This window comes from Balaenoptera acutorostrata, chromosome 9, assembly GCF_949987535.1.
Source record: "Balaenoptera acutorostrata chromosome 9, mBalAcu1.1, whole genome shotgun sequence".
Classification (NCBI taxonomy): Eukaryota; Metazoa; Chordata; class Mammalia; order Artiodactyla; family Balaenopteridae; genus Balaenoptera; species Balaenoptera acutorostrata.
This window is the reverse complement of record NC_080072.1, coordinates 10,858,794-10,930,882: the sequence shown is the minus strand read 5'-3', so window position 1 is coordinate 10,930,882 and position 72,089 is coordinate 10,858,794. Positions and strand designations below refer to the sequence as shown.

At 44.9% G+C, this 72,089-nt stretch overlaps 2 protein-coding genes across 2 annotated transcripts in view; both read left to right on the top strand.

The window, feature by feature from the left end:
* The first annotated feature begins 40,939 nt into the window (after window positions 1-40,939).
* On the top strand, window positions 40,940-55,573 carry MS4A15 (membrane spanning 4-domains A15). Its single transcript, XM_057553774.1, has 7 exons — window positions 40,940-40,983; window positions 46,564-46,816; window positions 49,992-50,114; window positions 51,875-51,931; window positions 53,937-54,029; window positions 54,409-54,522; window positions 55,457-55,573. The coding sequence occupies exons 2-7, from the start codon at window positions 46,592-46,594 to the stop codon at window positions 55,571-55,573; spliced, it is 729 nt and encodes a 242-aa protein (XP_057409757.1). The 5' UTR covers window positions 40,940-40,983; window positions 46,564-46,591.
* A 12,680-nt stretch (window positions 55,574-68,253) lies between these two features.
* MS4A10 (membrane spanning 4-domains A10) overlaps window positions 68,254-72,089 on the top strand; it is an 8,444-nt gene continuing 4,608 nt past the window's right edge. The window contains exons 1-4 of the mRNA XM_057552491.1: window positions 68,254-68,307; window positions 68,791-68,910; window positions 70,027-70,083; window positions 71,568-71,693. Coding sequence (XP_057408474.1) covers window positions 68,254-68,307; window positions 68,791-68,910; window positions 70,027-70,083; window positions 71,568-71,693 — 357 coding nt within the window. The remainder of the gene's footprint in view (window positions 68,308-68,790; window positions 68,911-70,026; window positions 70,084-71,567; window positions 71,694-72,089) is intronic.

The following is a 72,089-nucleotide window of genomic DNA, read 5'->3' as shown; positions in this document are numbered from 1 at the left end:
TCCTTCAAAAATAAAGGAGAAATTACAGCAATACCAGACTTTTTTTTAACTTAGAGCATTTGTCTGTAGCATACCTCAGCCACTATATATATATATATATATATATATATATATATATATATATATATATAGGAGTCCTTCAGAGTGAAATTTAAAGACCCTAGGTAGTTCTTGAATTTACATGCAGAAAAAAAGGAGTTATGATAAAGGTAAATACATAAGTAAATATAAAAAACAGTATAAATGCTCAACTATACATCAATTTTAAAAAGACAGTATAAATGCATTTTTGTTTATAACTCTTTTCTTCTTTAATTGATTTAAAAAACAAATAAAGCAATAATTATAAGCTGCATTGATAGGCTTATACTGTATAAAGATATAATTTGTATAATAATAATGGTAGAAAATAAAGGGAGGAAGAGAAGTATATTGGAGCAAAGATTGATATACTATACAAATTAAGTTAGCACAAATCCAAAATATTATTTTAAATTAATATACTAATTGGAATTCCCAAGGATTTGTTACATTTTCCATGAAGTGGTACAATATTAATTCTGAGTAGAATGTGATAAATCAAGGATGCATATAGTAGACCCTAGATATACAATAATGCAAAATTAAGCATTTTAAAAGTTCACAGAGGAAATAAAAGTTTAAAAACTATTTTATTAACCCAGAAAAAAGCAGAGAAGAACAAAAGAATTTAAAAAATGGGACAACCCAAACATATGAATAATCATATCACATGTAAATAGACAAACACTCCAATTAAAAGTCCAGTATTCTCAGAATGGATAATAAAGTAATGCCCAACTATGAGCTATCGTTAAGAAGCTCAGTTTCAATGTAAAGGCAAATATAGATTGTAAATAATAGAATAGCAAAATATATACATGAAAAGGATGTATATGCATAAGCATAGGGAACTGGTGTGATTATATTCATATCAGAGCAACAAACTTCAAAATATGACATATTACTAGAAATAAAAAGATACATTTCAATGTAATAAAGTGTTAATTCATTAAGAATACATAAATGCCACAAACATTGTATCTAATATTAGAGCTTTAAGATAAATGAAGCAAAAACCAAAGAAATAAAAGGAGAAATAGAAAAATCCACAATCATAATAGATTTTGACATCTAAGTAACTGATAGAACAAGTGAACAAAAAGCAGGAGTAAAAAACTGAAACAACATTTGATCTAGTTGATCTTTATAGAATACTACACACAAAGACTACAGACTACTGCAGAATACATACTCTTTTTTTTTTTTTAATTGGGGTATAGTTGGTTTACAATGTTGTGTTAGTTTCTGCTGTACAGCAAAGTGAATCAGCTATATGTATACATATATCCCTTCTTTTTTGGATTTCCTTCCCATTTAGGTCACCACAGAGCATTAAGTAGAGTTCCCCATGCTATACAGCAGGTTCTCATTAGTTATCTATTTCATACATATTAGCATACTCTTTTAAAGTACACATAGAATATTCACCAAGATACAACATGTTGAACTAGAGAAAAAGTAACAGTAAATTTCATAAGATTGAAATATTACAGAATAGATTTACAAAAGGAAATAGAATTAAATTAAAAATCAATTATAATATGTCCAAGAAATTATCCAAATATTTGGAATTTACACAAGATTTTTAATAAATAACCAACCCCTGGATAAAAAGAAATCATGATAAATTAGAAAATATTTTGAAATGATTGATAACACTACAGATTAATACTTTTGAGACAAATAAAGCAATGCTTGAGGGAAATTTACAGCTTTAAACATATATATTAGAAAAGATGAATTAAAGTCCAGTTGTTTAAATTTCCAACTTATAAAGCTAAAAAAGAAAGAGCTAATTTAACACAAAGTAAATAGAAGGTAAGAAATAATAAAGGTAGGAGAAGATGTCAGTAAAATAGATAATAGGGAAAACTAGCAACGTTGAAAACTTGTTCTTTGAAAATATTAATAAAATTGATAAACCCCTGGTAAGACTGATCAAGAAAACAATAAGAGAAAACACAAACTAACCTATATCCGGAATGAAAGAAGAAATATCACTACAGATAGTAGAGAGAGTAAAGAAGTAACAAGGAAATGCTATGAACAAGAACAAAAAATCTTAAAATTTGTATGGAGACACAAAAGACCCCAAATAGCCAAAGCAATCTTGAGAAAGAAAAACGGAGCTGAAGGTATTATGTTCCCTGACTCCAGACTATACTGCAAAGCAATATTCATCAAAACAGTATGGTAGGGCTTCCCTGGTGGCACAGTGGTTAAGAATTCGCCTGCCAATGCAGGGGACATGGGTTCGAGCCCTGGTCTGGGAAGATCCCACATGCCACGTAGCAACTAAGCCCGTGCACCACAACTACTGAGCACGTGTGCCATACTACTGAAGCCCACATGTCTAGAGCCTGTGCTCCACAACAAGAGAGGCCACCGCAATGAGAAGCCTGTGCACCACAACGCAGTAGCGTTGTAGCCCCCGCTCGCTGCAACTAGAGAAAGCCCACGCGTAGCAACAAAGAGTAGCCCCTGCTCGCTGCAACTAGAGAAAGCCCATGCATAGCAACAAAGACCCAATGCAGCCAAAAATAAATAAATTTATAAATGACATTATGAAGAAAATTAAAAGACAAGCCACAGACTGGGAGAGAATATATGAAACTCATGTATCTAACAAAGGACTTGCACCCAAAATATATAAAAGAAATCCCTATAGTTCAGCATTAAGAGGACAAAAAACCCAATTAAAATGAGCAAAGGTTTGAGCAGATTCTTCACTAAATCTATGCATGATCAATAAACAAAAGAAAGGTTGCTCTACATCATTGGTAATAAAGGAAATACAAACTAAAGCTGCAGGAGATAACCCTTCACCCCCACTAGAGTGACAAAAATGAAAAAGCCCGTCCACACCAAAAGTTAACAAGTTTGTGGAGCAACTATGCCGTTTGTATCACGGTTGGAAGTATAATATTACACAGTCACCTTGTAAAAATATGCAGCCGTTCCTTGTAAATTTAAATATACACCCTACCATAAGAACCAATAATCCGTTCCTAGGTAATTGCTGCATAATGAAAACACGTCAAAAACAAAAAACAAAAACTTGCACACAAATGTTTATAGCAGTTTTATTCATAATAGCCAAAACCTGAAATTGGACTAGAGTTAGGAAAACCTTATCTGAAATGTTTTAGTCGTTTTAGAAAAAAGCCTAGAACTTTTTAATAAAGATTAATAGTTAATAATTTTTAGTAGTGTAATAAAATATAAAAATGTTTCTTAAATATTATTTATACATTCTGCATTTAAACATTACTAAAATGAAAAAACTTTGTAGTAGATGGCAGGGTCCCAAGGAGTAGCAGGTCCTGTGCCTCACACTTTTTTGTCACCATATTTTATCTGTCTTTCACACAGTGCCCCTTCAAGCTCTTCTTTTTTATTTCTTAACATGCTTATTGCAGTATAATTGATATACAATAAACTACACATATTTAAAGTATACAATTTGATAGATCATTAATACAATCAAGTGAGCATAGCCCTCACCCCCAAAAGTTTCCTTCTGTCCTTTGTAATCCCCCCTTCCAACCCCTCCCCACACTTCCCCACATTTCCTCCTCTCCAGGCAACCACTTACCTGTTTCTCGTCACTATAGATTAGTCTGCAGTTCCTAGAATTCTACATAAATGTAATCATACATTTTCAAGAGTTTTATATGAATGGAACCATACAGTATATACTTTCCTGTCTGGCTCCTTTTACTCTGCATGGTTATTTTGAAATTCATCCATGTATACCAATAATTAACTCCTGCTTATTTCTAAGTCATATTCCATTCTATGGGTATACCACAATTTGTTTATCCATTCACCTGTTGATGGAATTTGCACTATTTGCAGTTTTGAGCTTATACAAATAAAGCTACTATGAACATTCACATACAAGTCTTTGTATAGACATATGCTTTCACCTCTCTTGGGTAAACACCGGAATCATATGGTATATGTATATTTAACTTTTTAAGAAATTGCCAAACTGTTTTCCAAAGCAGTTATACCATATTACATTCCCACCCACAGGCTGTGAGTGTTCCAGTTTCTCCACACCTTTACTCTCTTCCTATAGTGCATTCCCAACACCACCCCAACCTAGACCAGGGACCAAAACAAGTGCTCTGCTTGTCTTATTCAGACAAGCCTTTGCCAGTGAAACCACATGCTGCACCAAAGACACCTGCTTCTAGTGGCCTAGATGCATTTCCTCAACAAAAATTTCTAAACAAAAACTTATTATTGTGGCATCATCATTTGTTCATATGATTGAAAATTCATCAATACATCATTCTAAAGATTGAATTATATTTATATGCTACAATTTACTAAACAATAATTTGGATGTTTAGGTTATAAAAATGAATTAATGAACATTTTATTTCGATGTGATTGTCTTTTTTTAAGGCAGATTTGTTCCAAAAGAATAAACTGAGATCACTGTATAACAATGAACAGCAATTTAGATAAACATATGCTCTATCTAGTGAAATAGGTTTCAGAATCCAGTAGTTTAAGTTATCATATTCATTATCTAATTCATGTGAGATAGAAATAATTCTGCTGGTGCAAATGAGAACAAGGAAATAAGGATAAGAGAAGGATGTCTCCAATAGAATATCATATGGCTTATTACCCCTCTGACCTCATATATGGACAAAGTGTAAATAAGCAGCAACATCTTACACAGGCATTGTCTGTAGTACATAGTCTGACAAGTGTGGCCTGAAAACAAAGTAGGCACATCTAGCAGTGTAATTCCCCACTATCTTTCAAGATAAAATCCTAAATCTCTATCTAGATAGCACCTGTCTCTCTAACAAAATTCTCTCAACTCCCCTTTCTGCTCTCTAAAATGAACCATAGCAAACTCTGGAATATTAATGCTCTGGAAATCTGACCCTGTGTGGCACTCTGGATTTGCCAATATATTTAACCTTATTTTTTTTATACATTCTATTCACATTTAACATATGCTTGTTTGTCTTCCTCATTAGTCTCAAAGCTCCTTGAGTACAGAGACCATATCTTTTCTACCTCTTTATCTACTCACGCAGAGAACAGTTTGCATACCACAGAACAGACATTCAATAGTCATTTGTCAGTGAAGGAATAAATACACAAATGCTACATCAAAAGTTCAGTCTTAATTGGCATTCTGAAAAATCTTTTAATGACCTTACCATTCTGGAAAGATCAGAATTTATATAAATCTACTTGAATAAACTTGCCAGTGATGCATATGGATAACTTCCAATGACCAGTTGATTCTTTTTATCTATTCCAGGTGACCTGTTCTATAGTATTGAACATCTTCAGTGTCTGCACTTCAGTGATTGGTCTGCTTCTAATATTACTTGAGTTTTTAGTATTTGGTTTAACTACAAAACCTATTTGGCCACAGGTAAGTACCAGGTTGCTATGAAAATTTCATCACAAATTTAGAATTACATTTTAAATCCTTTATCAAAGTAAGTATTATGCAAGATGTGGAGGTGACTTTCATCATTAGTTTACTCTTTGGCATACACACCTACTATATACACAGCTCAAACTACAGGCTGTATTCCTAAACCTACGATCACCCAAAACCTCAAGTAACCACATGTAATGTATTATAAACATTAATAGATATACTTTGAGTGACTTAGCATTATATTTAATTCCTGCCGCACCTTGTAACCAAGATATTCTTATGATAGGTAGCTTGGTTCTTCCCAGGTACCTGCATCTCTGAGGCCAGTTTTCCCAGGCCTTAGAAGATCAAGTTTATTATAGCAAGATTTGATCTTCAATGAAGGAAATAACACCCTATGTACTTATAATACCCAGGAATTTATGTTCAATATCAGGGCTATAGTCTACAGACAGAATAAAGCTGAACTCTGTACATGCAAGTAATGTGGAATGCAGGTGTACTCAGTTCTGTGTGCACATGACTATGTGGACATTTTTGCGTTGCCTGCTTTGTGTCTGTCAGTCTGTCTGTCAGCAGATCTGTGTGAGTCTAAGTCTGTCCGTGTCTGTGTTTCAGTATCTGTATATATCTAGGTTTCTATGCGTATGGGACTGTGAACATATGTGCACTTATCTATATAGGTTTGTTGGTGTGCAGAGGAGGAGGAGCTGGGAGGGCAAGAAGATGGGAGTCAATCCTAAGCAAGTTGTGTGGGAATTGAAACCCTAGGTTCCAGCCTTCTCTATAGATTCCTGTCCTTCTGCTGTATCCCATCAGCCCAGGGCTTGACAGAAGCCAGAATAGCTTGGCCTTTAACCAAGGCCTAGAAACCAACTTTTCTGAATTGAGCCCGTTGGATATTGCCTCTTTTTAAATTACTAGCCTAATTCAACAAGCTCTCCTTACTTCAACATCCCAAACTCTTGGTTAATTAGCTAGTTCCAAAGCACATGTTAGCTTGCATTTTTGCTGAATTTTTCTTATTTCTACATAGTGAAAGTGATTTTACAGTAATTGGGATTGCAAACTTCCTCAGGGAATGATTTATGTCTCTGATTCAGTTTAAGAAACAACCTTAGAAATGTGAAGCGACTTGCTCAGAGCCACAGGGCTAGTCACTAGCTGAACATTTTTTCTAATCAAGGACGGTCTAAACTCCAGATTACTTCACGGCATAAAATTGAGCCCTAACAGAAATCAATTAAATGGCACATAAAGAACTATCTTATTGCTGTATGGGAAGCTAATATTTTATAATACATACCCTGAAGGATACCTTAAAGTGAAATTTTAAATAAATATAAACCTCTAGATAGTGCATAAGATTATTTTTACATAACAGGAATGTCTCATTTTACTGGATTGGAGTACAATTATAATCTTAACTCTTTCATTTTACCAAGTCATCTCTTGAACCACCAATGTTCGTATTAGCAAGAAATCTAAGATCTTCCTGTTGAGGTCCTATCCCTGTTTACCCTCTCAAGTTATTCAAGAACATTGGGAGCCTAAAGTTCAATACTGACTCCAAACCTCTAGTTGACAGAATCCTGGAGCATCTCAGCAGTCCACCAGCATGCCTGTAATTTCCACTGCCATGGCTTCAATTACTATTAAATGGTGTCAGTATTGAAAACTGATCCCAATAGCCCAGGGTGGCCTTGTCACAAGGGTCCTTCAGGTTTGGGTTTTCAGAATTACAGATTCTATATTCTTGTTTCTAACCCACCTGTCCTGCAAGGATATTGGTCTATTGGGGCTTAGAGTCACAGGCACAATCCTAGGAGGAAACCACCTACCCCCATGACACATAAGCCCTTGTGTTGAGCCTAAGCCACAAGCCCAAACCTCCTCTTCTTTCACTGTGAATTCCTCCTTATGGCCCTTTTCTAACAGCAGTCCTAATTTTAAACATCTCTCCATTAAATAAGTTCTATAACACTGAACCTCAAGAGTGCCCCAATTCCATCTTCTTCAGAAGTTCATTAACCTCAGTGAAAATGTACTCATATTATCCACAATAACAAACAGGAAAACACAATGATTCTCATTATCCAGTTGGTGAAATTTATCAGTTTAAAATCATCCTCAATAATTATCAGTTATCATTAATATATAAATGTAACCATATATATGTAATTATATATAGAGAACCACACATATATATATATATAATATATATATATGACCATAGTTGTTGAGGGTGGGAGATATAATGAGTAGTTTTTCCCTTCTCTTTTTCATCTTCCTGCAATTGTATTATACTTTTATTATTTTTAAAGTATTAACATATAAGGATCTGTAAGGAATGTACATTTTCTTTTTGAAAACAGAGAGCCGGTAAAATCCTTTCAGACTATTTGTTCCTATTCACCCTCTTGGAGTTGTGTGTGACAAGTACAGTGGTCAGTTGGTCATACAAAGCAAAATATAGCAGATAATAAAGATGTGGTAAGTATCTCATTTCTCCCTTGGTGAATCAGAAGATATTGGCTTCTGTTATGAATCCTGTTTGAATAACTAAGGTTTTGATAAGAATTAAGTGTAAATGGTGTCATCTCTAAGCTGCAATTATAGGTAACTGAAAACACCCTGCCCTAACTGTTGTGTACTACATGGGTTACTATACAATTGAAGGTAAATAATTTTCCCTAACAAAGGTGTTTTATATTACAGGATATTTTTATATTCACATCTCATAAGAGAATAAGATAGAAGATATATGATTTTCTGGCTCAGGTCTGTTTAATTCAACATATATTCCCCTGGAAACAAAAACTTTGTAAAGATTGTTACCAGGCATAGGGATATGGAAATGCTGAAGTCTCGTAACTTTAATTCTCAAAATTTTAGAGAAGTTAAATATTAAATTTCAGGGCCTCTACTGTTTTCAGAAACCAAGATTTTGGAGTAATAACTGGGAAGTTGGAAAAGATAATAAAACTTTTCAATAAAGCTGTTTTCCTACTTCTTCCACACCTACTACTTCATATCTAAAGGCAAATTTATCTCCAATTGACCTCAACATCACAGAATCAGAGAACTTTGGTGAAAGATACATCTGCCCTTTCCTCCCCAGTACCCACACCACAGGCCCAGGCTTAAGGATCAATGGAATCATAAGAACAGCTCAGAAGGAGCACACAGTTAACATGAAGGAGAGACCTATTTGTCAATATATCATATAACAGGGAGATTTAGGAAATAATAAGAAAGAATGGGGCTTCCCTGGTGGCGCAGTGGTTGAGAATCTGCCTGCCAATGCAGGGGACACGGGATCGGGCCCTGGTCTGGGAAGATCCCACATGCCGCGGAGCAACTGGGCCCGTGAGCCACAACTACTGAGCCTGCGCATCTGGAGCCTGTTCTCCGCAACAAGAGAGGCCGCAACAGTGAGAGGCCCACGCACCGCGATGAAGAGTGGCCCCCGCTCACCACAACCAAAGAAAGCCCTCGCACAGAAACGAAGACCCACCACAGCCAAAAATAAATAAATAAATAAATAAATAAATAAATAAATAAATAAATTTAAGAACAGTTTTTAAAAAAAAAAGAAAAAGAAAGAAAGAATGGAGTGGCTAGGACCTGGGAGTCTTGGAGCAGAAGAAGGAAAAGGAGAATTGAGAGAAAAGAGGAAAGTAGATGCTGACAAATCCTGTTCTCAAGTATTTCTGGTTCTAGGACTTCATGTACACTTGGATGAAAACACTGATATCCAGTTAATATTTTCCTCCACTTCAAGCATCTGTTAGGAAATAGGCATTGCTAACTAAATACTGAAGCACAAATGACTGAGATCAAGTCAACCACTGTTCTGATAGGAGAATGGGAATGAGAGCAAAATGCCCAAATAATGTGAAGAAATGGAAGAAACCCAAGGAAACCTTAGGTCTAAGCTATGAAGTGGTAGGACTAATACAGGTAAATCTCCACATCTAAAAGCTATACCCAACACTACTGAATATTTTTTCCAAGCAAAAGTGTCACTGTATGAAATGTGTGATGATAGAAATTATAGAATACCAGAATATGGGAAAACTTCCTCAAATGACATCCTTGTTGGGATCTCAAAAACTAGCAATGGGAAGGAAAAATTTACAGAAAATTTACTGAAAGGCAATCGGTGATCCAGATATCAGACTTTCAGAAACCTAATTTCTCTGGAATGACACCTAACTCATAACTCCCTTGTGCTTAAAGGGAAATGCCTTTTGCAGTACAAATGGAGATGCAACCTTTGAGTTTCCAGAGAAAGTGGAAAATCCAAGGGAAAAAATTTTTCTGATAATTCCCTCTCTACATCTAATTAATTTTATCAGATTGATTCCACATAGAGATTATTTAAGCAAGGCAATCTGCAGATTAAGATGGTAAACTAAACAAAGCATATTTATGGAATGGTAATAAATTGATGAGCCTGGAGCACAGACTCTGTGGGGGTGATTGGTGGGAAATGGGAGTCAAGGAATTAGATTGCACTAAATTATTTCAGAAATAAATGTTGTGCTGTATGATCAGACTCTCATGCTGTGTTACCTGTCTAAACTTTAATTGTGGAAGATGGAGAAAAGGATAATAATAATAATAATTTAAGTATATTTAGATCATATCGAAAAGAGTGTCAGATGTTTTCCATTTGAGACTTCTTCTCAGCTCCCTGGCCAGGGCAGTTGGGTGATGGCAGTGCTCTTAAATGGAAAAGAAGCAAGGAAATGATTTTGTGGGTGAGACAATGAGTTCAGTTTTAAATGTATTTTATTTGAGGTGCTTTGTGATCATATGGGTCAAAACCTCTAGTAAGAAGTTGGAAATATGAGCCTAGTGCCGGAGAGATCTAGGATGAAGATACAGCACTAGGATGGTTGTAAATATATAGGTAGTTGACCAAGCTATAGATATAAAAGGTGTTGCCCATGGAGAAACTATAGAACTAGAGTTGGAAAAGTCAAGGCAGAAATAGCAGCCTGAGGAGATTGAGGCCCAGGTAAAAGGCCAGGTTAAAAGGTCCAGTGTGTGAGATTAGAAAGTAGTGGCCAAGTATTAAAATGGGGAGCCAAAGTTTCATCTTAAGATATTCAAACTCAGAATTTAAAAAAGAAATCATGGTTCTAGCCAAAAGGAGAGTAAACAAACAAAAACACACGCAAACACACACACACATCTAATTCTTAATTCTCCCCTGAATACAGTGAAAAGAAAAAAAACATGAAATGAACATATGGGAAGTACAGTTTTCTACTCAAATAGAATTTAAACTGATAGATACCCAACACTATACTAAATAATAATGCAATTTAGTTTGAGTAGAAAAATATATGTTCTTAATATTTCCAAATGATGCGCCCGACAAAGGATTAGTCTCCAAAATTCACTAGCAGCTCATGCGGCTCAATATCAAAAAAAAAAACACAACCCAATCAAACAATGGGCAGAAGACCTAAATAGACATTTCTCCAAAGAAGACCCCAATGGCCAAGAGGTACATAAAAAGATGTTCAAAATCACTGATTATTAGAGAAATGCAAATCAAAACAACAATGAGATATCACCTCACACCAGTCAGGATGGCCACCATCAAAAAATCTACAAATAATAAATACTGGAGAGGGTGTGGAGAGAAGGGAACCCACCTACACTGTTGGTGGGAATATAAACTGGTACAGCCACTATGGAGAACAGTACAGAGATTCCTTAGAAAACTAAAAATAGAGCTACCATATGACCCAGCAATCCCACTCCTGGGCATATATCTGCAGAAAAACATGGTTTGAAAGTATACATGCACCCCAATATTTATTGCAGCACTGTTTACAATAGCCAAGACATGGAAGCAACCTAAATGGCCATCAACAGAGGAATGGATAAAAAGATGTGGTACATATACACAATGGAATATTACTCAGCCATAAAAAAGAATGAAATATTGCCATTTGCAGCAACATGGATGGACCTGGAGATTATCATACTAAGTGAAGTAAGTCAGACAAAGACAAATATCATATGATATCACTTATATGCAGAATCTAAAAAAAAAAGTTATGCAAATGAACTTATCTACAAAACAGAAATGGACTCACAGACTTAGAGGATGAACTTATGGTTACCGGGGGGAAGTGTGGGGAGGGATAGACTGGGAGTTTGGGACTGACACTGCTATATTTAAAATAGATTACCAACAGGAACCTACTGTATAGCACAGGGAACTCTGCTCAATATTCTGTAATAACCTCAATGGGAAAAGAATTTGAAAAAGAATGGAAAAAAATTTTTAATTTAAATTTTAAAAATTTATAATAAAAAAAAAAAAATATATATATATATATATAATCAGTCTGTGTTTTGGAATCTATCTCTCCACATTGCATTGCTTTTGGCTTTCAACCTAAAGAAACAAAAAAGAAGGAAGGAAGAAAGGGAGGGAGGGAAGGAAGAAAGAAAGGGAGGGAGCTTCAAAGGGAAGGAAGAGAGGAAGGAAACTAAAAAACATATGGTATTCTTTTAAAATCTCAGTGTTGAGAATATTCCTATTAGCATTCTTTCCAAATTTCTACCCCATTTTCTGTAGTTCTTTATTTTAGAGTATATTATCAGTTTACTAACACCTAACTTACCTCAGGCACATGGCAGAAGGGGATCATTTACCTACACATTAAAGAACCATCATGACCTCAGTCAAGGAGGAAAGTTTAGTGGTGAATGAAGAACTTCATTTTGTTCAAGAGGCTTGTTGGAAAATAACATTTTAATTAAGTCCATCTCAGTATTTTCTTCCCCCCATTGATAAAAATTTAAATTGATAAATATGTTATTTTTTCTGTGTGGAGAGGTGAGCATAAATTTATCTCAGGTTAAACCTGGTCATCCTAAATTAAGGGATTCTTCCATACAGGAGAAGTTCTAAGAATGAGTACCTGTTTCTGGAGTGGGATTTAGATCTAATATTGACAGGGTGATATACTAACTGCTGACTCAAGGAGATCATTTCATTGTGAAAAGGAAAATTAGCACAAGTTATAAATAGTCCCATTGTCTGTGAAGCCCTCTCAGCAGATTAGCTCTAACTAAACACTATTTGCAGAGCTTGCCAGTAGTGGAGAAGGTATATTGTTAGGGAGATGTGAGGGAAGAACATGAGCGCCTTTGTTCTTCCTTTGAAATAAGTGGCTAGGCAGTTATCTAAGAGTGAGGGGTGGTAATTAGTAAAGTAGTTGTTTGGATTAAGAGTTATAGAAATCAGAGACAGAAATGACCAAATTATAGTCAAAAAATTGAAGAGAAGCCAATGAGATGAAGCCAGTGAGATTTGAGAACCTATATTTGTTGTGCTGCCTATCCATGTGATTGTGAGGGTTTCCCTACAACATCCCACGTAAAGAGAGTAGAATTACAATGTGGGAAATTTGCATTTGTGGGTTCTAATACGAAGGTAATGAGTTGGATCTCTGGGATCCAGGCTGAATGAGGAAGGATACGATGCCAGGAAAGGGCCAGTAATTTTGAAAGAAAGGTAGGGTTCAGGGAGCCAATAATCTGAAACACGGCTACCAACACATAAGACACCTTTGTGGGAATTAGAAAAAAGCACCCCTTCTGAGAGACAGATTGTTCAATGGCAACCCCTCTAGGCTGAAATAGAAGATGGGTCCCCCTCTGAACAGTAAAATTAGAGGCCTCTTTCTCTAGCTGATCAAGTCAGCACCAGGGGAGTCAGGTCTTCAAGTGGAGCCCATACAGGATTTCAGCCCCGATTTTTGCCTTCATTGACATGCACCCTTGCACAAGGCCCCAGCTGCACATCCTGGTCTAGTTTAACACAGAGTAGCTCTACACAGACAGAGTCGTAATATATGGCAACTGGAGAATGGTTGTTTGTGATCACAGAGCAGGATATTAGAATTCAGATACCTGAGAGAATTAGCTCCATGTAATCAGAAACTATAGGGTGGCTTTTTCATTCATTCATTCATTCATTTACCAAAAACTATTTATTGACTACCGACTATGCACCAGGCATAACTCTTGCTTCTGAGAAAACAGATATAAACAAGAGACAAGACCCTGCCCTCATGGCGCTTATATTCTAAGGAAAGGAAGACAGCAGCATGTATAGATCACACTCTGGTCAGCAAATCAAACACATAAAAATTTTAAAGGCCACTCCTTCCCCACCCCCTCCACCCACTCTGGAGGGTGCTCATTTTTCCAAAACTTCATAACTAAAGAGATGAAATCAAACATGCAGTCTGCTTTTTAAGAAAGGTTTCACTGAGATCCAATTCACATATTGTAGAGTATACAGTTCAGTGGGCTTTTAGTATATTCACAGAGTTGTGTAAACACGACCACCTCATAATTTTGTACCATTTTTATCATTAGCCCCCAAACCTATTACAGTCATTCTAATTCCTGACCCAGTCACCTCAGCCCCAGGGTAATACTAATCTACTTTCTGTCTCTACGGATTTGCCTGTTTGGGCTATTTCTTATGAATGTCTTTTGTGACTGGCAAAGTTTGGTATAATGTTTTCAAGACTTGTCCATGTTGTAGCATAAATCAGGAATTTGTTCTGGAAAATAATAATCCATTTTATGGATATACAGGCATACCTCAGAGATATTGCAGTTTTGGTTCCAGACCAACACAATAAAGCAAATATCACAATAAAGCAAGTCACACAAGTTTTTTTTTGTTTCCCAGTGCATATAAAAATTATGTTTACACTATACTGTAATCTATTGTGTTCAATAGCATTATGTCTAAAAAATGTACATACCTTAATTTATTATGCTAACCATCATCTGACAACACAGGGTTGCCACAAACCTTCAATTTGTAAAAAATTCAGTATCTGTGAAGTGCAATAAAGCAAAGTGCAATCAAACAAGGTATCCCTGTACCGCATGTTGTTTATTCACTCATCAGCTAGTGGACATTTGGGTTGTTTCCTTTTTTTTTTTTTTTTCACTATTATGTATAACGTTGCTATGAACATTTGTGTACAATTTTTGTGTGTAGATTTATGTTTTTGATTCTTGGGTATACATCTAGGAGTGGAATTTCTGGGTCATGTGGGAACTCTATGTTTTACAATTTAAAGAATCATCTAACTGTTTTCCAAAGGAGCCGCACAGTTGTACATTTCTACCAGCAAAGTTTATAGGCTCTAATTTCTCCACATCCTCACAAACACTTGCTATTATCTGGATTTTTAATTGACCCCATCCTAGTGGGTGTGAAGTAGTATCTCGATGTCATTTTGATTTGCATTTACCTAATGACTAATGAAATTGAGCATCTTTTTATGTGCTTATTGGCCATTTGTATATCTTCTTTAAAGAAGTGTCGATTCAAATCCTTTGCCAATGTTTTTTAATTGAGATATAATCGAAATATAACATTGTATTAGTTTTAGGCATACAACATAATAATTTGATATATGTATATATTGTGAAATGATTACCACAATAAGTTTAATTAACATTCATCACCACACACACAATTACAAATTTTTCCCTTGTGATGAGAACTTTTAACGTGTACTCTTTTAGAAACTTTCAAATATACAATACAGTATTGTTAACTATAGTTACCATGCTGTACATTACATCCCCAGGACTTATTTGTTTTATAATTAGAAGTTTGTACCTTTTGACCACCTTCACACATTTCACCCAACCCCCAACGCCCCACCTCTGGCAACCACCAGTCCATTCTGTGTTTCTATAAGGTTTTTTGGGTTTTTTAGATTCCACGTGTAACTGATATCATACAGTATTTGTCTTTCTCTGTCTGACTTATTTCACTTAGCATAATGCCCTCAAGGTCCATCCATGTTGTTGCAAATGGCAGGATTTCCTTCTTTTTATGGCTGAATAATATTCCATTGTGTGTGTGTGTATGTATGTGTGTATATATATATATATATCTCACATTTTTTTATCCATTCATCTGTCAGTGGACATTTAGGTTGTTTCCATGTCTTGGCTATATTGTAAATAGTGCTGCAGTGAACATGGGGGTTCACATATCTTTTCAAGATAATTATTTTATATTCTTTGGATATATAGTGGAATTGCTGGATCATATGGTAACTCTATTTTTAGTTTTTTAAGAACCCTCCATACTGTTTTTCATAGTGGCTGCACCAACTTAACATTCCTACCAACAGTGCACAAGTGTTCTCTTTTCTCCACATCCTCACCAACAGTTGTTATTTCTTGTCTTTTTGATAACAGCCATTTTAACAGGTGCGAGATGATATCTCATTATGGTTTTGATAGGAATTTCCCTGATGATTAGTGATGTTGAGCACCTTTTAATGTACCTTTGCCAAGTTTTTAGTTAGATTTTTTTGTTGTTGTTGTTGTTCAATTTAAGAATTCTTTACATACTTGCAATACAAGTCCCTTATCAGATATATGATTTGCAAATATTTTCTTCTGTTATGTGGGTGGTCTTTTCACTTTCCTAATGGTGTCCCTAGCTACACAAAAGTTTTTAATTTTGATGAAGTCCAATTTATCTATTTTTTCTTTTGTCACTTCTGGTTTGGTGTCATATCTAATAAACTGTTGATCGATTCAAGGTCATGAATATAACACCTATTTTTTTTCTAGGCATTTTGGAGTTTTAACTCTTCCATTTAGGTCTTTGACCAATATTAAGTTAACTTTTTATATGTTGTGAAGTAGGGATCAAAACTTGTTCTTTTGCGTGTGAATATCCAGCTACCCCAGCACCATTTGTTGAAAACCCTGTACTTTCCCCCATTGAATTGCCTAAGTAACCTGGTCAAAAATCAATAGAATTAGTTGGGATATTCTCCCTCCTTTTTTATTTTTTTAACTTTATAGTGGAGTTTAGTTGATTTACAATGTTGTGTTAGTTTCAGGTGTACAGCAAAATGATCCAGTTATGCATATACATATATACATTCTTTTTCAGATTCTTTTCCCATATAAGTTATTACAGAATGTTGAATAGAGTTCCCTGTGCTTTACAGTAGGTCCTTGTTGACTATTTATTTTTTATATAGTAGTGCATATATGTTAATCCCAAACTCATAATTTATCCCTCCCCCAACCATGTTTCCCCTTTGGTAACCATGAGTTTGTTTTCGAAGTCTGTGAGTCTATTTCTGTTTTGTAAACAAGTTCATTTGTATCATTTTTTTTAAGATTCCACATATAAGTGATATCATATGATATTTGTCTTTCTCTGTCTGACTTACTTCACTTAGTATGATCATCTCTAGGTCCATCTATGTTGCTGCAAATGGCATTATTTCATTCTTTTTTATGGCTGAGTAATATTCCACTGTATACATATATACCACATCTTCTTTATCCATTCCTCTGTCAATGAACACTTACGTTGCTTCCATGTCTTGGCTATTGAAAATAGTGCTGCAGTGGACATTGGGGTGCATGTATCTTTTCGAATTATGGTTTTCTCCAGATATATGCCCAGGAGTGGGATTGCTGGATCATATGGTAGTTCTATTTTTAGTTTTTTTAAGGAACCTCCATTCTGTTCTCCATAGTGATTGTACCAATTTACATTCCCACCAACAGTGTAGGAGGGCTCCCTTTTCTCCACACCCTCTCCAGCATTTATTTTTTGTAGACTTTTTGATGATGGCCATTCTGACTGGTGTGAGGTGATACCTCATTGTAGTTTTGATTTGCATTTCTCTAATAATTAGCAATGTTGAGCATCTTTTCATGTGCTTTTTGGCCATCTGTATGTCTTCTTTGGAGAAATGCCTATTTAGATCTTCTGCCCATTTTTTTGATTGGGTTGTCTGGTTTTTGGGGGGGGGGTTGGTTTTTTTGTTTTGTTTTGTTTTGATATACAGTAGAGCTGAATAAGCTGTTTGTATCTTTTGGAGATTAATCCTTTGTTGGTTTCTTCATTTGCAAATATTTTCTCCCATTCTGTGGGTTGTCTTTTCATTTTGTTTATGGTTTCCTTTGCTGTGCAAAAGCTTTTAAGCTTGGTTACATCCCATCTGTTTATTTTTGTCTTTATTTTCATTACTCTAGGAATATTCTCCCTCCTCTTAATTATTGCTTTATACAATTATATTTAAAATCAGATAAGAGAAGAAGTTATAAACAAAAATGTATCTATACTGACTTGTATATTTATTTATGTAGTAACATTTATAAATGCTTTTTATTTCCTCAGGTGGAGTTAACTACATGTCTAGTATTTTTCCTTTCAGCCTGAAGTACTATCTTTAGTATTTCTTGTAAGGCAGATCTGCTAGCAACCAATTCTCTTGGTTTTTATATGCCTGGGAATGTCTAATTTCTCCCTCATTTCTAGAGGTTACTTTCACTTTTGCCAAATATAAAATTCATTTTTTAAAATTTATTTATTTATTTATTTTTGGCTGCATTGCTGTGCGCGGGCTTTCTCTAGTTGTGGCGAGCGGGGGCTACTCTTCGTTGTGGTGCGCGGGCTTCTCATTGTGGTGGCTTCTCTTGTTGCGGAGCATGGGCTCTAGGCACGCAGGCTTCAGTAGTTGTGGAGAGCGGGCTTCAGTAGTTGTGGCTTGTGGGCTCTAGAGTACAGGCTCAGGAGTTGCAGTGCACGGGCTTAGTTGCTCTGTGGCATGTGGGATCTTCCCGGACCAGGGCTCGAACCTGTGTCCCCTGCATTGGCAGGTGGATTCTTAACCACTGTGCCACCAGGGAAGTCCCTAAAATTCATTTTTATATTCCTTTGCTTTCAGCACTTTGAAGATATCATTCCATTATTTTCTGACCTCCATGGTTTCTGACCTCCATGGTCAGCTATTAATCTTATTGAGGATCTCTTGCTACTTTCAAGATTCTTTTCTTGTAGATGACTTTCAATATTTTGAATCTGATGTGTTTAGATATGAATCCCCTTGAGTTATTCTACTTGGAATTTATTGAGCTTCTTGGCTTAATATTTTTCATCAAAATTGGGAAATTTTTGGCTATTATCTTTTCCAATGTTCTTTATGCCCCTTTCTCTCTCTCTTCTCCTCTAAGTTTCCCATTATGCCTGTATTGGTATTCTGGATGGTATCCCACAGAACACTGGGACTGTTCATTTTTCTTCATTCTTTTTGTTCCTCTTCCACCAGCTCAAATCTGCTATTGAGCCCCTCTAGTGAATTTTTCATTGCAGTTATTGTACTTTTCAACTCCAGAGTTTCTATTTGGTTCTATTTTTATAATTTTAGTCTCCTTATTGACATTCTTTACTTGATGGATATTGTTCTCATACTTTTCCTTTTATTCTTTAGATGTAGTTTTCTTTGACTCTTTGAATATATTCATAATAGCTAATTTAAAGTCTTTGTTTATTAGGTTTATCATCTGGGCTTCCTCAGGCACACTTTCTATTAATGCCTTTTTTTTCTATGTATGGGCCATATTTTCCTGTTTCTTTGTATGTCTCATAAATTTTGTTGAAAACTGAACATTCTAAATAATATAATAAGGCAACTTTGGAAATCAAATCCTGAGAATTTTTACTAGATTTCAAGTATTTGTCATTGCTGTTTGTTTAGTGGCTTGCCATCACTGAAGCTTCTGCTTGATTAACTTAGTGGTCAGCTAATGACTGGAATGAGATGTACTTAAGTGGCTGAAACCTACAAGTTTCCCACCTCTTGCTGACGGGATCTATAGGTGTATCAGTTCATTCCTTCAATGTTTTGAGAGTTTAAGACTTTGCCTTGGCCTTCACTTTGCTTCCACAGAGCCTCAAGGTCAGCCAGGAATTAAGGCCTTCTCAGGGCTTTCCTTGGCACGTGCACAACCCTGAACATGTGTGAAGCCGACTGATTTCAAGGAACATGTCAGAACTTTATAGAGCCCTTATGGACATATCATTCCTTAGAGTTTCACTTTAAGTTCTTTGTCCAGCCTCATTTTTGTTGGTATTGCTACTGGTATTGTTTCTTCAGTTACCTGCCAGCTGCTATTCTTAAAAAGACCCCTACTGGATTCCACAAATACCCTGGAATGGGGCTTTCTCATTGAGTGAGCTCTGAGTCAGATCACATAAAGGTAATCCCTATGATTAGGGCTTTTCCAAGGAGCTGCCATACTGGTCAAATTGTGACAATTCTCAGGAGGAGGGCTTTGGGGGGAGTTCTAATTCTACTCTGCCCCCTCCAGTGACTTGCTAGACTGCTGGTTTTCACAGCTACCATTATTCTGAGGTATGGTTTTAAAGACTACCAGGAAGGAGGGTGATGGAAATAGGGCAAATTAAAACACCACAGAACTTGTTACCAAAAGTCAGCCATTTTTCTTGAATAAACACTTCTCAGATTATTGCAAGCCTTTGGTTAATTTCCAGAATTCTAAAAAGTTGGTTCTGACAATTTTTTCCAATGTCTTCATTGCTTTTATGGAAGAGCAGATTTTTGGACGCCCTTCCTATATCACTGTGGAATGCCATTGCCTTTTGCCTTTCTTATACAAACTATTTTTGGAAAATCAAATAATTCCTCAAGGGAAGTTATTATTTTCAGAAGAATAACAGACAATAAATTAAGAAGAAATAATAGGATTAAGAAAACCATGATTGTGGATTCCTCAATGTTGTGGATCTAAGTAAAGATCATCAATGGATTCTAAAATTCAGTAGAAGAAAAGTTTGTGAGAAAATGTACAGTGGATAAAGACAAAACCTAAGTGCACTGTTCAATTTTAATGTCACTAAAACAGGGCAACCAGTCATCAAGTGCCTCCCAATGTGATGCAAAAGAAGTAGACAGCTCCAGTTATGAAGCATTTTGCCAGAAAATCTGAACCTAAACCTAATCAAGCCTAGATATAACACCACTAGTTTTCAGGAAATAAGGAGAGTAGAGAAACAAGTTAAATGACACCACACAGAAGCAATTAGATAAATTCAGAATGTGGGAAATTATAAGATACAAATGATCTACCTAGTTTTCTCAGAAAGTTTATGGCATTTTATAAAGGATGGAAACTGTAAGTTTTAAATAGATTTAAGACATAAAGCAACCAAATGCAGTAAGTGGACCTTGTTTGAATAAATGAGTCAAATAAACCATCTACAAAAAGACGTTTTTCAGACAATCAGAAAATTTGAATGTGGATTAAGTATTAAATAAGATCAAGAAGCTATTGTTAATTTTATTAGGTTTAATAATGATATGGTTTAAAAAAAACAAAAACTCTTCTCATACAGTTTGTGTCAGAACACATACTAAAATATTTAAAGGTGAAATGATATGTTGCCTGGTCCAGAAAAAAATGAATAAGGAGAGGGATAATTGATAAAACAAGGTTGCAAAGTATGATTGTTGAGGCTGAGTAATGGCTTCATGGGATCCATCACATTTTTTTCTGCATGTGTGAAATTTTCCATGATAAAATGTTAAACATAAAACTTTCAATAGCATCTCATCTCGCTCACAGGTAAAGCCAAAGTCCTAACAAGGCCTTGTATGATCTGGCTTCCTCTCCTCACTCCCTGCTCCAGCCTTACCCTCCTCTTTGAATACCCTCAGATACTGCCCTGCTGCCGATCCTTGTGCTGCCATCTTCTCTTCCCACGTATCTGAAAGATTCCCTCCTTCACCTTCTCTGGGCCTCTCTTTGATCAAATGTCCTCTGCAGGAAGGACTTTCCTAACTGCCCTTATTTACATATATATGTATATACATATATGTGTGTGTGTGTGTATATATATATACGTATAAACATATATAGATACCTGATATAAGGCTTCTCAGTACATGCCGTATGTCACAGTAAGCTTGTTCTTTTTTTCTTGGATTCACTTGCTCTGGAGAATGACTGTATTTGTGTAACCTCCAGGGCTGTCCAAAATTAATTCAGTAAATGCCAGAAAACCTACACTATAAGGCTGACCTTCCCAAACATGTGTTACATGACTGGTATAAACAAATCTATTTACTTATACATAATGCAGTAACAGATTAACAGAGAGAGTTTTATTTTATTTGTCAGATTGATTTAGCAAGCAACTGTCAGATTCCAACAATTTACAAATATGTTGCTAGAGCCAGACACTGCGACACCGTGTGAGGTTTTGCAGCAGCAAAGATGTATATGAGAAGGTGCTTAAAAACGTGAGTATAATATCACGTGGTAGTGGAAATGTCAGTGGTCAGGAATGGATGGGGTGCTATGGGGGAGAAGAGAGTGGAAGTCAAATCATACCCAACTCTATTGAGCCACACAGAGGAGCATGCCCTGGGGCCTGCAGGCAACAAGGACCCATTGAAAGATTTTGAGCAAGTGATTTCCGCATTTGCTCCCCAGTTTAGAAATGTCATTGTGGTCATAGTATAGAGACTGGATTTAAGGCTTTAGGTCTCTCCACTGTGGTCATTGTGTTATTGTCATGTATTTTTCTGTTCTTTAGCAAGTTATAACTAGGAGGCATATCCAATTTTGACCATTAGACAACTGGAGGTCATGATGCTGCTGCAGTTGCAATGAGGGCTCAGCAGAAGCACCTTGCTGGAGTTGTAGGGCAGGTGCAGGCAGGCGGAGCTCAGTCTCCCAGCCTCATGGAGTCATAAACATGGAAGCAGCCACTATGGTATTTGATGTACAGTCTACAGACACCTTTTTGTGAGTTGGATTAATGTGAGAGCACACTAGGATTGCTGCTGCGGTAACCTGGGAATAAATTCATGATGAACTATACTAAACTCAAGGGAATAATTTAAAATAATTGCATGAAATAATCCATGAGCTTGTTTCTAGCAAGATACAGAATAGAGACCCAAAGAAGCATCCAAAACTGTGACAGGTGAGTGGACTCTCATAATCAAGTAACTGGAGAAGGGTTGAAGGGAAATAGGAAAGAATATTCAACTATAAATTCATTTTGACATTCAGCTCTGTGCCAGTTCCTATTATTTGCCTCTCAAACCAACTCTGGGATCAGAAAACTAATTCTCTGAAATATTAAGTTGAATTTAGGTCAATTAGTATTTGATATAAACAAGATTTGAATTCAAATCTGTATCACTCATTCCACAATATTATGTTCCATTTTCTCTGTTTCATGTGTCTTTGGTACATCCATGTGGTAACTTATCCTTGAGAATTGATGCCTGGTGAAAAATGGAAGAGAAATTAGTGTAAGTGAAGATTTTGAAATCAAGAACTTAGACATCAGAGTTGGCTATTGACAAAAGGTTGAGGAAGAAATCTAAACCAGGGAAAGAAGGAAGATCCATCAGATTTTGAAGAATCAAAAAGTGAATTCTCAAAGTCATAGGACAATAGTTATAAGAAAGACAAAGCAGGGATAAAAAATGCTTTGGTTGCAAGTGACAGAAAACAACTCATGTTAGCTTAAGCAAAACAAAGGAAAATGTATTTTAAGGATATGTATGTGTCAACTAGCACCCAAGAGCAAGAAGGCATCCAAGTTTCAGGAAAGGATTGGAATTAGGAAGTTGAAAGTCATCAGTTCTCTTGCTCTTTTCCTCATCTCTGATTCTTCTGGATATCTTCTGAGCCCATATAGTAAAACATTTCAGTGCTCTTTGTTTCAAGAGTTTATATTTTCTTATCAAGAGACAATCCCAGATTAAATTGTATATATATATTTATTTATTTATTTATTTATTTATTTTTGGCTGCGTTGGGTCTTCGTTGCTGCACGCAGGCTTTCTCTAGTTGCGGCGACTGGGGGCTACTCTTTGTTGCGGTGCACGTACTCCTCATTACGGTGGCTTCTCTTGTTGCGCAGCACGGGCTCTAGGCGCGTGGGCTTCAGTAATTGTGGTGCGCAGGCTCAGTAGTTGTGGCTTGCGAGCTCTAGAGCGCAGGCTCAGTAGTTGCAGCACACGGGCTTAGTTGCTCCACGGCATCTGGGATCTTCCTGGACCAGGGATTGAACCCGTGTCCCCTGCATTGGCAGGTGGATTCTTAACCACTGCGCCACCAGGGAAGCCCAAATTGTATATTTAGAACAAACTATCTTTGTTCTAAGTATACAATCCCTGGGAAAGAGGCACTGATGGGTCCAACTTGAGACAGATTCCCCACCTCCCTTCCAATTAGGTATGATCAGGGAATGATTCCTACATATCCAAGCATGAAACTGAGGTGAATGGAGCACATACCCCAAAAGGTATCCACAAAAGTAAAATAATAGAGATCAATCATTCATGGCTGCCACATCTTTTGAACATCTTCTCTTTCTTATTGGTTCCTAAGTTGTGAAAGCTACCTTTCCAAAAGTTGAATCCAAAAAAATTATATTCTGCAGCCTCCCCTGTAGTCAGAGTGAAGGCATTTGATTTCGGTTCTTCCAATCACATACTCTTGCACTAGAATTTGATTTGGAAGAGAAAAACAAAAGACACTCTACACTGAGCATCAATTGTGCTTGCTCAGATGATGGCCCAGGGAGGCAAGGAAGACTTGATCATCCGCAGCAGAGTTCTGCAGTGGGATGTAACAAGGATATTTTCCTCCTCAGTCTAGATAGGTGCTTTGACTCTGGGCATTGTTCTACAAGTTTGACCTTCCCAATGATTCTGTGAGCTCACTAATACCCTATCTTGCTTAAACCAGCCAGATTAAATTCTGTTTTCTGCATCTAAGAATCCTGAGGACTCGTTAAATGTCTTCAAAGTTGGTGAAAGATGGATAAAATCTAACAGGACAATTAAAACTTTTTAGCTTTGTCCAAGAGAGCATATCAATAAGTTGATTTTTAATTATTATTTCAGGGGATTATTTCATTGTGAAAAATTAGAGAAAGCAAGAATAAATTTCTCAGTGACTTTTAAGTGGCTTATCTGAGAAAATCATTATGTGGTTTTTTTCCAATATTTTCTTCTAGAAATAGATTTCATTCATTCTCTCTAATGCCTCTGTTATATTTTGGATAAGATGTCATCACACCGGGCTTCCCTGGTGGTGCAGTGGTTAAGAATCTGCCTGCCAATGCAGGGGACACGGGTTCAAGCCCTGGTCCGGGAAGATCCCACATGCCGCAGAGCAGCTAAGCCTGTGCACCACAACTACTGAGCCTGCGCTCTAGAACCTGTGAGCCACAACTACTGAGCCCGCGTGCCACAACCACTGAAACCCACGTGCCTAGAGCCCGTGCTCTGCAACAAGAGAAGCCACCGCAATGAGAAGCCCGCGCACCGCAACGAAGAGTAGTCCCCGCTTGCCGCAACTAGAGAAAGCCTGTGCACAGCAACGAAGACCCAACACAGCCAATAATAAATAAAATAAAATAAATAAATCTATAAAAAAAAAAAAAAGTATGTCATCACGCTGCCTTGTGTTGAAAAAAGAAACCAGAATGTTGGGGGTAAGGACTAAGTGCTACTTGAGTGGATAAATGACCATGATATTGCAAGTGCCAAATATTTTAAAAAGGAGACAGTGACTCCTCTGTCTTAACTACCCAGTGGGAGAGAACTGATGGAATGAATTCCAGCAATCATACCTCTCTGATTTTCTTTTGTCTATCTATATGTGTATGTCTATAAAGTGTCTGAAGTAAATCCGAGACTGTGGGTACTAAAGGAGATGATGAGGTCAGGGGTATAGTCAAGAGATAATCTGGATCACAGGGCTTTGTGGACATTGACCATCTCACAGCTTTGTGTTCTTGACATACTCCTTATATATTTATTTTGGGGAAGATGAATTTCGGGACCATTCTTTCTACTCCTTTGTCCCAACCAAACCTATCATGCTGTATCTTTCTTCATCATACACCCTAATTATTGGGGCCTTGAGTCAGGTCAAAAACCAGGGCTGTAATATGAGAAAGTGCCTAAGATCATTGGGGCCAGAATCTCTGGATTCAGCAGGTCTGGTTGTGAGTAGGTCCCCCCACCTCATGGTGCTGAATGTCAAAATTGCTACCAGAAGAAAAGCATTGTCCCATTAACTGGCTGAGGGGGATGGAGGTGGTAGAAATGTATCAGAGAAAAGAACTGGAACTGAGGATAGTATATACAAGACCAAACAGACAAGAAGAAGAAGAGGCAGAAGGGCCTACAGAAACTGCAACTCTTCTCTCAGAGCTACAGGATCCCAGGTCTGTGTCCTTCTGACCTGGTCCATAAACAAGTCCCTAGATACCTTCATTTACCTGAAAGCAATGACACCTTTACAAATCACTAAAAACCCTCCTGATTAATCCCTGTATGAACTACAGGTGGAGATTCCAAGTGCTTTTATGGCTGCCACCTTCCTCCATCACCTTGGCTTCTCCCCAGTTTTTGATAATTTCCAAGGCTGAATAAGAATAGTAGCAGAGACCCCTATGATTCAGAAACATGGAAGCTATAAACACCCCCAAGCCCTTCCTATCACCCAGTTTGTAACTCTCTTTAAATTTTATGTCTAGGTAGTTGATTGTGATATTCTTTTCTTACAGGCTCTCCAAGTAATGATCAGTATGATCCACTGTGCTCTGGGACATATCTGGCTACATTTATATATCAGACAATTTGAAGCACTTTCAATAAACTATAAGCCTATAGCCTTGCTATCAGGATACCCATTTTGGACATTCTTGTTTGTAAGTAAATTATCTCACTGGTGATCATTCATTCATTTCTTCAGTATATTTAGTGACTGCTTCTGTGGCCAGGCAATATGCTAGAGATACCACCTGTGGAAACATACAACCCCTGCTGTCAGTTCATTCTTGTATCTATTGAAGTTATTTTTAAATGATACATTTATATATAAAATACTTCCATACAAAGACTCTATTTAATTACATGAATGTTGGGGCCAAGGAATGGCAAGTTTCCCAAAAGGCATTTTAGTTACGTACAAAATGGCTAGTGACTTCTCAGCTTACCTACAAGGCTCATTTTTACAGATAAAATAGGCAAGCTAACAGCCAGAGCTTAACTGCTCAGGCAATAGAAGGGACTTTTAAAAGTAGTTCAGCAAAAGAGCAAAGAAGAGCGAGCAGGGTGCTATTGGCATAAGAGAAATTTGGAAGAATTCAACAGGGATTACTAAGAGATCTGTGTTGTCTTAGAGCACACAGTAAAATATTCCCTCTCCTTCCATTTTCCCCCAGACTTCTCAACAATATCTGCCTCTCTCACAAAAATATTTCCAGTTCATTCCCTTGGCAAATATTTACTGAATACCTAGTGTGGGCCAGGCTCTGTTCTAAGTGCTTCAGTTATAGCAGTGAACAAAACACACCCAGATCCCTACCCTGGTAAAACTTACCTTCTAGGAAAAGATAATATGTTAAAAGATGAAAAGGACTGTAGGGAAAAAAAAATAAAATGTAGAGGAGGGTAAGGAGGTATGAGGTGAGTACAGGTTGCAACTTTTTATAGGATATTCAAGCTTCATTGAAAAGAGACATTTGAGCAAAGACTTGGAGGAGTTGATGTGATAAGCTACAGGGACATCTGGAGGAAGAGAGTGTGCAAGAAGAGCAGGACCTAGGGAGCAGGCCTGGAGTGTTTACTGAAGAACAAAGAGGACAGTGTGGATGCAGCAAATTGAGCTAAGAGAAGACTGGTAGGAAAAGAGGTCAGCTATATGATAGGAGGTACGTTAATCTAAGAATTTGTAGTCGTTGTATGTACCATTACTCTGAAAAACACTGAGAGCCCTTGCAGGGTGTTGAATAGAGGAATCATGTGATCTGACTTAAGTATTGAAGAACCACTGAAAGATCATCAAGGAGCAAAGGTAAAAGCAAGGAGACTTCTTAAAATCTGGTTACAGTGATCGAGATGAGAGATGACAGTGGCTCAAACCAGGGAGGTAGTAAAACAAAAAGTACTTGATTCTGGATATATCTTTATAATAAAACCCAAAAGATATCCTGATGGATTGGATATGGGATGTGAGAAGGAAAAAAAGAAATAAAGGAGACCCAAAATATAGGTTCAAGTAATAAGAATGGATTTTCCATCAACTGAGATGGCTAAGTCTATGAGTTTGAAGGGAGTGAAATTTCAGATGCTCAATTTGGAACACGTTTGGTTTTGAAATCTCTTTCAGACATCATATATAGATATCAAGTATCCTACTTGTATATATGAGTCTGGAGTTTGAGAAAAAAGTGTAAATGTGGAGTCATTGGCATGTTGATGGTATTTAATGCTGTGAGACAAGACAAAATTATCAAGAAGTGATTTCATCTTGAGTAGATAGACTGGAGAAGAGGACCATGGCCTGAGTTCTGGGCCACCTCCAACATTAGGAATTCAGGTTGAAGAGGAGGGACAAACAAAGAAAATTGAGGAGAAAAACAAGAGAGTGTGCTATCCTGGAAGCCAACTGAAGAAAGCAGATTCAAGGAGGAGGGAGCAGTCAACTCTCAGACTACGGATAGGTCAGCTTCGATGACATAAAATTGCCAGTGGGTTTTGCAACACTGAGGTCATTAGTGATCTTGACAAGAGGAGGTTCATTGTCAAGATAGAGCTGAAAACCTAATTGGAGTGAATTTAAGAAAGAATTGGAAGACAGAGCAAGTTTAGACAACTCTTTCGTTGAGTTTTCCTGCAAATGAAGAAAAATAATGTGGCAGAAGCTGACAGAGCCAAGTGCAGTATGTGTATTCATCCTGTCACAGTAATTAATCAAGTCTGGCCTCAAAGATATGGTGGGAATACAATAGGAGATTGAGAGCATTGGTTACCCAACACGGTAAGCCACACATGGGTTCCCTATATTTATGTGCCTTATTATTATTATGTTACCACACAGTAAGAAAGCCACCAGTAACCTCAGAGTCAAAAGTGAAGATTAGTTCTATTCAGTCCCAGAGATTGTTCAGAGACCCACAATACAATTTCACTGGACTAAAATTACAGTGACCTCAGCTGGTTATATTTACCCTTACTATCCCTAGTGTCTTTACCTATCAACCACTTCTGTTCATTAATATTTAAACCGAATGTATGCACTTAGGCAAGTCATCCACATTTCATTTTGAACTAAGGGGGTATGTATAAATAAGGAGGCAAAAAAATTGTGTATAACTTTTTTCAATGTTTCTGAGAGTTATCATGGAAACATGGGACCAGAAATACTTGCAGCAGCTACTCACTAACAACTGGGGGGAATGAGGGAGGCTTCCCAAGGGAGGTGCACGGGCTCAGGTCCTTTGCAGTAGCAGTTTCCTCTTCCAGGGTGGCTCATCCCCCAAGTCTTAAGGCTTATCATACAGATCTCAGCTTAAATGTCACCTTCTCTGAGAGACCTTTTCAAAAAACCTCTTAAAATTCACCCTTAAGGTATCCTCTATCATATCATACCTTTCTATATTCTTCATATTTTAATATGACATGAAAACTCTAATATGTAGAGGCCCCATGTACCTGAGGAAGGACCACGCTCTGCTCCCCTCATTACAGACTGTGGACAGTCTTTTTTTTTTATGTCATACACGCAGTTTATACCAATGAAAAAAAAATCAATTTTTTTTTCAAGGTAACCATATGTTTTTATTTAATTAATTTTTATTGGAGTATAGTTGCTTTACAATGTTGTTCTAGTTTCTGCTGTACAGCAAAGTGAATCAACTATACATATACATATATCCCCTCTTTTTTGGATTTCCTTGCCATTTAAGTCACCACAGAGCACTGAGTAGAGTTCCCTGTGCTATACAGTAGGTTCTCATTAGTTACCTATTTTATACATAGTAGTGTGTATATATGTCAATCCCAATCTCCCAATTCATCCCACCCCTCCCTTCCACCGCCCCGGTATCCATACGTCTGTCCTCGATGTCTGTGTCTGTATTTCTGCTTTGCAAAGAAGTTCATCTGTATCATAAAAAAAAAAAAATCAACTCTTAATGCACCAGAAACAACTGTCTTCTCAACAGATGCCAGAAGATAATAAAATATTCAGGATAAGCTAGTTCTGGAAGACAATGTGTGTCTTGTGTGTTTAATTTTCAAAAATTAAACTGTGGATTAAATGTTTTTAAATGTTATTTTCTGTTCATAAAATTGTTTTCAGTAACATATTGAACATTCATCCAAAGGACTCACTAAATTATAACTCTGTATTTTCTAGTAATAAAGCTGGTAGATTCAATAAGAAGTTATTCAGTGAAACCAGTACAATTTTATTTACCCTCCATGCCACAAAATCATGTTAAAAATAGCCCATTATTCCATCCTAAATACAAGTGTAATATAAATCCAGAAATGGTTCTCTCCCCATCTCTATAAAAGAAAACCTTGGGATTTGTTACTAGGTAATTTTTCCAGGGGCTATCATAGAACTACAATATAAATTTTGGTATTTCATGCATATTCCTCTCAAACTTCTATTACTCTTTGGATGAGCTTCAGAAAAGGAAAAAGAAATTAGTTCAAATTCCTCAAGGGAAAGAACTTCAAAAAATGTTAAAAGCTAGATTACTCTTCGGGGAACCTAAGAAAATAATTGTGACACAAGGGAGAGAGCCCTAATTTATTTCAGTAAGACATCCGTAGCTTTCTGATGTATAATAAAGAATTTGGCTAGCATTTGGCTCCCTGGTTTCTGGAGATAGCCTATAAATCCTTGGAATTCCCCAAGTGATCAGAATGTCTTTTTTATTCATGGTGGGCCTCTCAGAGCATACCTGAGTTTTGGGGGACTGGCCATGCCAGAAAGACAAACCTTGCATATGTAATGAAACCCCATATTGAAACTCTGGACAGGTGAGTTTCCTGGTTGGTGATACACAATGATGTGCTAGGAGGGCGCCACATACTGAGGACATAGGAGCTTTGTGCGTAGGACGATCCCAGAGGTCACCCTATGCATCCCTTCATTTGGCTGGTCCTGATTTGTATCCTTTGTGATAAAATTATAGTCATAACTATACCACTTTCCTGAATTCTATGAGTCATTCTAGCAAATTATCAAACCTGAGATGGATAGTGGGAACCTAGATATTTGTAGCCCAGTTGGTCAGAAGTATAGGTGGTCTGGAATTCCCTGAGCTTGCAGCTGGTATTTGAAGAGAAGGGCGTCTTATCAAGTGAAAATAAAAACCTAACCTATAAATTATTTTCAAATGTAATAAAGTTGTTATGGATTCTAAATTGAGCAATTAATGAAGTTGATATCATGTTACATTTTACAGACCTTTCATTAAACTTGTTATTAATTTTTTCAAAAAAAAGAATGTTATTGAAGTTGTGAGAAGAATCTCTTTTGGGTGATCATGAAAAAATACTTATGTGTGCCTGTTTTTGTCCTCAGTTTGTCATATCAAGAGTTTTAGCAATAAAGACAGAGAAGAAGCATTCCCCAAAATTGGTGAGTCAAAATAATTGAAGGAATTTCAAAAATAAAAATTTAATTTGTCAAAAACAAGAATATCAGTGAGGAGGAGATACCATTGTATCTTAAACAGTAGAAATCTATCCAAAATACTAAAATGTAAAATATTGCTTTATAATATTTTACAATATATTTTTAATGGATGTACTCCAACAGAATTCTTTGCTAATTTCATAAAACATTAAAATAATGTTTCATAAAAAATTAAAATAATGTGGAATGCATGAAACAAACCAGAAAATCAGGTGTGGAAATTTAAATAGGATATTTCATTCATTTCAAATTAATATGTCAAATATGATAGAAAACGTGTATATGGATACATTGAAGCAGTGGGAGAAAAAAATGTGTGAGTAACATAATAATAAGTTAAGATTTATTGAATGGTTTCTATGTGCCAGATGCCTCACTCAGAGTTTTTTCACGTTATCTCACACACACACACACACACACACACACACACACACACACAAAACGCTATCTGGGTGGATAATGTTATATACCCACTTTATTTATTTTTTTAAATTGAGGTATAGTCGATTTACAATATTATATTGCTTTCAGGTGTACAGCATAGTGATTCATTATTTTTATAGATTGTACTCCATTAAAAGTTATTACAAGATAATGGCTATAATTCTTTGTGCTACACAATATACCTTTGTTGCTTATCTATTTTATACATAGTAGTTTGTATTTCTTAATCCCATACCACTAATTTGACCATCCCACCTTTCCTCTCCCTTTTGGTAACCACTAGTTTGTTTTCTATATCAGTAAGTCTGTTTCTGTTTTGCATATTCATTTGTATTCTTTTTTAGATTCTACATATATGTGATAATATACGGCATTTCTCTGTCTCTGTCTGACTTATTTCACTAAACTTACTACCCTCTAGGTCCATTCATGTTGTTGCAAGTGGCAGAAATTCATTCTTTTTTACAATTGAGCAATATGCCATTGTATAAATATATCTTCTTTATCCATTCGTCTGTTGATGGACACTTTGAGCTGCTTCTATATTTTGGGTATTGTAAATAGTGCTGCTGTGAATGTTGGGGCACATGTGTCTTTTCACATTCATGTTTTTGTTTTCTTTGCTATGTACCCAGGAGGGGAATTGCTAGATCATGTAGTAGTTCTATTTTTAGTTATTTTAGGAATCTCCATACTGTTTTCCATAGTGTCTGAACCAATTTACATTCCCAAGGGAACAAAGGTTCCCTTTTCTCCACATCCTCTCCAACATTTGTTATTTGTAGGCTTTTTGATGATAGTCATTCTGACAGGTATGAGGTGATATATCATGGGTTTGATATGCACTTCTCTAATAATTAGTGATGTTGAACATCTTTTCATGTGCTTTTCAGCCATCTGTACGTCTTCTTTGGAAAAATGTCTATTCAGGTCTTCTGCCCATTTTTTTGATTGGGTTGTTTGGTTTTTTGATATTGAGTTGTATGAGCTATTTTTGTATTTTTGGATATTAACCCCTTGTCAGGAATATCATTTGCAAAGATTTTCCCCGATTCTATAGGCTGTCTTTATTTTGCTAATGGATCTCTTTGCTGTTCAAAAGCTTTTAAGTTTAATTGGGTCCCATTTGTTTATTTTTGCTTTTATTTCTTTTGCCTTAGGAGTCAGATCCAAAATAATATTGCTACAATTTATGTCAGAGTGTTCTGCCTATGTTCTCTTCTATGAGTCTTATGGTTTCCAGTCTTACATTTAGATCTTTAATCCATTTTGAGTTTACTTTTGTATATGGTGTGAGGAAATGTTCTAATCTCATTGTTTTACATGTAGTTGTCCAGTTTTCCCAGTACCACTTCTTAAGGAGACTATCTTTCCTCCATCATATACTCTTGCCTCCTTTGTCAAAGATTAATTGACTGTAGGTGCCTTGGTTTATTTCTGGGCTTTCTATTCTGTTCCATTGATCTATGTGTCTGTTTTTGTGCCAGTACCATGCTGTTTTGATTACTGTAGCTTTGTAGTATAGTCTGAAGTCTGGGAACATGATACCTCCAGCTTTGTTCTTTTTTCTCAAGATTGCTATGATAATTCAGAATCTTTTGTGGTTCCACATGAATTTTAGAATTATTTGCTCTGATTCTGTGTGGGAAAAAAATGTCATGGGTACTTTGATAGGGATTGCATTAAATCTGTAGATTGCTTTGGGTAGTATGGACATTTTAACAATATTAATTCTTCCAATCCAAAAGCATGGGATATCTTTCCATTTCTTTGTATCACCTTCAATTTCCTTCATCAGTGTTTTATAGTTTTCAGTGTATAGGTCTTTCACCTGCTTGATTAAGTTTATTCCTAGCTATTCTATTCTTTTTGATACAGTTTTAAATAAGATTGTTTTTTACTTTCTCTTCCTGAGAGTTCATTATTAGTGTATAGAAAAGCAACAGATTTTTGTAAATTAATCTGCTATCCTGCAACTTTGCTGAGTTCATTTATCAGTTCTAATAGTTTTTGGGTGGAGACTTTAGGGGCTTCTATATATAATATCACGTCATCTGCAAATACTGACAGTTTTACTTCTTACCCTCCAATTTGGATGCCTTTTCTTTCTTTTTCTGGTCTGACTGCTGTGGCTAGGACTTCCAATACCATGTTAAATAGAACCGGTGAGAATGGGCATCCTTGACTTGTTCATGAATTTAGAGGAAAGGCTTTCAACTTTTCAGGATTGAGTCTGTTAGCTGTGAGTTTGTCATAAGTGGCCTTTATTATGTTGAGATATGTTCCTTCAATACCCACTTTAATGAGAGTTTTTGTCATGAATGGATGCTGAATTTTGTCAAATGCTTTTTCTGCATCTATTGAGAAGATCATGTGATTTTTTTCCCCTTCTTTTGTTAATGTGGTGTATCACACTGATTACTTGTTAATGTTGAACCATTCTTGTGTCCCTAGAATAACTCCAATTTGATCATGGTGTATGATCCTTATTAAATATTGTTGTATTCAATTTGCTAGTATTTTGTTGAGGATTTTTGCATCTATAATCATCAAAGATACTGGCCTCTGATTTTCTTTGTAGTGTCTTTGTCTGGTTTTGGTATCAGGGTAATTGTGGCCTCATAGAATAAATTTGGGAGTGTTCTCTCCTCTTAAATTTTTTGGAATAGTTTAAGAAAGATAGGAATTAGCTCTTCTGTACATGTATGGTAGAATTCCCCTGTGAAGCTGTCCAGTCCTGTACTTTTGTTTGCTGAAAGGTTTAGTTTTTATTACAAATTCAATTTCACTACTAGTGATTAGTCTGTTCCAATTATCTGTTGCTTCTTGATTCAGTCTTGGAAGGTGGTATGTTTCTAGAAATTTATCCATTTCTTCTGCGTTGTCCAAAGGGTTGGCATATAACTGTTCATAGTGTTCTCTTATGATTTTTGTATGTCTAGTATTAGTTGACATTTCTGCTCCTTCATTTCTTTTTTTTTTTTAATCTTTATTGGAGTATAACTGCTTTACAATGTTGTGTTAGTTTCTGCTGTATAACAAACTGAATCAGCTATATGTATACATATATCCACATATCCCCTCCCTCTTGAACCTCCTTCCCACCCTCCCTATCCCACCCCTCTAGGTGGTCACAGAGCACCAAGCTGATCTCCCTGTGCTATGCAGCTGCTTCCAAATAGCTATCTATTTTATATTTGGTAGTGTATATATGTCAATGCTGTTCTCTCACTTCATCCCAGCTTACCCTTCCCCCTCCCCATGTCCTCAAGTCCATTCTCAACGTCTGCGTCTTTACTCCTGTCCAGACCCTAGGTTCATCAGAACCATTTCTTTTCTTTTTTTAGATTCCATATATATGTGTTAGCATACGGTATTTGTTTTTCTCTTTCTGACTTACTTCACTCTGTATGACAGACTCTAGGTCCATCCATCTCACTACAAATAACTCAATTTCGTTTCTTTTTATGGCTGAGTAATATTTCATTGTATATATGTGCCACATCTTCTTTATCCATTCATCTGTCAATGGACACTTAGGTTGCTTCCATGTCCTGGCTATTGTAACTAGTGCTGCAATGAACATTGGGGTACATGTCTCTTTTTTTTTTTTAACATCTTTATTGGAGTATAATTGCTTTACAATGGTGTGTTAGTTTCTGCTTTATAACAAAGTGAATCAGTTATACGTATACATATGTTCCCATATCTCTTCCCTCTTGTGTCTCCCTCCCTCCCACCCTCCCCATCCCACCCCTCTAGGTGGTCACAAAGCACCGAGCTGATCTCCCTGTGCTATGTGGCTGCTTCCCACTAGCTATCTATTTTACATTTGGTAGTGTATATATGTCCATGCCACTCTCTCACGCTGTCACATCTTACCCCTCCCCCTCCCCATATCCTCAAGTCCATTCTCTAGTAGGTCTGTGTCTTTATTCCCGTCTTGCCACTAGGTTCTTCATGACCTTTTTTTTTTTCCCTTAGATTCCATATATATGTGTTAGCATACTGTATTTGGTTTCCTCTTTCTGACTTACTTCACTCTGTATGACAGACTCTAACTCCATCCACCTCACTACAAATACCTCCATTTCATTTCTTTTATGGCTGAGTAATATTCCATTGTATATATGTGCCACATCTTCTTTATCCATTCATCCGATGATGGACACTTAGGTTGCTTCCATGTCCTGGCTATTGTAAATAGAGCTGCAATGAACATTTTGGTACATGACTCTTTTTGAATTATGGTTTTCTCAGGGTATATGCCCAGTAGTGGGATTGCTGGGTCGTATGGTAGTTCTATTTGTAGTTTTTTAAGGCACCTCCATACTGTTCTCCATAGTGGCTGTATCAATTTACATTCCCACCAACAGTGCAAGAGGGTTCCCTTTTCTCCACACCCTCTCCAGCATTTATTGTTTCTAGATTTTTTGATGATGGCCATTCTGACCGGTGTGAGATGATACCTCATTGTAGTTTTGATTTGCATTTCTCTAATGATTAATGATGTTGAGCATTCTTTCATGCGTCTGTTGGCAATCTGTATATCTTCTTTGGAGAAATGTCTATTTAGGTCTTCTGCCCATTTTTGGATTGGGTTGTTCGTTTTTTTGTTATTGAGCTGCATGAGCTGCTTGTAAATCTTGGAGATTAATCCTTTGTCAGTTGCTTCATTTGCAAATATTTTCTCCCATTCTGAGGGTTGTCTTTTGGTCTTGTTTATGGTTTCCTTTGCTGTGCAAAAGCTTTTAAGCTTCATTAGGTCCCATTTGTTTATTTGTGTTTTTATTTCCATTTCTCTAGGAGCTGGGTCAAAAAGGATCTTGCTGTGAGTTATGTCATAGAGTGTTCTGCCTATGTTTTCCTCTAAGAGTTTGATAGCGTCTGGCCTTACATTTAGGTCTTTAATCCATTTTGAGTTTATTTTTGTGTATGGTGTTAGGGCGTGTTCTAATTTCATACTTTTACATGTACCTGTCCAGTTTTCCCAGCACCACTTATTGAAGAGGCTGTCTTTTCTCCACTGTATATGCTTGCCTCCTTTATCAAAGATAAGGTGACCACATGTACATGGGTTTATCTCTGGGTTTTCTATCCTGTTCCATTGATCTATGTTTCTGTTTTTGTGCCAGTACCAAACTGTCTTTGTAGTTTATTGTATCTGGATCCCTCTCAGTGTGGGCTGACAAGGACCCCAGCCCCTGTATGGTGAGTTACAATTCCATCTTTGATCATCCCTGAACATTACAATGTGACTCTCTATGGGAAAGATGCCTCCCCAATAGCCGAGTGGCCTGGCCATGGGCCGGGGTTCAGTGGTCTTTTGTACCTTGCTTCGTTCAGTCCCCACAGATCTACAAAGTTCTATGATCCTCATTTTGCAGAGGAGGAAACTGAGACTCAGAGAGAAAAGCTTTTCTCTGAGCCATAGTTACAGAGCAGTGGACACAAAACAGGGTTCCCAGTCTCTGACCTGCACCCCAGCACTCCATCCACCACACTGGCTCATCGTGCTTCCTTTTCTCTCTAAAAGCTCCAGTTCCCATGTCTACCCCATAGGCAGGGAAATACAAGTCACTGCTGGCCTGGGAGCAGTGCCCATGCTTGGGGCCGGGGAGGGTATAGGAGAGAAATCCAAGGGGGAAAATCTATTCTCAGTCCACCAGGAGGAAAACCTGGAGGCTGGGATCCAAAGAGCTGGGCTCAAGGCTGCCTACCTTCTTTGTCATCTTTACTCAAGACCTGCACCCCAAGCAGTCCCTGGTCTGCCACTCTGATTCAGAGCATGGCCAGGACAGTGAAGGAGGGGAGGGACACACGTCCATGTGCTGGGCAGCGTATAGATGCTGCCGTCCGTTCATGTAAGTAACAAATACACATCGAGTACCTGCTATGTGCCGGGTGCTGTACCAGATGCTCAGGGTGTACCCAGGGGTGAAAATCTAAGTATTTAACAACCAATACATCAACAGCACCAAGCAGTCCGGATGGACAAAGGCCCCAGTGCTGGAGCAGGGTTCTGGAGGCACAAGGTTCTGAGGCTTTAGTTGCTGGATCATGAGGAGGTGAGGGGGCCCAGGTGACAGATCTAAGCACAGGACAGATAGGTCTGGGGTCCCACTGGGCTCAGGACAATCAGAATGAAAACATTTCAACATTACAATAACCAGTGCATGTTGCCACTGTTGCCTAGCACAGCCTCAGCCCAGGGGACAAAATGGAACGGAACCAACACAGCCCCTGCCCTCTTGGAGTTCACCATCGAGCCAGGAACCTTACAGTACAGCAACGCTTTACAGCTGTCTTCTTGTTGAATCCCCAAAACATAACTTATAAATGAGGAAACTGAGGCACAGAGAATATCTTACTCAGAGTCCCACCATGACAACATCATCGAAACCAAGTACAAAGCAAGCCTTGGGCTCCAGAGCCAGAGCTCCTGATGCTGTGCAATTTCAAATCATATGTCTGACATAGGACGTGTTTCCAGAAAATATAAAGAACTCCCTAAACGCAACAGTAAGAAAACAGACCATCCAATTACAAAATGGACAAAAGACTTGAACAGACACTTTAACAAAGAGGAGATAGGATTGCAAATAAGCACGTGAAAAGTTGTTCAACATCATTAGTCATTAAGCTGTGATGAAACACCACTGCACACCTATTAGAATGGCTAAAATAAAAAATACTGATAATACCAAGTGCTGACGAGGAGGCAGAGCAACTGGAAGTCTCATGCATTGCTGGTGGGAATGGCATGGCCAGTCTAAAAAACAGTTTGGTAGATCATGATAAAGTTAAGTATATACTCACCATATGACTCGGCAGTCTCACTCCTGGGTATTTGTCCTGGAGAAAGTAAAGCTTATTTTCACACAAAAACCTATACACAAATGTTCATAGCAGCTTTATTTGTAATAACCAAAAACTGGAAATGAGGCAAATGTCCTTCACTGGATGAATACTGGGAAAACAAAGTGTGCTACGTCCATGTAATGGAATACTTCTCAGCAGTAAAGAGGAACAAGCTACCAATACACACAACAACTTGGATCCCAAGGGCATTATTATGAGTGAAAAAGCTGGTCCCAAAGGGCTACATGCTGTATGAGTCCATTTACGTGACATTCTTGAGGTGACAAAATTACAGAGATGGAGAACAGATCAGTGGTCGTCAGGGTTTAGAGTTGGGAGGGTGCTGACTATTAAGGGGAAATGTGAGGGAGCTCCTCTGTGGTGATGGGACAGTTCTGTACCCTGACTGTGGTGGTGGTGACAAGAATCTACATAGGATAAAATTGCATAGAGCCGTACGCCCAAAAAATGGGGTTGAAAACTGGGGAAACTTAAATATTAAAAAGGAAACTATCTTCTAATATTAAACACATTTTGAATTAGAAATATGAAAGCATGTTTTATTTTTCTCTTTCATGTGTTTTTTCTAGTACTCTAGAGTTAGAGTATTTCTTTATCTACTGAAAAACCCACAGGAAGCAATAACAACTCAGGTCCATGAGCACCTCTGATGTCCAGATTATAGTCTCTAAACATCGTTTCCTACTAAAAGAGCCAAGGTTCCTTGGAGAACAGACTAAGTCTAGGAACCTGTACCAGAGAAAAGAAACTGTCAGTGACCACAGGGGTCATATCAGAAGGACACAGGAGCCAATTTGAAAGGGCTCCCACTGGCTTAAAAAGGAACAATTTGAACATCAAGAATAATAACGATAGCCATAAAAATAACGACAATAATGCCTGTGGCGGGTTGAAACATGAGCCCTCACAGGGATACTAAAAAAATACCTTTGATTAACTGTGGAGGCTGTTAGGGCACTCCCATTATTCTGAAAATGGTAAATGACAGGAAAGAAACAAGCATTCCCAAAAGGAAAAACAAGGAATCGCTCAGCTAGAGAGGGCGGCTGCCCACAGCAGCCGAATCATGAAGGGAGACAGGTCGCCAGCTGTGGGAAAGGAGTGGGTGAGGCTTAGTGATGGCCTTAGAGTCTGGATGGTTCCATTTTTCCTGCTGCTCCTGGTTCTTCAAAGGTCAGCACAGCTTCTTTGGTCCCTGGCCTATGGGCTTGCTGGTGTGAGAGAGGAAAAGGCCGCCATAGGGGAATGGATTGCTTCATTCAGCTATCACCACAGGAGGACCACGTAACTACCGACCATGGACCTTCAGTGGCACTCCTCCAGAAGCATCTACTTTTGCTCACGAGTCCATGGGTTGGCTGGGCTGGTCTCCTGATCTGATCTGGGCTCACCCACGTGTTTGTGTTCAGCTCAGTGTCAGCCAGGTGGCCCTGCTGACCTTGGCCGTGCTCTCTCACACCTCTGGGGCATTAGCGGGCACACCTGGGCTGGCTTGACTCTGCTCCGTGTGTCTCATCCTCCAGCAGGCTGGCCCGGACGTGCTGCATGGCAGGTGCCGGTTTCCAAGAGAGAACGGAAGCAGGTGAGGCCTCCTGAGGCCTCAGGTCAGAACCGGCACCGACACTTCTGCTGCACACTGCTGGCAAAGGAAAGCCCCAAACAGCCAGATTCAAAGATCTGGGAAACTAGACTCCTGCTATAGCTGCAAGAGGGGTGGATACACGGAGGGATAGAGAACTAGGGCCATTTTTGCAATCCGCTGCCAGACCGTTCTATCCCTGGTTGAGCTGAGAGCTGGCCTGAACCATGCCCTTCTGGACCATTTCCACGCCATCCTCCTGACTGTGCCCAGAGGCCACAGGGGCTATTTTGATGAGAACCTGAATGCAGAAACTGATGCACAAATTCCCTGTGCCCACCCACTTGAATACCACTCTGTGGGCATACACACTCACACACACACACGCTGCCACACTCAGATACCCTCACACACATTCACACCCACACACACACACACACCACAGTCACACACGCACACATGCTCACACACCTGCACTCATGCATGCCCACACGTTCACACGCACACACACACACACACACATGCTTTCACATGCTCACCTACACTCACACACATGTTCCCTCACTGACACACCTTCACACCCACGTCCACACCCTCACACACACGCTCTCACACTCACACCTGCGCACGCTCTCTCCTAAAATCACACGCTCTGCCCTCTGCCACCGGGAAGCAGGGGATGGCCTCCCCGGCCCCTCTAATCCGATGTTGGACAAGTTCAGGTGGAAGAAATTCAGGCAGCCTCCAGGCGACTCTCAGGGCTTCCCGTCCTCAGCAGAAGGAGGGTGGAGGCCGATGGGGACCCCAGGGGGGACTCCGTTCCCAGCTCTGACACTCACAGTGGGGCCCCAGTAGGCCACTCGCTTCTCTGGGCCTCGGTTTCCCCTTCTGTACATCGAGGGAAGGAGCTGATGCTCTCACGGGCCCTGGTCCCGGGAGACCAGTGCTCCCAGCAGCAGCTTCCTGGGCCCCCTCGGTGGGTCGGGCCGGATGGGTGACGCCTCAGAGCCGGGAGGGACTTGAGAACTTCCCGGAGGTGGCAGCTCACAGGCAGAGGATCTCCAAGCCCCGCACGAATAGCAAGGCTTTCACAGGAATACGTGTGAACTCAGGAGGGGCAGCGGGAGAGCAGAGGCAGCGGGGAACGAGCGGCGGCGGGCGCAGCGGCGGTGGCAGCCCGGTGAGTCCCCCCTGCCCTCCCAGGAGCGGCACCCACGCTACCCAGTCCCGGGGGTGTGACAGGGGACACGGGGCAGGGGCATGTCGGCCGCCAGGCAAGGAGAGAGGAAGAGACCACTGGGCAGAGAAGGCGGCGACCTGGGGGGCTTACCCCACCTGGCACTAAGGGGGCAGGACGGCTCCCAGGCCTCTGAATTCCTGGCCTCCCTCTGACGGGGACCCCCAGCTCAGTCCCCACAGCCCCCATGGCCAGGTGATGGGGGTAAACGAGGGGCATCTGTCTTCCCTCCTCAAAGCCAGTCACTGAGAAGACTCAGGTATCCCCCAGAGACCGTGGGACCCTAACCATCCTCCCGGGGAAATGGAATCTTCCTGTCACCTTCCCCCTCCCTCCTCCCTCCCCCACCCTCACCCAGGTGTAGAAGAAAGGTGATTCCAACCCAGATACAGGTGCCCTGCCATTTCCCTTCTCCAAGGGAAAGAGAAGGACTTGGCGGGGATTCTGAGCTGGGAAAGGGGTTCTGGGGCAAATGTTCTCACCCCTCTTTTATGGATGAGGAAACAGAGGCCCAGGGAGGGGAAGGGGCTGTTCCCCGCCGAGGGCCTCAGTAGGGGGCGGGCAGTAGAGAGAGTGGAATCCTGCAGAGGGGCCAGGCAGTGGGTGTGGGCACAGGGGAGGGCTGTGCTCCTCCAACATGGGTGTGCATCTTATGGCATCATTTCCAGGACATTGGGGCAGGTCTGACCCGTCCTGAACGGACTGGGATTGGAGGAGCCCAGACAGCCTCCTGCCAGCCTAATGCCACAGGGTCAGACTTAGATAGAAGGGGCAAATTCCTGCCCATTGACAAAGCGGTGGAACCAGGACGCATGGGGGGCAAAGTAGGTGGGGCATCCTTGGAAGCCTAGAGCACCTCACATCACAGCCACCCACTTGACAGATGGGGAAACTGAGACCCAGGGGGCTTAAGCAACTTGCCCGAGGTCCTGCAGCTGATTGAGCAGGCAGAAGGGTAGGGTGGGCTCTTCCCAGGCTAACCCCGGGGCCTAAGATCTCAACCACTCAGCAAAGCTGCCCCCTCCCAGATGTGCTCTTTGCCTTTCATCCGAGAGCCTCTCTCCTCCAGCTGGTAACACCTCCCCCAGCTGCTCCAACTGTGAATGAACAAAGCTGCGTCCAGCACCTCGTGAATAAAGCTGATGTCCAGAGATGCTCACAGGTCCAGGCAGCTGAGGGGCGGCCTGTGGCAGGAATGGGCCCAGCCAAAGGCAGTGGGTCCATGAGTCAGTGCAGGACCAAGAGACCTCAGCTCAGGGAAGGGAGGCCAGTGGAATCAGCATCCCAGGGCTCGCTAAGGCCACCTGGTGCAGCCTCTGTGTCCTGACAGTGTGGCCTCCAGATCAGAAGGGCCACAGGGAGTTTGGAAAGAGCGGGGAGTGGAGTGAGAGGACCTGGGTTTGCATCCCAGTTCCATCCCTTACCCTGATCGTGTGACCCTGGGCAGGTCAACTTGCTCATCCTCAAAACCATAGGTAATGAACCCTCTCCCCCGGATGGAATGTGCTGAGCCACCGTGTCTCTGCCTGCCCAGGAGGGTCCTGGAGAGAAGCTCCCAGAGATACCACAGTTCGCCTCGCCCCAAGTTCTATAGGAGCCAGGCTCAAGCGCTGGAAGGGATTTTAGGGACCCATTTTACAGATGGGGAAGCTAAGGCTCGCGAAGGATAAGTCAGTGGCCTGAGACTATATACCTCACTAATGTCTCTGAGCTCAGTTTCTTTGTCAGCAAAATGGTAATGGTACCTACTTCATAAGGATGTTACCAGCAATAGAAGCTAAAAGCATTGAACGCCCCTGCATGCCAGGCACTGTACTGAACATGAGACGGGCACTATCTCTTTTCAAACTCACAGTGACTATGTGAGGGTGAGATTGGGGCCATCCCCGCACGTCTCTGGCTGCTCTCAGGTGAGGCAAACAGCCCCAATTTGGTCACTGGATGGTCCAATCTCCTGTTAGGTCACAAGGTGATTTAGGGCACCTGGGTCCTCAGCCCAGCAAACGGCAGGTAAGAAGAGGACTCAGACTTCCCTGGCGGTCCAGTGGTTAAGACTCTGCGCTTCCACTGCAGGGGCCACGGGTTCAGTCCCTGGTCGGGGAACTAAGATCCCGCATGCCTGCAGTGTGGCCAAAAAAAAAAAAAAGAGGAGGACTTGGGGGGGGGATGGGGGTGGTGGCACGGGGGCCTCCCCTCGCCTTCCCACAAGCTTTCCGTCCTCCTCCCCCGCTGGTTAACTGCAGGTTCTCCAGGGCCGGATGAAGGGAAGGAGGAGACGAAGGGGACAGGCAAACCAGCTTGCTACTCTTGCAAGCTGCCTCCCTGGGACCGGCAGTGTTTGAGCCGATTTCTCTGCAGAGGTGTTTTATGGGGTCTGTGCACCGCCCCCCCCCCAACAACTCCTCCCTCAACTCGGAATCTGGCAGGCCGTCCAAAATGCAGGCATGCTTACTAATCTCTCCAAGTGTCCTTAAAGCCAGCCCCTCCCTCTTGTCTCAAGGTGAACAGGGAGGCATCCCCCTCCCCTGAATTTAGACTCAGGTCACTCTAAATATTCTTTGTCAAAATCCGCTTAGTCTGCACTCTCAGCTGTGTGGGGGAAGGTGTCGAAGTCACCTAGTAAGTTCACGGCCACATGCTTTTGGCAAGTCCTACTGGTTCGTCTGTGGCACAGCTCGCTCCAGTACCTGGACTCAGCTGAAACTTTTATTTTAACATCTCTGACAATTATGTCCAGTTTCAAAGCCCATGGCCTGGGCCACTCAACCACACTGTAATTTCTGATCCTCAGTTTAGTGGTCTGCAAAATGGGCTGAATAACACTGGCCTCATGGGACTGTGGTAAAGATCCATGGTTCCCATATGGATGAGGACTCTGCAAAGTGCAGAAGGCTGTGCAGAGGAGGGGCCAGCACTGCCGCAGCTCATGAAGCCGTTGATATCATGCCTTGCTGATGTCTAGTTGTTTCTGTGTCTCTGTCCCAGGCAGCCATTCCCCTGGTGGGTACCTGGTAAGCTCCTGGAGTCCTGGACCATGACTTTCCCTCTATTGCACCTGCCTGTCCCTGGCACACATGCATCAGGGTTTAGGGAGAGCTGGCTGATTCATTAGCAAGGAAGAAAGGGTCTCTTTCTAGGTGGCACATAGCTGGGGGCATAGCCAAGTGGCCTCTGGAACGCGACAGAAGGGTGGTCCCTGGCCTGAGGGTGCAGAGGTGCTGGTGGCAGCTTCAGGGGGGTGAGAAGAGAGAGAAGATTTCAAGTTTCAGGAGTTATGTGACACTTTCATTGCCACTTAACCCGCAACATCAGCTGAGAGCCTATTTTTGTAAGTGTTTTCTCTTCTTCTAAGGGGAGGTGGTGAGGTCTCAGTTTTAGCGAGTTTCTCACCGCCCACCTGGGAGACGTGTCATTAATGACACTTGTGCTCACTGCTGAGGCCGCTCTGGCCCCCTCGGAGAGCCCAGGGAGGGTTCAGGCGACCAGCCGTGGCGCTGGTTCTCAGGACCCCAGAGAGTGTTCACAGACACGTCCCAAATTGCCATGGGTCCCGGGCACAGTTTTCACTTGTCCCTGGTGAAATGACAACTCAACAGGCAAAGTAGCACCAAGTTAAATTTGTCCCACTTAAAGGTTTTGTCCTTTTATTCTAAAATTATGGCCTTCCTCCCTCTCTGGTGCTAAATATCCTTTCCAGATGATGGTGAGAACGTGGGGGATTTCTTTAAATGAACTTACGTGAGGAAGTGGAAGGTTAGCAGACTCTTTCAGGCCCCATTTGTTGGTAATTCACTGATCTGTGGATTCCGAGCATTTTAGAACTATTACTCCAAAGAATGGAGTACAAGGCTTGGTCCCCTCACTCTGACAAGGGCAGGATTCGAACCCAGGAGTGGATGCCTCCCATCAAGTCAGCACTCCTTCTACCAGGAGGCGGGAGTCCGGACCTATCCCAATTCTTCAATACTGAGGTGCTGTGTGACCATGGGAGACACCCTCACCCTCCCTGAACCTCCATTTCCTCATGTCTGAGCACAACTAATAATCCATGCCTTCCCTCCCTTAGAGTGAGATGAGGACTTAAACGTCCGTTATTCACACCTCAAGAAGGAGGACCCGTGGGGCGGGCGAGGGGTCCCCCAGACCCTCCGTCACCCAGCGTCTCACTCTCATCCAATGTGCTTGGACTGTCAGGCCAGGGAATCTTTCACAACATCCTCAGCAACTGTCTACTCTTCCCGGATACGTCTGGCAAGGGGGGAAATGGCCAATGGATGGGGAAGGAAAAAAGATGGAAGACAAGAGAAAGAGAAAAGGGAAGGAACGTGGGGTGGGGAGGTGAGAACGGAGGACCACTGTTTCAGGTCCATGCCCTCCCTGAAGACTCGGCTGGGCTCACAATCAGGTGGAATCAGTTCCCACCTCCACCCGCCCCCTCTGTCCTAGCAGCAGCCCTGCTCTATGCTGCGAGAGTCTGAGGGCAGGACTTCCCGTGTTAATTCATCTTCCTGCTCCCGGCATGAACTTGGTACTCGGTAAATGCTCAGTCATCGTCTGTTGGACTGAATTACAAACTTCTCTTGCTTCTCCCACCAGAGGCGAGGCTCCTTGAGGGCATGGGATCTGTGCCTGACCTCTAGTCACGGTCACACTCTAAAGGATGGCTTTTCTCAGGGTTGTGTGTGTTATTTCAATTCACACCAAACCGTATGAGATTATCCCCCAGTGTAATTATCCCCACTTTACAGGTAAGGAAACTGAGGAAGGGGTAGGTGGCCACCTTGCCCCACATGTCGTGGTAAGCAGAGGGGCCAGGATTCAAATCCCAGCTTCTATCTGCAGAGCCGTGTGCTGAACCAAGTAATGCCAATGAGAAGGATGCCTGTTTTTCATTTCGTTGTATAATCTGGCAGACTCATCCCTCTGCTGTCTCCTAGCAAACTCATCTCCTGACAGTTGGGTGGTTTTCCCCAAAGTGTTTGCTCAGACCAGCCACAAGTAAAGTTTCCATAATCCATGCGTGGCTCGGCTACATTAATGGCGATTGCTTGGGTGGCCAGAGAGAAAGGCTCCCACAGCAGGAAATCTTCCAGGGGGATTATTTACACAAGCTCATTAGTTCTGGGCTGAGGGACAGGAAATGGTGGGTGAGCTCTAGTCCTGGGTAAGGAGATGCTCAGCTCTCACATTAGCTGTGTGTTCTTGAGCAAGTCACTTGCCCTCTCTGGGGAAAGGAGGCAGTTTAAATGCATGCTAAATGTCCTTTCCATGTAATAATAGCAGAGATGAAGAATGTGGCTTCTAGGGTCAGAAAGACTGAATTCAAGTCTTGGCCTTGCCTCACCTTGACCTCTGACATCCCTTCACTTCTCTGAGTGAAGCTTCCCTTCCTCATTAAGCAGAGATTTTGGTGCCATCCTCAGGGGGCTGCAGTGAGCAGGGGTAGGTAGGCAGGTTGTTCATAAACTGAAAATCGATTATGCAGCTGTGTAACCAACATTGTTATCATTATTATCTCCAGAGCCTTTGTCTCCCAGGCTCTCTGAGCACGATGTCCGCGGCTCCCACCAGCAATGGGGTGTTTGTCGTCATCCCACCCAGCAACGCCAGCGGCCTCCGCCCGCCCCCAGCCATTCTGCCCACCTCCCTGTGCCAGCCTCCCGGGATCGTGCAGTTCGAGGAGCCACCGCTGGGGGCGCAGACGCCACGGGCCACCCAGCCGCCCGACCCGCGGCCCGTGGAGACATTCCTGACAGGAGAGCCCAAGGCTTTAGGGGTAAGAACCGCTCTCCGACCACCCAAAGCATAGGTGCTCGGCAGGGAGGGAGTACCCAGGCACCCTGGAGAGGGGGCAGGCAGTCAAAAGATACTCAGTGAGGACTTGAGGATGCAGCCATGCACCAGGCGGACAAGGACCCTTCTCATCAGGGAGTAAACCAATGAACAAATAACTGAGATCACTCCAAATAGGACAATGGAGTCGAAAATGACCGTGAAGGGGCAACACTAGCAAAGGTAGACAGAGAGGTCTCTCTGGGGAGATGACACTGAAGCTAAAAATCTAGATGTTGGGCTGAAGCCAGCCAAGTGAGATCTGGGGACATGGGCTCATCAGGTAGAGGAAAGAGCAAGTGCAAATGCCCAGAGGTGGCTTGTTCAAGGACGAAAGAGAAAGTGGACATGGCTGGAATGTAATGAGCAGAGGAAGAAGGGAGATGAGAGGAAGCTGAAGTGGTCACCAGGGCCAGCTCCTGGCTCCTGCAGGGCTGACAGTCCAAGATGCCTCTAAGGTCTTTTCCAATCTCAGACAGCCTTGAGATATTGATCTCTCAGAGGGAAACAAGTATTACACAGTAGATAGATAATAGATAGATAGATAGACAGGCAGACATATTCATCGATATATACATATAGGGTGTCTTCAGTTTGTCCTTTGGCCTCAGTTTGTCCAATGGAAGAGGAGAACATGGCTTAAGTAGTGATGATGGTGGTGATCATGATGGTGGTGATCATGACGATGGTGATGATGATGGTGGTGATGATGATGGTGGTGGTGGTGATGATGGTGATGGTGATGATGATGGTGGTGATGGTGATGGTGGTGATGGTGATGATGGTGGTGGTGATGATGGTGATGGTGGTGATGATGATGGTGGCGATGATGGTGATGGTGGTGATGATGGTGGTGATGATGATGGTGGTGATGATGATGGTGGTGGTGTGATGATGGTGGTGATGTTGATGGTGGTGGTGATGATGAGGACAATGAAAACAGCTCTCATTTACCGAGTGCCCACGAGAGGTGCATGCATGCACTGACCAAGGAATTTGCACGCATTGTCTCCTTAGAGTCTCATCACCACTTGTGACACAGGGATCATAGTTCCCATTGGACAGATTAGGGAGCTGAGGCTGGTCAACACTAAGTCACTGGCCCAAGGCCACACAGCTGGTAAGTGGCATCCTGTACCCTAGGATGGCCTGACTGTAAAGTTCTACTTCCAACCCCACTGCTCTGAGCACTCAGGAGCTCGGGCTTGAACGTGCTGGAATTTAGGATTCTACAGTTAAGGCTGCAGCAAGCCCACTGGTGCAGGAAGGGACTAGGGGCAGTGGACAAAGATGGAGTATCCATTGCTGGAGGCCTGAAACCTCAGAGCAGACTCTGGGAAACAGTGACCTCCAAAGGACTTCGGTGAGACAAATGTAAACTGCTGAAAAACATAAAAAGTAGAAACTATAGATGGGTCTTAGGGAGTGTCACCCAGGGAGAACACTGGCTTTATTTATTTATTTATTTAAGATTTTTATTTTTTTAATTAATTTATTTATTTATTAGTTATATTTGGTTGCATTGGGTCTTTGTTGCTGCGCGCAGGCTTTCTCTAGTTGTGGTGAGTGGGGGCTACTCTTCGTTGTGGTGTGCAGGCTTCTCATTGCGGTGACTTCTCTTGTTGTGGAGCATGGTCTCTAGGCCATGCGGGCTTCAGTAGTTGCAGCACGTGGGCTCAGTAGTTGTGGCTCGCAGGCTCTAGAGCGCAGGCTCAGTAGTTGTGGCACATGGGCTTAGTTGCTCCATGGCATGTGGGATCTTCCCGGACCAGGGCTCAAACCTGTGTCCCCCGCATTGGCAGGCAGGTTCTTAACCACTGCACCACCAGGGAAGCCCCAGAACACTGGCTTTAGAGTTAGCTGGCCTGCCACTTCATCGCTGGGAGACCTTGGAGAAGTTACTGAACATCTCCGAACCTCAGTTTCCTCATCTCCAAAATTAGGATAATAATTTTAGGATATCTACCTCATCATATTAGGGTTAAATGAGATAATGTCTGTAAAACACCCAGCACGTTGCTTAGTGTAGACAGGCATTTGGCAAGTGGCAGCAGGTGTCTTAGGAGTAATTGGAGTAGCAGTGGTGGTCCAGTAGCAGGGGAAGGACCCACTGAGAAGGAAAGCAGCACCGGCAGCTGGCACATAATGTCCCATAGGAAGCTGAAAAGATGGAGGTCATGCAACTGAGGAGAGAAAGAAAGAGAAGATTCAAGGGGTCTGCCTTTAAACATACAAATTCTTGGCCTTCATGTTAGGAAGAATATTCCATGTGACCCCCAGAATACCACTCCACAGTCTGAACTGCCCATAAATGGACCACAGTGGTTTGAGAGGTAGTGAGCACCTCGTCACTGAGGGCGTCTGTTTAGAAGTCAGGAGCTGGAAAGGGCTCCTGGATTAGGAAGAGGTTGAAATCAGGGGCCTCCAGTGTCCCTTTCCACTCAGTTCTAGAATTCAGTTGTTAACCAAAAACATTTGGAAAGAAATGTGGCAGCAAGTACCAGAAGCCCACATGTTCCCAGCCTTGGGAAAACCATCCCACTTCTGAGAATGGATCAGTGCGGCACTGGTAAACCACCCCCTTTTAATTAATTAATTAATTAATTAATTAATTAATGTGAAACCCAAGTCCAGATTCCAGCTGGTAGGAGGCAGCTCCAGCACATGGCTGGGATGAATCAATAACAGACACTCAGATGAGAAAGATGCCCAAGGAGATATTTGTGCAGGCTGCATGGGGGTGAGGAAGGAAAAGGTGAGGCATTCAGTACAGGGAATGCTGTACCTGCTACTCAGGAAACCAGGGTTAGGAAAACCAGGTAGCAACGCAGAGGATGCTTGAGATCCGTGGGTCAGAGCCAAAAGCAAACCCGTGCAGACATGGTAACAGAAGGGTGGGTCCCGAAGGCTGTGGGCTGCTGGCTTTCCTTCTTAAAACTGTCTTTTACGGTTGTTATAATGACGTCTCCATAAAAGAACGGAATCTTGAGTTTATTTCCCAGTCGCCGACGGTTCGCTGCGAGAGCGCAGGGCCCTGCCACGCTCTCCTCCGCGGCCGGCAGGGGGCGGTGTGGAGCCCGCCCCGCCCGCCTGGCTGAGCCACCGCCCGCTCCCCGCAGACGGTCCAGATCCTCATCGGCCTCATCCACCTGGGCTTCGGCAGCGTGCTGCTCATGGTCCGCCGCGGCCACGTGGGGATGCTCTTCATCGAAGGCGGCGTCCCCTTCTGGGGAGGAGCCTGCGTGAGTGCCGGGGCCATCCAGGGAGCTGTTCCCAGGCTCATTTCCCCCGCCCCACCCCCCCACCACATCCTTCTAGACACAGCCGCCCCTAGGTGGGGGCCTGAGCTTAACTCTAACTCCGAACTGCAAACCCTAATCATACCCTGACCCAGACCCCACTCCTGTGTATGAAAAGTTCCCAGCAAAGAGCCTAGCACAGAGCAGGCTCGCAAAAAGCACGGGATGAAGGGGATGAGGGCAGGGGATAAGGGCAATAACCACCTTGTTACCATGGTTACACGTCTCAACCCGAATCCAAACCCTGGGCTGCAGAAACCCATCAGCTCCTCTCCTGGGCCCCAGCCCACCACGAGCTCTGCTCCCTGGGAGTCCGACCAGCTCTCTGACAAATAGCCTGGCCACCCACCCCTGCTGGAGAATCAGGGGAGGGCACGGTTATAATGCCCAAGACGAAGAGAGCACTTCAGCAATTACAAGGTCCCCGTATGCACCTGAGCCTCCCAGCGCCCCCGGGGGAGAACAGATTTTGCGGCCAGGCCAAGTGGTCTCAATCCCAGCTCCACCGTGTGTTATCAGGAGTTCCCTAGGCAAGTCACTCCATCTCAGCCTCAGCTTCCTCATCTAAAAATCGGGTCCATAGTTCTGGCCCCACCTACCCCATAGTTAGAGGGAATCAAGCACTAACACATGTGGGAGCCAATTACCAAGCCTTAATTCTGCAGCATCCATCCAGTTGCCAGAGCTAAAACAACCCAAGTCACCCTAGACCCTTCTCTTTTCCCATTCCACACCCACTCCACCAGCAGGTCCTGTCAGCTCGCCCTCCCAAGCAGAGCTTAATACTGTCCACGTCTCCCCACCTCCACCTGGACAGCTGTGGTGGCCCCTTCCTGGTCCTCTCTGCCTCCGTGTAATCCCAGGGCCCCCCCTAGCCTTCTCCAGCCTCCTGCTGGCCTCTCCGAGTGATCCGTCCCTGTGGTCTCCCCAGCCTGCAGCTGAGTGCACACATGGAAGCTGCTGGGCCTTCTAAGCCTTAGGCCCAGAACTGGCCCGGCAACAGTCCGCTGCATCTCTCAGCTAAGCCAGTCGTAGGACCTGTCCAGGGTCATTGCTGGAGGCAAATGCCGAGGGCATGGGCACCGTGACACAGGGTTCACTGGGAGCCATCTTTGGAGGGCAGCCTCCAAGCCGGCCCCGCCCACTCCCCACCCACCGCAAATCATCACAAGCCCTGTATCCTTTCATTTGCATCTCTGCTCAGAGAGGCCTTCCCTGACCACCCCACCTCAAGTAGCCCCCGGTGATTCCTTACAACTCCTGTCACTACCACCCTACTTCCTGATCGTTTATTTGCTAAGTGTCCGTCTCCCGCAGTTAGAATAGAAGCCCCGTGAGGGCAGCGATCTTGTCTGACTGACTCAACTCTGCTACCATCTTGGCACATCCTTGCCGCTCAGGAAATGTTTGACGAGTGAATGTTTAAAGGAACAATGCCTTCCTTACAAGGCTCTGATGATACGATGTCAATGAAAACATTCACCTTGCAAGCCACGGCCCTAGTTCCCTGGACAGGGGCCCCTAGCAACCAGGGGGCACCCTCACAGAGAGATTCCAAGTGCCTGGCCAGGAGGCAGAGAAGGCGGAAGCCAGGAGGCTGCTGGCTTCTCCCTGAGACCCACGGTCTCGACAGCACCAGGCATGGTGTGCCCTGCCCAGCGTCCCGGCCAAAGCCTCACCGGCGTCCCCGCTTCCCCACACAGTTCATCATCTCGGGGTCCCTCTCAGTGGCAGCCGAGAAGAACCACACCAGCTGCCTGGTAAGTCTGAACAGGGGACCTGGGGCAAGGGTGGGGCCACTGCCAGGCTCCACTCTGCTCTGCTTCCAAAGACGCTCACCCATCTGGCTCCTTCAGTGAGCATTTCCTGGGGGCCTGCTGGGGGCCAGGCGCGGGACAACGCCCAGACGGCCAGGCACAGACCCTGCTCTACCTACGGGAGAGGAGGAACCAAGATGCACTTTCAAAATGCACTACGGGGCAGAAAGTGAGCGTCCACAGACAAAGTGTTCATGGTCATCCAGAGAAAGGGAAGAGGCAAAAAGCCCTCCTGAAGCTGGGCCTTGGTGGGCAGGTAGGACTGAGAAATAATGAAGGAAAAGCATGAGGATGCAAAGAGAGGCCATGGGCAGGGTTGCCATGGAAACCATGTGTGGTTCTATTTGATCAGGGCAAAGGTCTGGGAAGAAAAGTGGAAAGAAATTATATGGAGAGATGTGCTGGGTCCACATCGCCGACGGCTCCGTGCCTTCTGTGGGCACCGGCGAGGGGGTGGGGGGTCAGTGGAGGCTTTGGACATGAGGGTGTCGAGCATCGCACCAGAGTCAAGTCCCTGCCCTCGTGGAGCTTACATTCTGGTGTCTGGTAAGACACCCAAAAACCAGACTAACAAATAAGGTCATTACAGAGAGTGAAAAGTGCTGAACAAAGCACCCGGATAATGTGAGTGGTTCCACTCAGCTAGGACGGTCTGCAGTCCCTGAGCAGGTGTCGCTGAGCTCATTGCTCAGAGGGCAGCAGCCATAGAAGAGCCTGGGGAAGAGTATCCCAGGCTGGGAGATGAGACGGGGAAGAGCCTGGGCATCAGAGGATGGAGAAGGGGCCAGGACACCGGATTACAGCAAACAAGGGGCAGAGTAGGAGGGGCTGAGCTCAGAGGGAGAGGCAGGGAAGTGACTCAGAGATGGATGCGGAGTCTGGAGTTTAAGGGCAGTGGGAGGCCACTGAGGGTTGAAGGAGACGAATCGTTGCCCTATGTACACTCCTGAGAGCTGCTGGGTGCTGGGTGGAGAATGGATTATAACAGGACAGGACTGGACGCAGGGGACCCTCGGTATCAAACCCATGTCCCCCTAGGCTGTAAAGTCTGGCAGGGGGAGAGCTGACTTACTCTGCCACGTGCTCACAGCACCTTGGACAGTGCCTGGCTGGCAGCAGATGCTCAATAGAAGTTTGCTGGATTAATTCATCAATTAATTGATTTCCTGTGAGGCTGCTCTGGTCTCAGTGACCGCCTCGCAAAAAGGAGTCGGAGTCTTTGAGCCTGAGCAGGTCCAGCAGTCCCCGGCCCACCCATGATTGTTCCCCGCTTTAAGGCCAGGGCTGTTTAACCAGAGGTCTTCAGCTACTGGGTCAAAAGAGCATCGGGTTCTGGCAACATAGGGAGGGTGACCCCTGAGTGGTCGCCTGGACCACCCAGGTATCCCCTTGCCCCGAAGCCCTAGGCCTCCCGGTGAGGGCCTGGCCCACCGAACTCAGGCTCACAGCACCTGCCTCTCCCCTGCCTGGTGCCCCGCCAGGGTCTGCAGTGCCGGCCCCTGCCTGGGACCACGTGGAACTGACCCCAACACCTCTCCCAACCTCAGCGTCCACAGCAGAGGGTCTCCCCCGACCCCTGCGCCTGCAGGGTGCTCAGCCTGGGGCGGAGGGACACAGTATTGGGTGGGTAAGGAGCTTCTGCAAACCCCACCCAGGGAGGTGGTCGTGCCCCCTTGCCAGCAGCTTCCAAGAAGACGATGGAAGGTAAGGGGCAGGGGTGGGGGGGGGGGGTGGGGAAGGGGGCAGCAGGGCCTTTTCTCCTGAAGTCCCAGGGAAGGATAGGAGGAAAGAAAGTCAACAAGAACGCAGGCATGGGCACGAGCGTGAGGACATTGCCCCTTGGCGGCGGGAGGCCTGGTATGGGAGGCTGGTGAGGCGGGGAGGAGAGCTGTCGCCTCCCGTCCCGTCTCCTGCTCCTGCCTCTCGCCTCTGCTCCTTTCCTCTGCAGGTGAGGAGCAGCCTGGGGACCAACATTCTCAGCGCCATGGCGGCCTTTGCCGGGACGGCCATTCTGCTCATGGATTTTGGCGTCACTAACTGGGTGTGTTGTCTGACGCTCCCCAAGGAGTGGGAAAACTTGGAGAAGGATACAGCCACATCCAGGAGGGGGCGGGGAGAGAGTTTGCAGCACCAGGAGGCTTGGGGGCCTGGGCCTCGCCAGGGCCTGCCAATCCCAAGAGACCCCATGAGTATATGGACCCCAAGACCCTACCCCAGGGATGGGCGTGGGGACAACGGAGAAGCAGCCCAGAGTGCAGGGGAGGGCACGGGACGGGCTGCAGGGCAACTGGATCCGGCTCCAGCTCTGCCATCGGCTCGCTGTGTGACCTTGGGCACCTTATTCTAGCTCGCTCTGGGCTCCCTTTCCTCCTCTATTCTAGAATTCTCGGCTTGCCTTGACGGTGGTTTTTGGTCCCCAGGACGTGGGCAGGGGCTACCTGGCCGTGCTTACCATCTTCACCATCCTGGAGTTTTTCATCGCGGTCATTGCCACCCACTTCGGGTGCCAAGCCGCCCGCGCCCAAGCCCACGCGGTGAGTGCCTCACCCCTGCCTACCCCCACCCGGGGCCACTGCGCTGCAATGAGCTCGCCATTCCTACATCCGGGGACCCAAAGGAGTTTCCGCGGGAAGGTGGGACTGTTTTCCTCGTGGCCACAGGGAGGCGCCAGCACCAAGGGACCCGTTGCCCTGTGCGCCTGGACGCAGAGCCTCGGAAGGCAGGCGCAGGGGACGAGGGGGAGCGTTGTCCAAGGATGAGTGGGACCCTCCAGAAGTTCACGGGCCATGAGGGAGACGTGGACATCAGAAAGGGCAGCATGACTCGGGTGGGAATTGACCTTAGTTTCCCCCAAACTGGAGGACAGTGCAGACAGAGAGGCGATGGAGGAGGGCCTTCGTGGCAAGGGAACCAGTTGGAGTAAAGTCCTCCTCCGCGGGAAAATGCGGGCCACAGCGCAGGGATGCCGCTTAGGAGGTGGACTTGTGCAAAATGGGACGTGAGGCTGTTGAAAGTCTGAGCAGAGGAGTGTAAGCTCAAAGGGGAGGGGGAGTAGAGCGGGGCTCAGGGAAATCAATCCAGAGGGTTTGTCCAATGCAGGGGGTGGCGGGGCGGAGAGGCGGGTCTGGAGGCAGGGAAGACGCTAGAAGGCGGGTGCTATGGTATCCAGGCCTTGAACCAGTGCAGGGCTGGCCAGAGACAAAGAACACCAGAATCGTAGTTCGTAGAGAAATGAGACTTATGTCTGTTTTGTTCACTGCTGTACCCCCAACGCCCGGGTCATAGTTGGCCCCAGTAAATATTTTTTGGAATATTAGGTGAACTTACGAGTGGGGTCAATTCAGACTTGCGGCATTCACTACTAGGGTGCTGTTCTCAGAACACCCACAAGAGGGCACTATTGCAACAGCTCCAAGAAGGCGCCCGAGCCTCTAGGATTGCCTGGGTTTGTTTTCTTATTCTTTGCAGCCTGTGATTTTCCTGCCAAATACCTTCAGCACAGACTTCAATATCCCCAGCCCCGCAGCCTCTCCGCCCCCCGCCTATGATAACGTGGCATATATGCCCAAGGAGTCGTCCGAGTAGATGGCCGCTCTGGGCGTTGGAGTCCCGCCTCCCCTCCCCTTCCCCCCCCCCCACCCGCGCCATCCCGAGCCCGGCCTCTCCCCACCCCCACCTCGTTAATCTTGGGGCGGCCCTCGGCCCCAATCCTCACATGGTGTGGCACCGAGTGGAGACCCTGAGGATGTCTGTCCCACACATTTCCCGCAGTGGTTTATTTCCTTAAAAAGCTAGCTGATGTCAAGGGTGTGTGTCCTTCTGCCCTGCCGAGCGCCGTCACTATCAGGAAACACCCCCATGTGCTGCTCTGAATTTCTCTCTCCTCGTTCGTGGAAACCCTGGCCTCACAGGGAGACGGGTTCAAGGGCCGCCCTGGCCCTCAGGCCTTGGGACGGTCGTTAAGCTCAGAGCGCAGAACCCTCCGGTAAGGAGTCCTGAGTCCAGCTGCAGAGGTCACACAGCTGGCAGTGGCTTGGCTTCGGGTCTCCGGGCCGTAGGACCGGCTCTGTCCCTTGTAATCTGCTGCTCCGTCTTTGGGCCTCAGTTTTCCTGCCTGGAAACTAAAGGTTGAACCAGATGACATTTAAGACCCTTCCAGCTCCCCTGCCTCTGGGAAACGTTTGGAGGCCCTATTCACTCAGGCCTGCCCACCCCCCAGGGCTGCGGAGGTTGCAGGGGAGGGCTGAGTCCAGCGCACGGCATCCTGGGCAGCATCTACAGGTGCACAGCGGTGGTGGCCCCTACCCCTGGGAGGCTCAGGACCTCCCTGGGGCTCTCAGTGCTCCCACCCTCACCCCCTAGCCTGAGGAGAAGGCTGCCTCTGAAGGTACCATGAGTGGGGCTGGGTCTCTGGGCCCAGGGGACACCTCCACCTGGTATTCAGAGGCCCTTGCAGGTGGCTTCTCTCATCCATACCACAGAGGGAAATAAACTGTGCTTAAAATTTGATCTGGTCTCATAGCAATGACAATTTTTTTAACCTTGGGGGCTATAAAGAGTCATCTCATACTTATCAGAGGACCTGGGTAACTGTCCCATTGTCACAGCAAAAGGGCATCTCTGGGCGCTGGGCTCTGTGTGGTGTGATCCTTACCCTTGTTCTGTCCCCACCTGAGCCCCACTAAGCAGGCATTCATGTCCCCACTCTACCACTGAAGACATGGAAGCTTGAAGAGATTAAATCATGTGCCCAAGGCCACCAAGCTAGTAAGGCGCAATGCTGGGATTTGAACTCAGTTCCATCTGATGTCAGAGTTCATGCTCTTACCACACGGCTCCCCAAAGTCCAAACCCAAGTGCTTGCCACCAACCCATTCCCCTCTCTCCCCCATTTCTTCAGCCCGAAGACTGGGACAGGGCTGTATTCCTCAGCACCCTACTTCTTCATCTAACAAACTCCTGCTTCTCCCTCAAAACCCTATGTTAATGTTGCCCCTTCCATGAGGTCTTCCCAAAGGAGGGTAGTCAGCTAGGTGGCTAAGTACCAGTGAGCCACAGAGCTGGGACAAGGGTGGGGCAAGCAAAGCCCCCTTTAAGGAGGCACTCCCTCCTGGGGTCATGCTCGTGCAGAGTTGGGTGGGCGTCACAACAGAATTTGGCTTTCAAAATCAAGAGCCAGGACTTGAGGACCTAGAGCTGAGAGTTTAAGAACACACAGTATAGAGTTGGGGGAAATGTGTTTGTGGGTTTAAGAACAGTTTAACTGCCACACATAGAGGAGATTAGAGACATTTCTGAGCTGAGGGGAGAAGTTTAGAAAGGGGAGGGAGGAAGGGAGAAAAAGGAGGAAGAGAAGGCTTAGCCTCAGGCTGGGATTACCATCATCTGTGCCCTGTTGACTAAGTTCCTCAGAGATGGGAGCAAAAACGGCAGATCCATTAGGAGGAATTAAAGAGCTGATGCTTCTTCACATCCCAGACTGTAAACTGAGGAGACTGCAAGGCCCCTAGAGATGCCCCATGTCCAGACAGCATGGAGCCAGAATGTGGAGTTGAGATGACCGAGGGCTGTGCCGGGTGACACGACATGGAGCCCTACACACCCACGTGGATATGAGTAAAAGCATCAGAAAACTTCCTGTGTCCCCCAGGGAAAGCACCAGAGGCTGATGTGCAAAGTGGGTTGTATGAGACTGAAGCTTTACAGTAAGTAAGAGTGGAGACAGTGGCCAGGAGAGACCAGCCAGGACAGATCATGCTTGTGGACTGGAAGTCACGGGAAGTGACTGAGTTACTCTTAATTGGCAAAGTTAAGTCTTCTGCCACTGAGAGAAAATGGGAGCTAGAGAAGCAGTTGCCAAAGAAGCAGAAGAATTCTGAAAACTCCAAAATATTACTAAGGGGCATTAATGATGATCTAAATAAATGAAGAGCTATACTATGTTCATAGATTGGAAAGCTCAAAATTTTGTTAAAATGTCATTTATCTCCAAAATTTATCTATATATTTACTACATTCCCATTTGAAATTCCAACAGTTTATTTGGGAGGAAATTGACAAGCTAATTCTAAAATTCATATGGAAACTCAAAGGATCTAAAATATCCAAGAAAACCTTAAAGAAAAACAAAGTTCAAGGATTTAAACTACCAGATTTCAAAACTTACTATGCAATAATAACCAAGACAGCATAGTTTTAGTGCATAGATAATTAGATCAATGGAATAGAGAGTCCAGACACACACCCTCACAGTTCACTTGACTTTTGACAGAGGCTCCACTGCAATTCAGTGTACAAAAGATGTTCTTTTCAATAAATTGTGCTGGAGCAATTGGATTCAGTTATAGGAGAAAAAAATGAACCACAATTCCCACATTATATACCATACATAAAAATTAATTCAAGATAAGTCACACACCTAAGTTTTAAAACTTACAAAAAAGCTTCTTTTCTTTAAAAGAAAGAAAATATCTTCAGTACTTTGGGATAAGCAAAGATTGCTCAAACTGGACACAAAAAACACTAATCAGAAAAGAAAATATTTATAAATTAGTGTTTATTAAAATCAAGTACTTCTATTTATCAAAAAATAACATGTGTGAAAATGCTCTACAGACCGGGAGAAGATTTTGAAACACATAATATCTGACAGAGGACTTAAATGCAAAATATATAAATAATTCCTAAAAATAAATAAGAAAAAGGAAGACAACTCAGTTAAAAATGGGCAAAGAAACTGCACAGGCACTCCACAGAAAAAGATCTCAAAATGGCCAATAAGAGTGTTCAACATCATTAGTCATTGGAGAAATACAAATTAAAACCACAAAGAGATACCGCAACATGCCAAAATGGCTAAAATTAGAAAGACTGACTATACAAGTGTTGATGAATTTGGGGAGCTCATCTTATACATTGCTGGTGGGAGTATATTTTGATATAACCACTTTGGAGAAAATGTTTCACAGGATGTGTTAAAGCATACGGTATAACCCAACAATGCTATACCTGGATGTACACCCAACAGAAATAAGTGAGTATGTCCACCAAAGACATGTACACAAGTTTGTTATGACAGCTTTACTCATAAAAGGCAAAAACTTGAAACATCTCAAATGTTCATCCACAATAGAACAGGTAAGTGAATTGTGGTATATCCGTGTGCCACAACTATTGAAGCCCGTGTGCCTAGAGCCCATGCTCCACAACAAGGGAAGCCACCACAATGAGAAGCCCACGCACTGCAAGGAAGAGTAGCCCCCGCTCGCTGCAACTAGAGAAAGCCCGCGCACGGCAACAAAGACCCAACACAGCCAAAAATTTTTAAAAATAAAAAATCAAGATACTATTTACAAAAAAAAATGAATAAACGAAAAAGAACAAACTACTGATACATCTACCATGCAGACAAATCTCTGAGTGAAAGAACATACTGTATTACGCCATTGATACAAATTTCAAGAACAGGCAACATAAAGACAGAAGTCAGCACAGTGGTTTTGCCCTAGAGAGCAGCAGCCCTGACCGAGTGAGCTATGAGCAGCCTCTGGGGCATGGGAAATGCTCTGTCTTGATCTGAGTGACGGTCACATGGGTGTACATATAGGTAAAAATTCACCAGGCTGTACATATTTATGCCTTCATGTAATTACCTCAGTTTTGTAAAGTAGGAAAAAAAAGGCAGAAAAAGCCACTGTGTTAGTTAACTGTTTCTATGTAACAAATTACCACAAACTTAATTGCTCAAAGCCACACATATTTACTGTCTCACAGTTTCTGTGGTCAGGACCCAGGTACAGCTTAGTCCTCCACTCAGGGTCTCACAAGGCTGCAATCAAGGAGGCAACCGGGCTGCATTCTCATCTGGAGGCTAGACTGGGGAGAAGAATCCACTTTCCAAGCTCATGCAGGTTGATGGCAGAACTCATTTCCTTGCAGCCATGGGACTGAGGGCCCCAGCTTCTTTCTGGCTGTTGGTGGTCAGCTTCCCTAAGCCCCCAGAGGCTTCCCTCAGATCCCAGCCCATGGTCTTTATAGTCAGCCAGGGAGAGAGTTCATGTAGCAATGTGGTTACAGAAGTGACGTCTCATCACCTTTGCTTCTATAGGTTAGAAGCACATCACAAGTCTCACCCACACTGGGGGGGTGGGGGGGAGAGTTCTTGGGCTTATTAGAATCTGTCCACCACAGTTACATTTTGCGCATTAAAATTTTGTGAATGTGAAAATACAATGTGTTTAATTCTCTCCCAGTTTAAAATGCCCTATCTTGATGCCCTAAACCCCTTCGGTTGTGGGTTTACTTTTCTCCTCTCCTTAATAGTCTTACTTCCTCACTTCCCACTCACACCACTGAAACTGCTGTTGTCATGATCTCATTGTCACCAGAATCAATGGGCTTTTTAATATCCTTAGTCTAATAATAATAACTCCATTCATCTCTTAAGTGTTGCCTACCCTGGACTCTGCTCTGGGTGATCTCATCTGCTGCTCTAGTTTCATCTCATGGTTTATTCAGCAGGTGTTTATCGACTGTGTGTCCAGGCTCTGAGGATGCCAGATGTCAACCAAATCTCTCTGCTCTCGTGGAGTTCAGGTTAGCTGTCTGTCCCCATCCTGACAATCCCCAAATCCCTGCCTTCCACCCACGTCTTTTCTCTGAGCCAGCTTCAGCATCTGCTTTCACGTTCTGCTGACATGAAACCCATACCACTTGTCAATCAATGTCACTACAGACTTGGCTGGTACCCAAGCCAGAATCTGAGCATCATTCTTGGTTTTCCCTCTGCCTCAGCCCCAGGTATAGTCGTCCCCCACTGACTCTCCTTGCTCTAGCTTTCTTGACTTAGTCCACTCTCCCCATCCTCCTTCCCAGCACTTGTGGACCACCGTCATCTTTCACCTGCATCATGGCATCAGACTCCTGAACCCTAACCTCTGTCCCCAGCTCCAAGCTGGCCCAACCCATGTCTGGGCTAGATAACAGCCACAGAGATTTTTCTAAAGTACAAAAGCAACAGTGTCATTGCTCTGCCTAAAGTCACTTGGAGCTCTCCCCGCCCTCAGGCTAAAGTCCAGATGCTCTGGCAAAGTTGACAGAGCCCTGGAGATGTAGCCCACTCCCCTCTCCAGCCTCTGCTCTGCCCCGCTCCTCCTGCACTTGACTTGGCTGCCACACTGAACCTCTGTGAGACCCCCCTCTGCCTGGAATGCTATTCCCTGCCTGCCCCCCACTCCTATTTGTCCCACTTAGCTTCCAACCCTCCTTCAGACCTCGGTGTAGACACCACTTCCTCCAGGAAGCCTTACTGGCTCATCTTTCTCTGGCCCTTCCAGGTGAGGTGCCCTCTGCTGGGCTCTCAGCACACATGCAGATCTGGGGTCCCACCCCCTCCCCTCCGGACTATCGCCTGTCTCCCTGATCGTCTTCGCCATTGCATTCTGTCAGTTTCCTATCACTGCTGTAACCAATTACTACAGACTCAGTGGCTTAAAACAATACATTCAGGGAATTCCCTAGTGATCCAGTGGTTAGGGCTCCACAATTTTACTGCTGAGGGCCCCAGTTCAATCCCTGGTCAGGTAACTAAGATCCCACAAGCCACGTGGTGTGGCCAAAAAAAAAAAAGGAATACGTTTATTATCTTACAGCTCTGGAGGTCAGAAGTCGGAAAACGAAGGTGTTGGCAGTTCTGAGTTTTGGGGGGAGGCTCTGGGGCAGAATCCATTTCCTTACCTTTTCTAGCTTCCAGGGGCTGCCGCATTCCTTGGCTTCTGCCCCCTCCTCCGTCTTCAAAGCTAGCAGCATAGCACCTGCCAATCTCTCTCCTGACTCTGGTCCTCCTGCCTCCCTCTTATAAGGGCCCTCGTGATTACATGGGACCCGCCAGATAAGCCAGGATAATCTCTCCATCTCAAGTCCCTTAACTTAATCACAACTGCAAAGTCCTTTTACTGCGTAAGGTGACATAGTCATGGGTGCCAGGGATTGCGACATGGACATCTCCGGGGGCCGTTATTCTGCCGCCAGAGTCTCCCTGTTCCTCGAAGGCAGGGCAGTGTCTCCTTCGGTCCTGGCCCCCCAGCACACGGCACAGTGCCTTGCTGGTAGTAAGTGCTCATTGAGGGTTTTATGAATGAGTGGGTCAGTTAATGAACAAGGGCATGGGGTGGTCTGCGTGTGCGTGCGTGCGTGTGTGTGTGTTGTATGTCGTACGTAACTAAAAGTGGTGAAGGAGAAGCCTCTAACCCAGAGAAAAACCACAGGTTCTGGAAAAACTTCAGAAGTAAGGTGGCAGGTAATGAGCGGGTGCAAAGCAGCTAATGGCAGGTGGGGCCTGCGCCGCAGGAGGTCCCAGGGCGCGTGTCCGGACACTGCGGGGGGGGCGGGGGGCCATCAGGGGAAGCGGACCTTTTCCAGAGCTATGACTGCCTGGCCTCACCCCACACGGGAGGCCTGAGGGAAGGTGAGTGGCAAGTAAGTGAATGTGGAGGGTTGCTTCCCACCTGGATGTGTGTGTGACACGGAGCCTGAGTGACCCCTGAGCGTGAGTGGTGACTTTAATACTTGTCCACGGCTCCTGATACATGCCAGGCACTGCTTTAAGCATCCCACACGTTCTCACTCACTTAACCCTCTAGCGACTACATAGGAAGTACTACCCCCATCTCGCAGAGGGGAAAACTGAGGCCCAGAGAGGTCAAGTAAGTCACCTTAGGTCTCCCAGCTATGAAGGAGTAGAACTGAGGTTTCTACTCAGGCAGCCCAGGCCCAGAGTCAGCTCTGAAGTCAGCAAGTGCGGGCACGGGTGACTATCCAGGGTGGCCAAGGGGCTCTGCATCACTTTCCTGCCCCCAACGGCATAACAGCGCGGAGAGAGAAGCCAGAGGGAAAAGGAAGAGGCCAGGGTGAGAGCTGAGGGTGGTCAAAGCCCACTCACACCTCCTTCACCAGAACCGCCTGGCTGAGGGTCTGCTCACTTCCCAGAACGCGGGCACCAAGCTGGGAGCAGCCCGGGGACAGGTCGCCAGGCAAAGTGAGATGTGTCCCCACTCCCAGCCCAATGCAACTTGTGGGCCGTGCCTGGATCCTGAGTCAAGCAAATCAAAAGTCACACGACGCTGATGAGACAATCAGAGAAATGTGAACACTGAGAAGATATTTGATATCTAGTAAGTAGCAAAAACTGGAAGAAGAAGAGGTTTTCCTGACTCCCAGTGCTGAATTTTCCTCAACAAGGGAGCCGTCTAACCCCGGCACAGAGCTCGGTGTGGCCGCAGGGCTATTGCATCGCCCAGAAATAGGCCCCATGGAGCAGCAGGTCTTCACTGCTTTACATTTTCAGTTGTGACATGTGGTCACCTTTTTTTTTAAAGGGTCCTTATCTTTTAGAAATAAATACTAAAATGTTTACAAATAAAACTTTTGGAAGTCCAAGCTTTGCTTACTGATGAGGAGAAGGAGTGGGAAGAGATAAACAAGATGGACACGATTGTCCCTGGGGAACAGTACGTGGCAGTTGACAGGGCCATTCTCTCTACGTTTGCGAATTATTGGAATTTTCCAGAATTAAAAAGTCTTTTAAAAGGCTCAACCTCTGACTCTGTGAAGATCACAATCATGTTCACTCCATCTGTCCTGAGCGACTGTCAACATTTTACTTTCCAAAGGAAATTTGCAACTCTAAGGAGAGACTCTCCTGCCTGGGTCTGGGGGATGGGAGAGACTCTGACAGCTCACATGCAGCTGGGTCATGAAGCAGGAGGTGCGGCCAGGAGGGAACATATCCAAAGTCTAATGTTGTAAAGATGTTCTGATCTTCTGGTGCTGCCTCTGTGGGGCTGAAGCGGATCCGGAGGGTACAGGGCGGCTGGACTCTCAGAGCGGAGGTCCCGGGCCAGGTGAGTGGACCCCATGGCAGAAACAAGGAGGGAGTGTCTTCCGTCAGGTTATCTAGAAGCAGAGCCTGAGACAAGGATTTTGGACAACTGACTTATGAGGGAGCCCTCTCAGGGGAAGAGCAGGGGAAGCAGGACAGGGGCAAAGGAAGCAAGCCAGGGACAGACGTAGTTCTAGCTGCCTGCTGGCTTCAGCCGGATCCCACTGACGGGTGATTCAGAAGCACAGACTGGGTCCCACCATGTGGCAAGGGGGTCAGCCTTTTCTACCCCATGCCAGCCAGTCATTGGCTGCAAGGTTGGGGGAGGAAGTGTCATTTAAACCTTAAATTTAAAGGGAGCAGCTGTGAGCCCCTAGCAGCCAACAATTATGGCAGCTGGAAATGGGTGCCCCTGCCCCCAGCAAAGAATATCTGGGAATTGGGGGGAACCAACAGTATCTACCCCAGGGAGGCATTTGCTACCCAGACCCCCATCCTGCTGCCACTCACTGACCATTGATACTGGGAGAGGCCTCGGCATTTCCATTTCAATCCCAGAAACTCACATACAGACACAGTGTTGAGGACACAGAGCCCCAGAGAGGGGAAGGGACTTGCCCAGGACCACTCAAGGCCAGCGCTAGAATCCGGGCCTCCTGACTCCATCCCAGGGCAGAAGCCTTCATTTCCTGCAGGGCCCCTGGCTCCTGGCAGGTGAACCTCTCTGCACCAGCACCCTGTTCTGATGCCTTGGGGGGAGGCTGGCTTTGGCACATTTGCAGCCGATTTCTAACTGGCATCCACTGAACCCTGATCCTCTATGGGTGGCCCCTGGCTCCCCCCATCCCCCCGTCACATGGTGTGACTCGATACCTCTCAACCCTGCTTTTCTCTGCTTGACATGCATACACACACACGCAGACACACACACACACACAGACACACACACATACACACATCCTCAGAAGCTCGCCCTGTCCTCTAGGCCTCCACAGTACAGTCCCATTCGGGTCACAGGTCTTCTCTGCCTGCTTGACCACAAACTCCCATGGACAGATCTTACTCACTGCTGCCTGGGCCCCTGTGGTGTTGAGCTCAGGATTCCGTAGATAAATCTCCGGCCACTAGTTCAATATCCATGGTCCTCTCCTTCCCTTCCCACACCCCTCCCCACCTTCTTCCGGAGCCCAGAGCTCTTATGCCCTCTCCCCACCCCGGGATCACCCCTCCCGATGATGAGACCAGGATGTATCAGGTCTCATCAGAGAACCAGACAGGACAAAGTGGAGCCCGGTGGCAGGATTCTAGGCACGCGGCAGGCTGGAGGTGATGCCGGCCAGCATTTAGTGGACGTTTGCTAGATGCCAGGCCCCGCGTGTTACAGATGTTATCCTGTTTAATCCCCACAACCCCGGCCCACCCGCACCCCCAGGATTGGCACCAGCACTCCTTATGTGACAGGTGCGGAGGCTAAGGGGTTGAGATGCAATCAACCTGCCCAAGGTCAAAGCTCGGGGGGTGGGCAGAGCCAGGGTCTGGCCCGGGCTTGTTCACGTCGGGTGCTCAGGATCTGGTCCACTCTGCAGCGGAGCTGGAGGGTCCTGCCCCCTCTGTCCCTGCCTGCCCCACCCTCCAGGAGCTGAAGGAACAAAGGCTCGTTCCTGGCTGGTTCCCTGGGGGGCCAGGCTGCCTGGGCCTGTGGGTCCTGAGCTGGCTGAGGGGACTGGGGAGGGGTTAAGCCTAAAGATGTTCCTCCCACGGCCCACAGCCGTCTCCTGCCCCCTCCCCTCCCCAGCCATCTCCGCCCCAATCAGCCCTGGGCCAGGTTCTGGAGGTGCAGCAGGCAGAACAACAGGGCATAGCTTCCTGAGGACCCAGGGTCCACGCCCTTCTCGGAGAGCAGGATCTCACCTTTACAAACAAGAGACTTTCCCCTCTGGTTATCTCAGTCTGCCCTCTGCACCGCCTTCCCCTCCCGCTGTATAAATTTCCTTCTGTCCTGTGAGAGGATTATTGAGAGTTGGAAGTGACCTTAGAGACCACAGTCCAATCCCTGCCGTGATATGCATCTGAGAAAACCAAAAGGAGGGCAAAGAAGGCCAGAAAAAGAACAGAATTTAAAGTTTATAAGTTTAAGGCCACTTTGCCCAAAAGTATTCCCCACACGACTACCATGTGTGTAGAATCACTGGACTATGAGAAAAAAAAGTTAATTTATCATGGCCAATTAAGTTTGGGAAATGCCCTTAATATTATACTAAAGTGTTCCACTGCAAGAATTCTCAGAGCCTTTTATATGCTAAAGAGGGGAAAGAGAATAGATATCCAGGGTTTCTCAAACTTATTTGATCATGGAGCCCTTTTGCTACTGATCTATCAGGACCAGTGTTCCATGGAACATACTTTGAGAAAGGTTACTCCAGCTTCCTGAATCCAACTCCTGACTGACTATTTGACCCACTCGCAGCACCACAACTCTGGAAAGCGAGCGCCAAGTAGAGGCACGCTTCCAGTGACTGGACACTCACTATCTCCCCGGGCAACCTGTTCCATCCAAGACAGCTCTGCCAAGAGGTCTTCATTCTTTTGTGCTTCCCAGTGGCACTGAGGTCCAGGTGCAGGGGAGAAGTCGGGTTACAGCCAGTGGCTGATTGATACTGGCCTTTGCCACCAACCGCATCCCTCAGTCCAGCTCGCTGTGTCAGAGGGGCTCTGAAGAGCTGGGAATTGAGACAGGGATGGATTCCCACGCAGAGCTGGGCCAGGTCCCAGAAAAGGGAGTCATGCAGCCATGTGTCTCTGAGCTCTGCTTCTGGAGCCCAGGAAGGAGAGAGGCCCAGCCTCCTCAACCGTCCCCACTAAATCAGGGGTTGTCACTACAGGCCAGTGGAGATACTGATCACATGTCCCAGCAGCCTGGGCACAGAGCACTGTTGTCGGACCACACACGGTCCCAATCCCAGGGACTTCTCTGCTGTGTGACTTTGGCCAAGGCACTTGACCTCTCTGAGCCTCTGTTTCATCTTCTATGGAATAGAACCAACTTCCTGGGGATTGAGGGAGGTCAGCTTGCAAGAATGCCTCCCCACACAGTGCCTACACAGAGCCGGTGCTCACCAACCCTGGGGCCCCATCCAGCCCTTTGGCTATGAAGGACTTGCTGTCTGGGATTTAGTCACCCGGGCTACTTGTCCCCCCCAGCCTCTCAAGGCTCTTTTCCTCTCCCCCCACCACTACCTCCATGGCAGAAAAACTGCAAAATGTGGATTTGCTCATTAGCCCTGTCCCCGTGGAGAACCATCACCTACCATGATCCCCACAGCCAACTTCACGCAGTCCCTCAGCAAGTGGAGCTTTCAGCCTCCTGCAACCTTTTCCCCCAACCCATTTCTCATGCCTTTTAAAACATCCAGAACATTCATTTTCATTCATTAAGGCAAAAGTGCATAAAAGAATGAAGCCCACAAGCTCTGGAGCCAGTCTGCTGGACTTTGAGTCCCAGCCCAGTCATTTACTGGCTGTGTGACCTTGGGCAAGTGGCTTAACCTCTCTGAGCCCCATCTGCAAAATGGGAGCAAGGACAACCCATAGGGCTGGGATGAGGATACAATCAGATAATGCATGTAAAATGCTCATCCCGGTGCTTGGAACAGAGAAAGCACTTGTAAATGTTGACTTTTTGTCATTGTTAAATTTTGGCTTCCTGGTTCAGTGCTGGCTCCTTGTAAGTCCTCAGCAGAAGTTTCCTTCCCTTCTCTTCCTTAATGCCCTAAACCCAAGAGCCACCACCATCGCCCTAGGTGGTAGGACAGTTATTTGAGTCCCACCTGCCTTCTTTTGGATCATCCTGGGCCAGTGAATGGGGACTGATTACAAAGCTCCCACCACCTTCCCGGCTTCCTGCACCCCTGGGCTCTCGCCAAACTGCAGTCGGCCAGTTTGGGTGCAGTCTGTCTTGCAATGGTTGGAAAGTTTGTCTGGTCCTCGTTTTCCTGCCCCGGAAGGAGCTGTATCCCTGAAGCCCCTGACAGAGGCTGTGAGTCAGTTTCTCGCCATCCCCAGACTCAGCTCATTCCAGGTCAAATCAAGTTCAGGGGCTGCTGCACAGGGCAGCCGCTGTTCTGGAAGGTCCTGGCCCCGAGGATAGTCACTGAGTCTCACCCAGGCACAAGCCAGAGAAATGAGACAGTTCTGTCCCAGCCTTTTCCTTTGGCCCCCAGCCAAGGTCCTCGGCTGGAGTCACGGCGGCAGAAGCCAACAGAACACCCACAGTTACTCCCGGGGCCGGAGCTGGAGGATCCACGCCCAAGCAGCCCTCCAGCCCAACCCAGCCTGGCCCGCCAAATCTACCCCAGAAGGTGACCCAGCTTGACCTCCTGCCTCCAGAATGGCACCAGAAGAGAAGCCCAGGAAGAGGAGCCGCCTTCTCAAGGAGCTGGGGGTGTGTGTCCATTTCCTAGGGCGCTGGGGGAGGGGGAGGGGAAGGAAGTGGAGGGGGCACATGAGGGGGCAGTGCAGGGAGCCCTGAGGGCGGAGGGGGATGAGAAAGCCTCCAGCTTCCCTGCTTAACACTCACCCTAAGATTTAAAAAGCCCTTGAGGGATGGGAGAGGCTGTCTACACCTACACCGACACCAGCTCAGTGGGGGCCCATAAGAAGTCCTCAGCAGAAGAAATTTCCTCTCCTTCCCTTCTCTTCCCCATCCCCCAGCCCCCAGAGGCACTGCCATGGCCACAGGTGGTAGAACAAGTGCGTGATTCCCACCTGCCTTCCGAGACGTGGTCCTTCCTTGCAGACCCACCAGGATCCCTTAGAAGGTGGGGAGTGGTCTCCGTTCAGCCAGCCGGTCCAGGACCCCGACGACCTCCTTTAGGGCCACGTCCCCTGACGGCAGCTCTCTGCCCCCTGCCCCTCTCCTGCCCAGGCCTGCCACGTTGTCATCGCGCTGCTGTACTTGTTCATTGCGGGTTACCTTGTTGCTGTCGTCCAGAGCCTTCACCTGGTGGTGCTGAAGTCTTGGTATCCATTCTGGGGGGCTGCCTCTGTGAGTAGATGCCGAAACGTGGGCCGGCTGGGGAGCAGGCAGACCCCGGGGGACCCGGCATTCGGCACTGGATGCAGGGTGGGGCGGAGTGAGCAAATAGGAGGGAAGCGGCCTCAGCCCCCTTCTCCAGCCTCCTAGCTCTGTCTCTGCTCTCTCAGTCACACGGGAAGCAGCTCCTTCCCAGGGGCCCCTGCAGGCCTGCAGCCCAGAAGGCCTGCAGCCCCGGGCTCTCAGCGCCCTCCCCTAATCGACCAGTGCACCCAGCACAGAGAGTGAGCGTGAGCTGGGGCAACCACACCTTCCTCAGGCGTCCTCAGGTGCCTTTGGATCCAGCCACACATCCCTGGTGCCTGAAGTCTCTGTCAGGGTTGGTCTGCAGGGCACAACTCCCGTCCCCACAAGGCCATTGGCCAGGGTGGGAGATGAGAGCGAGACCGGTGGCCGCATCTTTCCTGGAGGCTCCCCAGGGCATCCTCCGCCACCCCGAGTCTCGGCGGAGTCCCGCTTACACACCAAGTCCCAGGTCCTCGGCGCCCTCTCAGACAGGCATCCTGACCCTCTGCTGCCACTTCAGTCCTCTGTCCCCATGGTCCCCACCCCAAGCTTTCAGTGCACAGTAGGGAACCACCATCTCCGCGTGGGTGCCTACCCATCCCCGTGCTCCCAGTGACCGGCACATAGTAGGTCCTCAGCACACATATGAAAGAATAATTGCAGAAAAACACCAGAGACCCTCCAGGTGCCGATATCCAAGAGCTAATATCCTCCAAACTGCAGGATCCAGGAAAGGAGCCAGGGTCAGGGTGGAGAGCATAGTGCAGCTGACACCAGAGGGATGGTTTGGGCTGGTAAACGGGGGAAGCGGGAGGGGGCCGGGAGGGCATTCTGAGTGCAGGACACAGCTGAAGCCCAGGAGTGACCTGTGCACACAGGGAAGACCAGCCTGGCTGGAGAGGGGCCTGGGATGGGCCGTGAGCCCCCTTTGTCAGAGGAACGATGCTCTCTACCCCACCAGCCCTCAGAGGCTGGTTTTTTTAGAGAATAGCGGGAAGGGAATTTGTGGGTTTCAAGGCACCCCAGCCTCTCTCTTATGACTGTTTCAAATCTGGCCCGCAGTTCCTCATTTCAGGGATCTTGGCGATAGCAATGGAGACGTTTCAGAAAAATTATCTGGTAAGTCGGAGAGCAGAGAGTGTTCAAGCAGAAAAGTCCCCATCCTGGAGGTCTGCCCTCTCACCCCTACTCCCCACCTTTCTCCCCACCTGCTGCCCTTCCTCCACCCCAGGTCTGGCCACCGTCCTGGCATGCCTGGAGGCGTCACCCAGCCTGTTCACACAGCAGCCCGGGTGATTGTTCTGCCAGCCCCACCTCCCTCGGCTCCCCTGTGCCCTGGGCTTTCCTCCCATGTCAGCAAGTCTATGAGGCCTGCAAGCCGGCCACAGCTGCGTGTCCATCAACTTCTCATCTCTAAGTGCCAGCTAGACACAACTGTTCCTTGCTTGCACTGTGCTGGCTCCTGTCCGAGCACCTTGCCCTTTCCCCGCTGTGCATTCTCTCCTGGCTTTGACTTCCTCCTGATCATTCTTCAAGGCTTGGCTTACACGCCTCCTCCTCCAGGCAGTCTTCCCTGACTGCCTTGGCTGACTTCTGTGTCCGCACAGCTCCTGACTCTCTCTCCCATGCACTAAGCTTGGGCAGCAGATGTCTGAGCATCTTTCTACCCCAGGATGGCCCAGGGAGGCACAGAGTCGGCACCCACACAAGCCCAGATGGATGGAGGTGGATGGGAGATGGAAGGACCATTCCACCAATCCTGTGTCATGGCCTCAGCCCACCTCCATCCCCCAAGCCCAGGTCCACATTCCTGCCCCGCAGCTTGGGCTGGGCTGTGGCCGCCCCTTGCTCTCTCAGGGGGTGTAGAGATCAGGAGGGTATTGTGCCATTTACCCAGAGCAGAGGCAGGAGGTGCTTGACAAAAACCTGCCTCTTCTTCCTGGACTGGGCCCCTTTCAAAACCATAAGCCTCCCTACTTCCTACCCCTGAGCGTAGGGAGCCTCTTAGTGCAGAGAAATCCATTCTAGCGTAAGGGGTTGGAGGTGCCTTATGTCTATACTCTTTCCCTGGTACAGGGGTTTGCACTTGGCAAGAGCTCCTGGAATAATGCGTGAATAACCCAAGATGATGATGAACAGAGGCATTTCAGGGGCCATGGGTGGTGGGGAAGGAGGCAGACGTGAGTGAGTCTTCACTCAGGGCTGGTCCCACCCTTTCCTGTGGGTGGGGAAGGAGCTGGGTGGGGGGCCATTTGGGTGCCTCATCAGTTGGCATATCTGATGCCAGGAAGCTTGGGGGCAGCTTTGAGAGGGAGATGGCAGTGGGAGCATCCTTCTTTGTTACAAAGTTTATGGATCCAGAGGCGGCCCTTGGGTTCTCCCGATCCCATCCCATAGAAAGTGAGGTCCGGTCCGGACCACTGGCCTCCTCGGTGGTCAGCTAGCTCAGAAAGCCATGTTTGCATGAAGAGCCTCAGGCCCAGGGACAGGCAGCATTTTTCTGAGGTCAAAGAGTGAGCTACTGGTTGGCCTGGGTGGAGGGCCTAGATCCCGTCTATAACCTTCAGACAGTGATTGTTACTTTTCTTTTTTGCTCATACAAGGTGTGCCTGGTAGCAAACACCATCAGCTTCTTCTGTGTGCTGGCTGGCCTCTTTGTCATTGCCAAGGATCTCTTTCTGGAGAGTCCATTTGACTTCCCCATCTGGAAACCGTACCCCAGTGACACTGTGAGTGCCTGGGCCCCAGGGGTCCTCTGACTCCCAGGAAGGCACTGCCTTGGGCTTGGCCCAGAGGAAGTTTCCAGCTCTCAGAAAACCTCTTCTGGAGCCCGGCACAGGCGCCGGGGCCCTTGGTGGATCAGTTCCCAGCCCATCCCCCCACCCAGAGGCGTGGTGCCGAGAGGATGATAGCCTTCTCACTTGTCAGCATCAGGAAGCCAGACAGGACCTCGAGTCACTGAGTCCAACTGTAATAGATGGGGAAACTGAGCCCAAAGAAGGGGAGGGGCCTGTCGGAGGTCAAGTAGCAAGTTGGCAGCAAATTCAGGACCACAGTCTAGGATGGCTGATTCCCTGTTCAAGGCTCTTTAAATATCGTAGCCCCAGTGACCCCATTATCTGTGA

What these genes read in the sequence shown, in the direction of transcription:
- MS4A15 (XM_057553774.1), top strand. Translation starts at nt 46,592, where the DNA reads ATGTCCGCGGCTCCCACCAGCAATGGGGTGTTTGTCGTCATCCCACCC. An exon ending in GAGAGCCCAAGGCTTTAGGG is followed by an intron (nt 46,817 to 49,991) that starts GTAAGAACCGCT and finishes CGCTCCCCGCAG; the next exon opens with ACGGTCCAGATCCTCATCGG. An exon ending in CCCGCGCCCAAGCCCACGCG is followed by an intron (nt 54,523 to 55,456) that starts GTGAGTGCCTCA and finishes TATTCTTTGCAG; the next exon opens with CCTGTGATTTTCCTGCCAAA.